The 72,089-nt window shown below is 41.7% G+C and overlaps 2 protein-coding genes across 3 annotated transcripts; both read left to right on the plus strand.

Annotated features, from left to right (window-relative positions):
- Positions 1-3,905: 3,905 nt before the first annotated feature.
- On the plus strand, positions 3,906-12,317 carry LOC138204308 (phospholipid scramblase 1). Of its 2 annotated transcripts, none has more exons than XM_069159454.1 (7): positions 3,906-3,977; positions 4,637-4,726; positions 6,160-6,202; positions 6,298-6,518; positions 6,653-6,814; positions 7,350-7,511; positions 8,492-12,317. In XM_069159454.1, exons 2-7 carry the CDS (start codon positions 4,658-4,660, stop codon positions 8,519-8,521), a joined length of 687 nt encoding a protein of 228 aa, XP_069015555.1. In that variant the 5' UTR covers positions 3,906-3,977; positions 4,637-4,657; the 3' UTR covers positions 8,522-12,317. The 2 variants fall into 2 exon arrangements, with proteins under 2 accessions (XP_069015555.1, XP_069015556.1); XM_069159455.1 differs by lacking the exon at positions 3,906-3,977 and adding an exon at positions 5,560-5,642 and having other exon boundaries at positions 4,660-4,726.
- A 6,332-nt stretch (positions 12,318-18,649) lies between these two features.
- plod2 (procollagen-lysine, 2-oxoglutarate 5-dioxygenase 2) lies at positions 18,650-50,540 on the plus strand. The gene is made up of 20 exons (XM_069159456.1): positions 18,650-19,119; positions 29,926-30,017; positions 30,951-31,087; positions 33,863-34,026; positions 36,892-37,004; positions 37,092-37,155; positions 37,402-37,499; positions 38,526-38,627; positions 40,734-40,859; positions 40,943-41,064; positions 42,284-42,388; positions 43,263-43,388; positions 43,959-44,100; positions 44,943-45,005; positions 46,318-46,431; positions 46,755-46,820; positions 47,021-47,125; positions 48,797-48,943; positions 49,135-49,260; positions 49,449-50,540. The coding sequence occupies exons 1-20, from the start codon at positions 19,017-19,019 to the stop codon at positions 49,602-49,604; spliced, it is 2,271 nt and encodes a 756-aa protein (XP_069015557.1). The 5' UTR covers positions 18,650-19,016; the 3' UTR covers positions 49,605-50,540.
- Positions 50,541-72,089: the final 21,549 nt, after the last annotated feature.

Raw genomic sequence — 72,089 nt, forward strand, 5'->3', positions numbered from 1 at the left:
CATTTGGCGTATTTTGGTAACGTAACTATTCTTCTTTTAAACTTTAAATTCGCCTCGGGGAAAGGTTTCCAACCACAAATCCAACGTGATGATTGTGTTACAGTATTCATATAACAACTGAGCTTACACAGTCAGCGTGAGTGCCAGTCTGGGAGCTCAGCGCAGAAGACAGTGCCTGGTGAAGGCTTGTGTTGCCTCCAAACAGCTGTGGTGCCTCTTTTGTGTTATTTGAGGGCCTGTTGCCCCTGTTCTATTCAGGGCTTTCACACCAGTCTCACTCACTTCTCACTCCCTGGGTTCCTCCTCACAGGTCATAAATTAAGCAGAGGGAGGGGAGGCTTGAGATCAGAGAAAAAAGATCAGTCAGGGCCTTATTTCGGTTCGGCTTTTTTTTTTTTTTTTTTTTTTACCACATATTCTGTGATACTACGGCGAGGAAAGAGTCAACTGCAAAAAAAAAATATATAAAAGCCTGCTGCTTGGAGGGGAACTCTCCGATGTACAGACAAGTCTGTGGAGTTGCGAGTTAAGACGGAGCGTTTTGGGTTCATCCACTTGGGGCCACACTGCTGTTGACACTATATGTTATTTTAATGAGTGTTGCGGCGCAGTGGTTAATGTGGCCACAGCTCGTGGTGGAGAGGTGCTGCGAAGCTCTGCACGTGTGTGTGTGTGTGTGTGTGTGTGTGTGTGTGTGTGTGTGTGTGTGTGTGTGTGTGTGTGCATGAGAGAGACAAGAGAGATGGTGGGGGGTTGAGGGGGGTGGGTGGGAGGGGGGCTGGGGCTGGGGGTCACAATATGGTTATGGTGACAAGCGCTGGGATAACTCATACCGCCTCTCCTGTCAAAACAAAGACTACTTGAAGTGAATGAGGCCAGCAGCGACATACTTTATGGTAACTGGAGAAGCTTTTGCTGCCACAGACTTTTATGTTTTCCGTCATGTGTTCAGATGGAGTTAATTCTCATTTTACTATTCAAATTTACTGACAAAAACAAAAAAAAGACAAAAGCGCCATGATGGACATATTGTATTCAGTAAGGTCGCCATACTCAACCCAGCAGTGCATACTGTGACAATGACTTAATGACATGAATAGTGGAAATATTACACAGTTCAGTGGCTTGTATTGCACGCCATTATCTCTTTGTGATACAGAGAGATCAAAATTATGAAATATCATGCGACACGTGGGATCTATTCAGCGGTATCACAAAACTCCCATTGAAAAACGGTTAAATGGCTTTGCATGAGGCTGTGTACGGAACCATATGGACGCCTCCACATCTCCTCATTTCATACATGTTTCTTTTTACATCAATAATGCCTCGGTATCCAGTGGCGTTTGGAACACATCCAAAACAATTATAAAGTTGCCGTGGAAACTGAGGTCCTGTGCCAGGGTGAGGCATACTGTCTCCGCTCAGATAACCACATGGAAAGTCACAGCAAACAAAGCACTTGACAGGGGTGCAGAAATGGGGAGAAATAAAGGGAGGGAGGGAGGTGAGGGATGGGCAGAGGTGAAGAGACAGAGACGGAATAACAAAAGCGGTGTTCTTGGACATGAAAATGCAGACAATAAATCCGCGTTATTCTTTGTGAGGGCGTGAATTACACACATATTGTACTATAGAAAAAAAAAAAAAAAACGCGAGGTGAAACATTAATAAGACCAATTCTCCAAACATCACAAGGAAAAGTCAGACTTAGTTAAGGGTTTGGTTTAGGCAGGTAACAATACATGTGTGCGTCTCAATGAGCATCGCCACGGCGGACTAAAACACAGCCTCTTCGGTGACACATGCAATTTTGTGTGCGGAACACTGGGACCGGAGTAATGTATTGTAACCTTATGCTAACCTAATGAACAAGAGGATGAAAGCGGTGTAATGGAGGCATTTTTACATTTATCTTTAGGCTCCTCATTATGCGGCCGATCTGACAACCTCGTTAGGAGTGCACGAAAGATTACCCATGCGGATAAAGAGCACCACCTTCACGGGGAGAAAAAAAAACAAAAAAAAAACACTAACATAAGAATTGTAGAACAGGTAGGAATGTCAAGAGCAGAGACTGTACAACTGGTGTACACACACACACACACACACACACACACACACACACACACACACACACACACACACACACAAGCATACCTTCCCCTGGTGGGAGTAACCGGGCTATGGGAGTCAGAAAGACAATCTGACTGTCCGGTCTGTTTATTCAGATTAGAGCGACCACCATTGCAACGTCATTGCATTACTTTGTTTTTAATCCCACTGATGGAGAACATCAGCTCCGTTTGGGCCGTTGGGATGATAACACAGACTCTATAGTGCTGTTTTATTACACCACGTGACAAAGTGTTAAAATCCTAATTAAATACACCTAAAAAAATTTAAAAAAATAATAATCTTCAAACTGTGTTGCTGTTGTAAAAGAATTGACTAATATTTACACTCCATTCAAAGCACATTTGTATTTGTACAGCAGGAAACACTCCAGACAGCGTTTTCTTGGCTACGTCAGGTCACAAGAAGCAATAGCTGTAACATGAATCAATTAAAACGTGTTTTTAGGTGTTTGTGCCTGAAGTGTCAGCAGATCTGCCTGATAGTCATCGTTTGTTCTCATTAGCGTTTCTTGGAGAAATCAGTAGCGCTTGAGGAAATGAGGTAATTTGTATTCGCAAATAAGGATACTCGACCCAACAACGTCACGTCATTTGTAACAGGAGTAGCAAGTGTAGCTGTGTGTGTATTTTTGTTTTACAATGAAGAGGCAATTTATTGCATTAGTCTTAGTAATGGCAGTGAGGGCGAGCATCATTGGCTCAACACTGCCCTCCGGTGGATGCAGACTGTAATAACACACACACACACAAGCAAAGTTCACGTGCACATTAGTTGAATGTCATTGTGTTATGTGGCTGTTTTAGGATTTTTTTTTTTTTTAAATAACTAATTATGTATGACTGGAAGTGGAAGCCTGCGTTGCACAAACGTTGAGAATAGACTCTCAGTGGTGTGTTAGATGGAGGCGTAGATGTCTATTTCATTTTTTTTTGGCAGAACAACCATATGAGATGCATATTGTGCTTCAGGAGTAAGGGATGGGATTTGTTTTATCTCTCTCGCTGAAAATATTGTTAACATTAGTATTAATGTTAACAATATTTTCAAAAAGAAAAAGAAAATAATTTGGTATAAAACAAGCAACTACATGCCATCCAAGCTTTCGAGCTTTTAATATGGCTGCCGTACTGGTTACACTACCTGGAAGTCCTCTGGACGCTGTATCATTAACTTTATTAACACTAAAACTTTAGGAGGACACAAAAGCAACTTCTTACAGCTTAACCAGCATCAAGCTATGCATCTGTCAGGTAAAAAGATCAACCAAAGTCTTCAATTATCGCTTTACAAAAGATGTGTTTTCTTCACCACTGCTAATTTTATACTTGTGGGTATGTTTTCAACATGGTATGGTGGTAGTATGAAGCAGGTAGAGATAACAGTACATTTATTAGTGAACAATGTAGAATGTATTTGTATCATTTAATGATGGCAAGATCATTCAAAACAACACACCACTGAGCAGAATGACCCTGACTGTCTGTCTTAAACTCCATAATGTAAATAACCAGGTTTAGTAAATGACCCTAAATTAATCTTTACTTTAAATCAATAAAAAAAAAATATATATATATATATATACACATTCTGTATGCTTTCTATACTGCAGACTGTTTAATTCCACAAACTGGAATTTACTGAGCTTGTGATCTGCTCTATTTGACTCTGTTCTAGTCGGTTCTATTTGCTTCTGTTGGGCTCGCTTCTATGATCCCACTCTGCCATTGGCGCATAAGATAGGAAGTGCAATGACGTCGACCAATGGGATTAGAGGTTTATTCCATAGGTTTGGTTCTGGAGTGGCCTGTTTATTATTCGAAGTAGCGGGTTAAATATCGGTGAGTATTTTTTTGATTCTGACGCAACATCGGCCTGTTTATTGGCTCGTGTGAACCGTGTACGATGCGAACGGTGTTGAACTGCGGCGTTGACTGCAGCTCGTCGCTTTGACACGACTCGCTCTCTTTGAATGAGAAAGTGGGCAGATCAGACCTCGGCGTGCGCTCTCTTCACCAGCCGACGGAACATTCACAGGCGGTGAACATCGTTAACGTGGTCGGTCCCAGAGACGCGCACTGATATGACCTACATACTGGAGACGGTCGATGCGGCTTGCGTGGGCTTTTAGGCCTGTTGTTGTTTATGCGTAAACAAACGGAGTAAGAGGATTTATCCTGGTGGTGTGTGGGTGTCCCCCCCCCCCCCCACCGCTGTTAAGAAGCTCGTCACTTCCAGATACAACCAAGAATATCTGTGCCGCCCACCACGCAGGTCCGCAGCTGCTCCGCTCAGGCTGAGGACTACTTCACCGTTTAGTAATAAAAATCGTGCACAGTGCAGCAGAGAAGATGCCCCCAGACTTGTTGCATCTGCCGGACAAAACTACCCATACCCGAAACATAATGTGTTCTCTAATCCACATTTTGTTTATGACTGTGACCCACGTGAACAGAAGGTGGCGCTGTTTCTCAGTTTTAAATATTGCACCCATCAACAGGTCTCCCTCCACTCTGAAAAGATGGATATGTATGTCGTGCCCAACCCGGTAATACCAGGCTGTCCACAGGGACTGGAATACCTCACTCAGGTAAACTCATCACAAATTCCATCATTAATGTTCAATACATGTTGAGACGTGTTCGTGCCGCTTCGTCCGGTGAACTATTACATACACGAATGTTACTGGAAGGCAGAGGAAATGAGCACATCACTGTGTAAGGAAGATATTTGATCTCGTATTTAAATTCAGAGTCACATTTAATCAGACTCGTATAATTCACAACCCCACACGTGACAATGCGCTGGTATTACAGTGCACACGAAAGTAAATTGTTAAACGGGGGAGACGGGAGGAGGAGGATTCTGACATGTCACGGTGGGGAGGTGTGAAAAATTAAATGAAGTGTGCCTGAATCCTATTTGCTTTCAGTTTCATGGTTCTGGTATTGTTCAAGCAGCCTCACCGTCACGCTGACACGGCTCATTGGGGTTGATGTTATTCGTAACACCTGTGTTTCTGCTGCTACGACGAGGCAAAACGTCTCCCGTGAACATGACAAATTGGAAAGGGAGTTGGCTGATGCTGATGCTGCGGTCCTTCACTTCTGCAGATGTGAAACCACAGAAGCTCAGATAGATAGATAGATAGATAGATAGATAGATAGATAGATAGATAGATAGATAGATAGATAGATACTTTATTAATCCCACAAGGGGACATTATTTCGCTACAGCAGCATTATAGGTACGGGTATATAGCTATATGACCAAGGATTCCACGTTAAGTCGCTCGATCAACATCAGTACCTGAGTTACACATATTTTTGAGACCACTGGTACATGCAGATTCGAGATTTCAGCATTGATCTGAAATTTGCTCAGGCAGCGCACGTCAAAAACATTTTTTTTTTAAAAATTCAGGTTTTTGAATAACAAGAACAAAGTTGCTGGGGGCAAAGCGCAGCTGGTGCAGGTGATGGGGAGCGACAATGGTGTTGTCACGGGTAAGAAACTTTGCACGTTTCGAATGCCATCGCACCACAGCGCAGGTCGTTTGCATCGAATCTCAGACATTTTGAGAACATCACGGGAGAAGTCGATGTTGACGGTCTCAACCTGGGGGAGGAATTCACAACCCCGTAAATGTCATAGTAAATCCACCTGGTTGCACTCTCAGACGGTGACATTTTGCACCTCATGCAACGCCAATGTCACTCAAGCGGCTCATTGCTTCAAGGGTCTCTGTTGCTGATTTCCTGAGTTTGACACAAAGTATGCAGTATCTATTAAAGAACAATATACTGGTCCACTTAAAAAGAAGTGACCCCACTGCATGTATTTATGCCCATGTGCTCAACGCTGAACAGCTCAGTGGCCCACACCAGAATGTGGCCTTACTGGTCGGAGATCGAATATGAGCGTGATTATGTCAAAAAATAAAAGTTAACGCTGGCCCTCCAACTACACCTAAACCTCTTGACAAATGCATACATTTAAAATCACGTGCATTTGTTTTTCTAGGTGGATCAGCTACTCATCAAACAGAAAGTCGAGGTGGTGGAAGGTACAGTGCACGCGCTCTACCCCCCCGCGTTCAGTACATGTGTGTTTTAACGGCAGTGATAGCTCATTGTGGAATTTTGTTTTGCCTCCGCGCAGCCCTCATTGGTTTCGAAAGCAACAACAAGTACGAAGTGCGTAACGCCATGGGCCAGAACGTGTTCTACGCCGTCGAGGAGAACGACTGTCTGAGTCGACAGTGTTGCGGTCCCCTGCGCCCCTTCACCATCCACGTCCTCGACAACTTTGGACAGGAGGTCATCACCGTCACCAGACCGCTGAAGTGCATGTCATGCTTCTTCCCCTGTTGTTTACAAGAGGTAAATGAAATGACGGTGTTGGAGGTGACTTTTTAAAGCTCACCAGATTTGTCGCCACCTACCATATCAGCGACGGTTTCTTCAGGAGGTAAGACGATACGTGACACCCTGTCCTTGACTTCTGCTTCACTCAGCTGGAGGTGCAGGCTCCCCCTGGTAACACGGTGGGCTACGTGGTGCAACAGTGGCACCCGTTCTCCCCCAAATTTATTGTCGCGAACGAACACAACGAGCCCGTCCTGAGGATCCACGGGCCCTTCTGCGGATGGAGCTGCCTTCCAGATGTCGACTTTGAGGTGAGTTTATCTAAACACCGAAATCCATTAAATCTGTGAAAACGCAACATGTCACGGTAACATTCTCGCCCTCTGGACATGCTTTTTTTTTTTTGTTTTGTTTGTTTTTTTGTAAAGGGATCCTCCTCATGCTCCGGAGCGAGAAATATGTTTCCAATCAGAGCGGGCTTTAAACTCGGATGAAGCCGTGGCACAGGGCATGGTCTCGTGTGGTACAGTGCGGCCATTGTTCCACGGCTCAAATAGTTTTATTACACCGAGCTGTGAAGGGGATTTGGGTCAGTGATACAGACCTTCTACCCGACCCAGAGGAGGGCTAACTGAAGCATGATATTACCATCTCGGTCTCTCGCTGCTGCTTTGAAGTCATTACGGGGGAGACGTAACTCAAATTACTTTGGCAACGGGCAAAATAGATGGAATTATGGATTGCTCAATGATCTCCCTCCAAGAACACCAAACAAGCTTAGGGACTGATCTTTATCCTAATGCAACACATGTCACCAATTTGTCTTGTGCGAAACTCTTTCCTCAGGTTGTGACCATGGATGAAGTCAATAAGATCGGGAAAATCAGTAAGCAGTGGTCGGGACTTCTTCGGGAAGCCTTCACAGATTCAGACAACTTTGGAATCCAGTTCCCCATGGATCTGGATGTGAAAATGAAGGCTGTAATGATCGGTGCATGTTTTCTTATTGTAAGTTTCAACATTAACACATTTTTTTTTAATATACTTTTAGCTGTTAATGAACATTTTAGAAAATGAATTTGATAACCTGTAATGTAAAGGCACTGCACAGGAAGTAGTTTAACCGCTGGATCCTACTGGAACCGGCTGCGCCGCGGCCATCGGAGCTCTCGACAAAACTTGGGATTCCACCAGACGCGGCGCGCTTCAAGAGCAGCTCTCCGCTGTGCTCCGCTTAAAATACACATGGAGTCTATTTTTAACAAAAAGCTACGTCAAGCTGCGCAGAGCAGAGCAGCCAGACGGGAAGTCAGACACAAGAAGTGCGTCGTACTTTTCAAAATAAAACACCCCGTGCAGACTCTCAATTCAATATCACACGACGACATCAACGCCCGGACATTCAAGTAGGAGAAGAATTGAGTTTTCCTCCTGCTAGCAGGCACTGAATGAGAAAATATAGATACAAAAAATGATGAAGAATGTTTTTTTTTTTTTTTTTTAACAACTAAAACACAGCCAACTGTATTAACTATATCTGCGGGTTAGCACGACAAAGTAGGAAATAACAACAACATGTACAGAATGGACAAAAAAGAAACAACGTAGCCTACTTTGCCACGTTAGAAGCACTGAAATCAAAGAAACGTGACCAAATCAGCAAGTCAACAAAACCTGGCAGACAAAACAGCGTCACAGACTCGCGCGACATCACAGACTCGTTGCCAGGTGGAATCCACAGCTAAGGACTCTCACATTGCAGTTTGGGAATAACTGTTATCAACAACTGGAGCATCAGATGACTCCGTTTTCATTGGGATTAATATGTTTACACAGTTTGGCAAAACCACAGGTGAATAAATTCGACGCTTCAGCTCATACTTTTAATGAACAATTAAGCAATTATATGAAGGGTAATTTAATGTTTTTGCTTTTCTATTGTTTTTCTATTGTTAATAGAAAACTTTTGTTTCTTTTTTTTTATACAGGACTTCATGTTTTTTGAAACTACTAACTAGGAGCCAAACTGGATGAAAAAGTTACATTCCTGGAAGAACAAGGCCATGAAGATCAGTCCCAAATGCCCGAACATAGAACAACCTTCAAACGGATAGTTTGTAGAAAGTATCTACATGTTATAAGTTTGCATGAACAACGAACTAGAAGGTTCGTTTTAGTCATAACTGCTCAGGTCGGTTGTAAAATGATGTTACTGGGCTGGGGGTGCACAATGCAGCGGTTTTAGATTCGTGGAGAAGTTTATTTTGTTTAGTTGGCTTTTTTTTTAGATGTGTGTTTATATTATGGTCACTGATCCCATCTGGGCCAAAACCTTTAGCTACTCCTAAAAAAAACAACTAAAAAAAACCATCCATATCCAAGTAAACAAAAAGGGAACACAGCGAAGAAGTGCTGTTGTGCAGTTTGTTAAAGAAAGAAGTTGATGTCATTGTACTGAGTATGCAAATTGATTTAGCCCTATTTTGTAATTTGGTCATATTATTAGTCAGCTAATTTCCTTTGCTCACAGCTATATTGTGTGAGAACTAAAAGACTCATGTAATGTAGTAGTTTGTAGTTCCGGTATCCAACGCCCTTATTTACTGATTTATATTTTGGTCAGTTTAACACTGTCAGTTGAGAGCAATGTGTGTGTGTGCACTGCTTTGTGTGCGTGCTATGAATGTACTCGTGTGTGTTTTAACTGAAACGTAAATGATCGTATGCTGTAGGATACAAAGTATTTATATATTTTCGATGCCACAATATTTATGCATTGTGAACCGTGTGGAGGTTGTTGTTGTTTTTTTTTTTGGAGTGGGTTACAGCTCGATGTACTGTCCCCGTCTTGTCCTCAAGAGGGCAGTAAATGTTAATTTAAGAGTAACCCACCGCGGTCCAAACAAACAACCTCAACACCTGCTTATGCCAGAGGATTTTATTCAAATAGTAGTGTCTGATGACATTGTATATTTTTGGACAAACTCAGGTTGAAATGCATGCTACTGTATTATAGTGTTGGCTACTGCTGGCTCCGGGAGTTACACACCTGCACCTGATACGATGTGAAGATGGGATTTTCTTTGGACAGTATTTTGTACATTAAACTTAATATCCATATTTTGCATTTTCTGCTATATGAACTTGAATTTTGATCATTTCCACAGTTATATTACGCAACTGATGGTTCAATACGTGTCAAAATACAAATGTTTATTAAAACGATTACAGTTTACAGGATAACAGTTTCCATCCAATGACCACTGCACCGTACTGAAATGTAAAATTTGAATATTTAATGACTATTGCCAATAATCAGATTCGACATTATATACAGTAAAGAACTAGTATTATGCGCGTAATACATTAGCATAAAGACCAGCAAGAGTTCTTGTAGAGTCATTAACCGTGTTAAAATGTCCATCTTAAGCCATTTTTAAAAAAATATATTAAGTCTCAAAAGCTGGAAGGTTTTTTTTTGTGTAAAATGGACGATATACTGCCAGTTGGAGGAGCTAACGTTGCCAGTGTAGATTGAAATGTTCTTGTGTTGTTCAACAGTGTTTTATTCTGCCTCTGCCTTCAGTGTATTGACACTTGTTTGTAGAATTGGATTTTTGGATTGGATTTATCTCACTCTTTACGTGCAGTGTTTTTTAACCGTTGATTTCAAGACTGAAAACATGATTAGGTACTTAAGATGGATTTTTTTTTTAAAGTCCGTTTTGTTTTCACGACGTAACATTTGATGAGAAACGACTCAATTTAAAAGGCAAAGTTGAGTCACGTTCTTGCCGATAGCATGAGCCTGTGTTGTTTCTCAAAAAGCAGTAATAGTATAAGATGCCGGTGCTACGTCCTCTGAAGGCTCTTTGATTGTGTTTCGAAGCCAAAAATTGAAGTAAGAATGTGACACAAAGGGAATTTTGCTATTCTCGGTCAGTTATAGTATATCAAAAAAGTCCTTATTCTTCTACTTTGCACTAATACTGTGAACTAATAGACCGTTTCGTCATGCTATGGAGGAAAATTGAGCTTAGCTTAAATTGTGCAACTAGTCCATGAAACCCTTCAATAAAACAAAAAACTAAATGGTGATGAGTGCAGTTCTTTTGGTTTTTGTTTCTTTATATCCAAAATCCATGAATCAATGATACGAATTACATGAAACAGCAATGTGAAGGGTAACAAAGACGGTAAAGAGAACATTTTCTTTTTTACCTTTTTAATTAAGCCATTTAACTGGAGCTGTTAACCTTGGGGGTAACATAAAGACCTCTTGTTTGAAACAGCCTTTTTAAGCTTTTGTAATCACATCACCGAGAAGAGATGTGCTGGAACTTTGTCAGTAGCTAGGCAAGAATAGAAGGTTTCATAAATCCTTGCAGTTTCTCGTACAGTTTGGAACAGCTCGAACATGTTTTTGCAAAGACTGTTAATGTCAGCACCTTTTCATTATGACATTTAATTGATGCAAAATTCACTGCTTACAGAATGATTCTCTGACAATTCAGTGGGGTCGTGTGTTCACGGACATCATCAGCACATTGTGTGACCATTCCTACAATACAAACATTTGAGGCCACAGGTCTCTTGCGTGTAAAGCAGAAAACAACTGCACCATCTCAGACCGATGAATTTCAGCCGGCCTTAAATTTGATTTAAGGCTGGCTGTTTTTAGTGATAGTGATGGTTTACACTTCACAGGAATATGTGACGCAACTCTTGTCAAGAGTGCTGTGGGTTATTCAGCTGCGGTTGGAAAAAAGTGGGGGAGCACAGGGAGGAGAGACGAGATGGGTATTAGTCATGCTAATGACATGGGTTTAGGAATGGCAGTGCTGATCTTTTCAGTGGAAGGTGAAGTTGAATGTTGGTCAATTTGTCGATCGATCAGTCCACTACTTTTCGCCAATATGAAGCGGCTCAATAACTATTGAACAGAATACATATTGGATCTATTAGATGTACTGTCTTTGGTGCTAATTAGAAGATACTAGATCGCTAAGGCACAAAACGTTGATGAGCATGGTCTACACCCACTAAACATCACAATGTCAGCGTTGTCTTTTACCTATTACAAACCAGTGACAAAGGTTGGACCACGGTTATTTGACGAACATTCAACCATTCTTTGCAAATTCTAACCAAGACAGAAAAATCCCTGGTCGTGACAGTTCAGATAGGACGCGCATCACAACCCCACAGAGAAGCATAACAATTAAATCGCAAGCTGGAAATGGGTGTGGGCAGACAACAGGGCAACTTGTTGAATCCTTGTCCGTCCCGCCTCGAGATGTGGCGAAGCCGAATTGGACAATGAGGGCTGACCCTTTCAAAAATCAAATCAAAGTGGGTGTAAAACCCTGGTTGGCCCCTCTGTGTGAAAGGGGTATTCCTGAGTGTGTTTGCATGCTCACATTATCAGTTAATAATTATAATAATAATTACTTGGGCGTTTTTGTTTAGCCCTTAAGCCAAACTAAAAGTATGCTGTGACTTCTCTTCCAATACTTCATTGGCCTCAACATAGGTATAGTTTTTCTCATATTTGGTAACGATGTTCAGATATTCTTTTTAAACAGAGAGATTACAAGTATGATTTTGGTCTTCTACAGAGAGTGTTACTCTGTGGGTTATTTGTAGCCTTAATTCTGCTACGTCAGTGAGTGTTTCTAGGTCTGTTTTGTCGTGAGACTAAATGGGCCTCAAACTAGTTTGGTTAGCCCAGTTTAATGTGCAGGAGTCTCTCGAAGCTTCTGTGATGTCTTTTGCTGTCACAGAGAAAATAAAATCTATGACAAGTGAAAAGTTCATGGAGTCTCCCGATGCTTTACTGCAGAAAAGTGTGAAAGTGAGAATAAATAAAACCAAACATCCCCGAATTGTGTCTTTCACAGATGATGAACTCCAAAAGTCTGTAAAATGGTGGCGGAGAAAATGATTCAGAGAAAAAAAATGAGAGAGGAATGGACTTTACAACAATTCAGAGAGCTGGCTTCTTCCCCCTTCCCCAAGTTATCGAAGTACATAATACACAGAAAGGGTCCAAAAGGTCATTTGCATCATCGTGGAGCTTCATTACTTCACAATTTGCAAAAAATTTAACATATAAAGCAATGTTTAAGCTACTTTTTGTATCCTCTTCATATTGAACACAATTTCTGGTTTCTGTATTCTGACAATTTACCGTCGCCACTTTGGTCCTTGGTTGCTGACATCACCACCAAAGGGGTTTAACCTCTCACCTTTGAACTCCTAGTGACCACACATTTTAATTAAAGTCACTGGGAACATTCTCCCACTTAAAGTTAGTGAAGAGGCAGCAGCTGTGAGTGTCAAAGCTTTTTCCTCCAAATAAATCTTTTTGAGACCTCCACAGAAATCAACCCATTTACTGGTGTACTGTAAGAGAACAGATGTTTCTAGACTCTCCGGAACCATGATGTAAGACAAACAACTCCACATTTGAAATGAATTAAATACCCAGATCACACAAATGTGATCTCACTTATAATAATGCAGTAATTGTTTGCTGGGTCAGACGTCCCAGAGAGGGAAAAAAAAAACAGATTTCTTCTCCAGCTACAGTATTATGTTTTTTGTAACACTCCATTTCAAACAGTTCCCTCATGATTCAACACATACCAAAGCTTTGCATCTCATAAATTGTGTAGTAATTTTGTAACACGTGCATTTAAACGCGGCACACTTGGTTCCAAAAGTGAATTTGATGTCTGGGACTCAGGAGATTCAAACAACTTTAAAACATTCTGCCCAAGTGAGTGAAGTAGATATATCAGTTGGGGCAACCAGCCAGCCCCATGTTGTAAGTGCTTTACAGTACTGGCAGATTAACGAGCTGTGGCTGATATCCTTTTGTTGTTTAACAGAGCTGCTTGGTTGAATCACTGCACACATTTTGGACCATGTTGAAAGACTTTAAAATGAATTTTAAATGAAACCGAGAATATTAAAAAGGACTATTTTCTGACTGTATCCTGACCAAATCCGCAAAGACCAGGGCCTTCATGGAAACTACATTTAAAGTCTGTTTCGAACCAATATGGAACAGAAAATAAACTTTTCGCATCACTGTTGCTGCTCAACATGTACTGAGAATGAAGTGGAAAGCCGTTTGTTTTGTGTTAGTTTGGCTCCACCGAGCTCCCAAAAGTATACAGTAACTGGAATTCTGGGTATCTGTCTTTTAAACCCACTGTGATAAACAAATGGCTGAAGCAACATCTGTGCAAACGCAGCCTATAAAAACAAGTTGTGCACACAATGGGTGGAAGAGAGCAGATGTTAAATATATAATGGGGGATGGTTGTTTACTTTTACACTGGCATTCCAAAAAAAACAAATCTAGGACTAAAGATAAATTTGCTGCAATTCATGCGCCACACTAATTAAAGACTGAGACTGAGAAGGGTCTAACAGATCTACTTTAAGGACCATTACTTTTTTTTTTTTTCTGTTTTCATTATATTTTGTATTTGGTTATATGCAGATGACACAGTTAATTACACCTCACCCGATATACAGAACCTAAAAATCAAAGCTTCGATATATCGATAAAAGGCCATTACATTCAAGCCCTTGCCAAATGCGATCACACAATGCTGATTGAGCACCACCAGATAGATATTTCTGTATTTCACAGACATTAAATCTGGTGTCCGGTGAAACATTCCTGCCCTGGCCGGGTGAATGCACACCGGGCATGCGCTATGAGCAGGGCAGGGCGCGCGTCCCACAGTCTTCAGCCGGCTGACTTCGGGTTATTTCCATTTTTAGCTCTATGGTAATTTGATCAGGGATAAAATAATTCTATCGTGCGAATGTTCAAGATTTTCAAAATATCACAAGACTGTACGGATCAAATGCTGATTGTGAAACGAGTCGTTTTTCACGGGAGTTGTGACCCTTTAAAACAAGTTAAAACGATATATCCACTGTTTTACAGCCGGAACGAAGTACGAGTCTGGCAGAAGGGGGAAACAAAAGTTCTGCAGTGCGGTGATGAGTAATTTTACTGAGGGTTCTCTTTTCAAAAGAGATGACTTTGAAAGGATTGAATATCTGTAGATGTACCTTGAGGCGTCCTTATCATAAGCATGGTTTTAATGTATGACACACTTAAATGGTTACCACTTAAATCACCCTTTCTCCCTTTTGCTGTTAATTTCTAAAAGAAAATGGAGATGTGTTTTTAAAATAAAAAAAATAAAAAACGCCCCATCAGACTGAAACTTTTTTTCATGTTCTGTTTTAAGTGACTGAGGATGCACCGTCGAAGCGTTTGGTTAAGGTTTTGAGAAGGTCGTACCGTTGGTTGAGTAAGAAAAAGTAGAAAAGGAGTTGAAACAGATTTGTTGACGTTTTACAATATTTCATTGAAATATGACAAACCCAAAGCTTTTCCATGTCTTTAAGGCGGTAGTCAGGACCCAAATCTAGTCTACAGTTGTGACCTCTGCGCATCAAACCACACCCAACCATCTCCCCGTGACCACTGGGATATATAAAGATGTCACATGTCAGATGGATCGGAACAACTGCTGTCAGTGAATTGAAGTCAAGGCAACAATTAAGTGTCCTCTAAACAGTAGTGTATGAACATATTTCTTAAAGTGGTGATGTGGCACTGGAGGCACAGGTTTACTGCAAGGTTGAATCCTCTTCTCCTCAACCTACTTCTGGTACGTGTTTATTTTTTTTTTTAAAGCTTTGTGGTTTTAACATTACCGCCTAATGATGACATTTAAATGAAAGACTGGTGAAAGAGCTCATTATGTATAATTTTCGAGGAACACTGCCTAAAAAAAAAGTAGATCCATCCAGCAGTCAATGCAAATTTAAAGGACTGAAAATCACACGGGTTTAAAAATTACAAACATCTTTAACCGTGTACGCAATATAATTTGCAACTCGTGACTTCACGGTGAGCTCACGGCCTGTTTTTTTGAGAAAAATAGATAAAAGACCGGACCATGATCAAAATGAAGGAATCCATACTCAACCCATTTCCCCTTGTGCAGCCAGCTTCTGTGTTGACATGAAAAATGTATACGCTGTGCTTGATAAGAGTTCTTTGGTCTTTTGATCAAACGTGTTAGCGAACCCCCCTCCACACGCCCCCTCCAGGCAACCCTAGACCACACCCTTGGTCAATGGGCACCCTGGATCCCCATAAATGTGACCACACTAGCCAGAACGAACCAATGAATGACGTAGCGATGAGCTCCCGGGGAAGATGAGAAAATTAATACTCTTTCCATTGATCTGGACTAGTAATTACACTTTGAAGTGATCTAAGCATTTTACGCTAAAAATAAAACCCATTCTTTTACAATCACGGTGCAATTGTGGCTCCTCAGGAAAGGGAACGAGACCAAGCTTCTAGGATATGTGACTCACCAGTACAATTGCAAAACCAGCCACCTCCACCACCAAAAGCAGGTTACATTAAAAATAGAACAGAAAGTGGAACGAAACCCAAGATGTGTCCCAACCACTGACAGATAAGTGATTTTAGATTTGATACAGCCTAAAGTCGTGCACTGACATCAATGAAAGGAACACTAAATAGTGTTTTACATTGTGTGCCCACCATTATTGATGGTAGTCATTACAAAAAGAAGCAGTTTCAAGCATTACTTTTCCATGTGTCCGTTTCTCTTTTACAGTCTGCCCTACTAATGAATCATCCGTTTCTTCTTGCAGCTTAATTAAACTTAAATAGCGCCCATAAACCCACTGTCTCCACAGAAGTACCGAAAATAGAGGACGGTTGGCTGTCGTCAGCTAGCTATAACACCGTTTGGTCTTTTCCCTCATGCAAGGACAGTGGAGGCCTGTGTGTTTTATTTGGCACTAAATAAGCTCAAACTAAAAAGCAGGCTCAAGAACACGCCACCTGGAGGCTTTTTAACAGTCTGTTCTCCATTTTAAGGTCGATAAACAGCTGAGTTTAGCTGTGTCCACGCGTGCTGCCGTTCAAAGTCTGGTAGCGTCCAGAGATACCCAGGCAGATAATGAGTGGGGATAATCATGTGCAGGTGTGCCTTGTTGTAATGATGAGCTCCCGGCTTTCTACTCCGTCCTCACCTCCCCTCACCGCAGCAGTCTCCCAGCTTCTGTATTCTGCATCTGCCAATTTTTGGTGTAATTAAATGTAATTTTCTCACCAACACGTGTATCCCAAACTTAAACTTGTAATCAGTGCCACTGCCACCACCAACGGGCACTTAAGACACGTCATATTTCTGCAAGTGCTGAAATAGAAAGGTAAAAGTCCATAAATGGCCTCATCATCCTTTCAAGCTCACGTCTCCCAGTACAGGGCTCCAATAGGATATTAAAAGACTCACAGGACTTCTGGACATTTTGGTGTAATCAAAGCCAGAGAACATTTCACTGGCTTTTCCAAACATTTGGTGGGTGTTCGGCTTTGAGTTAGAGAGCTGAAGGAGGACCCAGCGTATTCCCTATCCCACAGTGCCAAGATGCAACATTAAGCTCTGCACCACAAACACTTTTATTTTCCTGCTGCAGAGTTCCCTCGCAAAGCCGCAGGGAAAAAAAATCCCTGCTAGATATTTGTCGCTGAACTGTGAAATTACACTTTCTTTCAGGCTTCTTTAGATTGCAAAAAATAGGACTGATACCTTTGGGAAAGTACTGAGATAAGGGTCAATGTGCTGTTTGAACTCAGGTCTGCGTTTGTCTGAGTTTCAGAGGAAGAATTCCCTTTTTCTGGTCGAGACAGACGGCAAGATTTAAGGTGGTAATTTTCTCATGACACACTAATTTCCATAAACGCGCTTTGCCCAGCGCTCACTTTCGTGTCAGTCGCATGCTGAATTACTGTAAAGACTATGGCGGAAGTCCAACTACCCTATACCCGATGTTGAGGTTTCTGGCATGGCTCGACATTCTCGGTTTGTCAGGGCCTCACTGGTGAGACGTAATTTATCTCATAAAAAAAAACTATGCTTTCAAAACAAACCCAGTGATGTCATGAAGGGAAACAATCCGCTGGCAGCCATCACAACTGCAATGCAAAGTCATTGCCAGGAAGGGATGGTTTGAACTGGGGGGGGGGGGGGGGGGTCTGTTGCTCTTTATAAGGAATGAGAGACGTAGATGAGATGAAGCAGTGGTTTCAAGGTCGGCGGAGACACTGGGAGACAGATGTAATGTGACGCCAAGGGGAAGCTGGATTTAATATCTGGTTTCTGTTTTCCTTCATTCTCCCCGCTGTATGTGTAAATGCAGCAACAGCTCGAACATCTGCAGCAGCAGTTGACTGTTTAACTTACCATCATCTGCTAGATGATGGCCAACGTTTATCTACTGTACTGTAGTGATTATTTGAACAGTTAAACATGTATTTCAATAATTGATTAATCATTTAGGTTATTCTTAAAACAAAGCAATTTTCTTAAGTCTTTGTTACAACAAAGTAAATACTTGATCACACAAAGTAATAAGAAGACATCACTTGGGCTCTGAAAACTTTTTTTTTCCCCATTATTTTCTGACTTTTTAAAGCAGCTGGCAGAATAAAAATAAATGTCAGTCACAGCCCTAGTGGACAATCATACTCGTGTACATACGTGTCATTTATCATAGCTTACTGTTACCTTCACTCCACTGCAGGTCACAGGGAAATGGTGTGCAGAAGATATTATGTAGCCTAATGTTATATATTTAAACACAACAGTAAATAAGGTGGCTAGAAATAGGATTTTTACTCAAAATACTTCTTCCACTGCTGGTATGGAAGGATTTTTTTTTATAAAAAAATGTTGTAACCCCATTTGGTGCAATTAAAGTCATGGAAACGCTATGTGCTCTAAAAAAAAAAAAAAAAAGGGGGAAAGATGAAATGTAATGTAAAAAACATGTATTCAATTCTTTGAGAATAAACTTCTTAAAAAGTCTGTTCTGTAGTGTTTTTTCCAGGATGTATACTCATGAGCATATTTAACAGGCTATACTGTAGAAGGAGAGTATTGGCCAGCCAAACGGTGGTCACTCAGTGGGAGGGGACCAGAGGAGGGGTATTTAGCAGCCAGGGGTTGAGGGGGTTTATATACAGCTGTGCCTGGCCACACTTTCGAGCGGGACCTCCCTGAGTCAGGGGTGAATTCCGTTGTCTACCCTCTCCGTCTCTCTCAGCAGGGCTTCACCGGGAACCAGTAGCTGCAGCTGCAATTAAGGAACCACGCCTGTTGCTCTCTAATTTCCCTGACTTGTCGGACTTATAATCCTTCCCTGGAGCTACAAGGGCTGTCTCGAGGGGCCAGGGACCTGTTCGTCCACAACACGCACTATTCCTCTTTATCTTATTTTTTCCACTTAATAACTTCATTATCGCGAGAACCTCCGGTAGGACCCTTCAGGGGCTGATCTCGATCACTGCTGTCGGACTGGGAGTTAATACCCCCCCACCAATCGGTCACCCGGGAGCAGGCTGTCCAGGAAAACGCACCATTACCAGCAATGGAGTACCTCAAGTTTTGTTTAGTGTTTTCATGCTGGATCAAGTTTGCAAATACTGTCTACTCTACTGATGCCCCTCAAGCTCCTGTGCCTATTCCTAAAGGTAAGGAACGAACTTTTTTTTTTTTTTTTTTTTTCCTCCTTTCCCATTCTTGTTCATGGGTCGTCCCAAACTCAAATACAAGCTAATACATACAGTACTTTAACACAGCCTGGAGTTAGACGTTGTTTTATTGCGTTTTCTACGTGTGATCGAAATGTTAAGTCCCACATCTTCGAGCTGCGCTTCAGAGCTGTCAAGCCGTGCGCGCAAAAAAAAAAAAAAAAAAAAAAAAAAAAAAATGACTTATGCAGTGGGGGAGATGTAATTCGCCGGCTACATGATGTTACTGTACATGAGGCGCAGGTTGCGTGCCTGCAGCTCCCTGTGCGGCAACCTGAATATGTTTAGAGCGACATACTGTGTACCGTTGGTGCGTAAATGTTCGTGATGCTTCTTGACGCAAAAGCACCCTCTGTGGTTTCTCACTATCCCGTTTATACTTTTTTTGTTGCTTGGCTGCGCGCAGCTCCGGCTTTTATACACAGATGTCGGGGCTGTAAAGTTCCAGTGCAGAAATAACTAAGCAACTGGGGGCGAGAAGTTAAAGGTTTGAATTATGTTCCTTTTCTTTACGTCAAAAACGTAAAGGAGAAGCCAGAACAATCACAAAGTTATTGGCAATGACGTACCACAGACCGGACTGCGCCAGAAATCCATTATTTGAAGGTAATAGCGAGCAGTTAAGTGACTAGTGACTAGTGACTAGGATACAGAGAAACGCTTGTAAATCTGTTAATTGGGCGGCTGGTGGAGTGGCGCCAGGCTCAACCTGCTCTTTCAGCTGCTGAGACAACCTATATACTTAACATGTATAGCTTTATGCCACCCCCAAATTGTATTGACTTGTATGAAAATCCCTCCCCTGTCAACACGTTGCTGGTTAAATTGCTCTAAATTACCTTCAAATCCCTCTCAGTTAAACACAGCTCCTTCAATAGTCACAGGGCACCTTGTAAAAACCAGCAGACAAGAACGTAAGTGGATAAATGTGGGGTTTTTTAATGCAAATTTGATGTCACAAGTGGCCTACTGTGGGTCTGTGTTTCTGTCTAGAAATCTAATGATGCACTTTGAAACTGTGATAAAACATACCACACCTTAGAAATAAGATATGAAATAGGTTAGAAAGCAAATGAAAGCTTGAATTCTTCATATGACCACTTAACTTGAATCCAATTAAAGTTGTATTTAATTGGATTTAAACGTGTTGATTTTACCCAGCTATTCACCGGAATTTAATCAGGTATTTTATTAAAAGATAAAGTTTATGATGTTCTGTTATAATGTTCAAATGTTGTTGCCTTTTTCAGACTTAGAAGTCATTCAAAAGTAACTAAAAGATGTGATGCAGTAAACAAAGGACGGGTACATGAAAGTTTTACAGTGCGATACAACTTTTTTGAAGCTCAAACCAACAACAGCTCAAAATGAAGCTCCAATTTCATAAGACAATTAAACAAAATAAGTCGAAATATAATATCTCGTGCTGGAGTTCTTGAGTTTTTCTAATCCACAAATGTGTACCTATTGTTTTTGACCGGGACATTGTGAGAAAACACTCGTCCATCAGTTATAAATCATTACCGGGCCTGTGTGCGTGTGTGTGTGTGTGTGTGTGTGTGTGTGTGTGTGTGTGTGTGTCAATAATAGGTCTTGAGAGACACACACACACACGTCACAGATTATATGAGGTGTTAACAGTCTCTTTTCCCCCATAAATTCTGACCAAAGGATTTCATTTCTTTCCCAGAGAGAGTAAGAGGTATACAAAGTATTCTAGAGAAAAATTTGGTAAATCCTGTTTTGTTTTTTTTGCCAGCTGGGCAAAAGCCTATACATGCCTTTTTAAAACAAGGTCGAATAATGTGCCATCCACCAAGTCAGAAAGAACAAGCTGTACTGTTGTTGGGGAGGGGGGGGGGGGGGGAATGCTGGTCGTCATAATGGGCAAGTAAAGCAGAAACAGTGGTTAATGGGGCACCAATAAAAAAAAGAAAAGGTGTTAAGTCAGTGTGTTGGTTCATATTCCAACACCTCTCCTCTAAGTCCTCTCTGTGCGTTTGGTTGGAGCACAGATGCTAGCAGTGTGATTTAGCAGTGAACAGTGAAAAGAGGCAGTGGAAGAAGTAGGAATGCAGGACTCTGCCCATTTCTCACCTGGCCAGTCACCGTGAACAGTGGAGGTGGCTGTTGGTTTTGTCAGTTTTGGAAAGTTACAAAAAAAAAATTGGGCAGCGTAGACCCCCACTGTCCGGCCATCTGAAAGGAGCCTTTCACTTACTTCTGACTGACTGTGTGAACAGCACGTCTGACACGCTGTTGGATTTAACATGTAGGTCTTGTGGTGTGACTCTCAGCCACTGCAGTGAGATACTCGTTTATCCAAGACTGAAGAATTTGCTACAAAATACTGACTGACATTTAAACTGTTTATTGAAATAGCTCAATCAATATTAGTTATAAAAAAAAAAAAAAAAAAATGAAATAAAAATAAAACAAGTTTTTAAAAAAAAGCAGCACTATTAACCTGTGCCAGGCTCTTAAGAATGTTCAGTGAGCTCAAATAGCTTGTAAGCTATTAAGTTTGAAGATGAAAATGCCAGTGATAATAGTAAACATGTCGGTGATCTGAAGGCGGGACGTTGACATTGTTTACTTCTTAAAAAAAAAATGTGTAACTGATGGTTACCAGTGATTAGTGGATGTTAATTTGAGCCCAGGATAAATGCCATTACTCATAATCTGTTGGGACTGTTCCCCTGTCCCACGGACAAGGCTTCTCTAGATTAGACCTTCCCCAGACATCATTGACGTGTCAACAGGCAGCACTTTATAGAGAAGAAAAGGAAACTCCACCTAAAGTTGTCCATGCCCAATATACTGCATAATAGCGCTCTCTATTGCCTGTAATTCCAGTCTAACAAACTAACAAACCGTGTTGGCAGACTCAGGCTGTAATCATGCCTCCGAACATTGTCACTATGTCACCACAAGGTTGGTTCCATGCCTCCTTTTCAGCCAAATATGTGTTGTGTTGTCTGCTTTTCAACTCTTTTTTTTTTTTTTTCTTAGCTGCGTCTCAGGGAATTTTAATCCGACTATCAAATAGATAAGTACAGGTGGATACCAAGCTCCCGTGATGCAAAGGCTTTCCCTGAAGCAGTACTGAAAATAGAAGATATTTTATTTCAGTTGTCAGGATTAGCCTTAAAGTACAAATATTTCATTACGTTATCAAGATAGTCATTTAAAGGAAGACTTGACTGAACATGAGACATGAGCTGATTTTTGCCAAGAGCTCCGTCGGCTGAACAGAATGTCGAGTTGAAAATGTGTTCAAACTCCGAGAACTCGGTTTTAAATTGCAGTCGTTGGTCTTTGTCCATATATGAAAGAGACTTTACTGTAACATACCAAAAAAAGAGAGAAAGGGCTACGGGAAATTCCATCAAAGTAAAAAAAAAAAAAGAAAAAAGAATAGTACACCAAGTGAAATTGGCAGAATTTGGCAGAAACAACTTGCAGCTTTTTCATGCCTTTAGTCGAATACCAACAATTATACAGTCATACTGGAGAGAAGCAACAAAGACTGTATACTTATAGGTCACTGATTAAAGTCATTGTTCGAGTCAGGGTAATTCAATTTCAACATCGAGCTACAAATATCTTGCACAGTATGACGTGCAATCCTGTTGTAGTCCATCATAGCACATGCAGTCACTAGCCCACACAGGGTTTTTCTCTGACCCTCCCCATCCCCACACATTCCTGTCGCCAAGGTTACCCACATGGATTGTCTATCACTCGAGATGCACACTCACTACTTGCTTACATCCTAATATTGTTCAGCCTGACTTGCAGTCAGCTCCTTGTGTACCATAGGACAAATTAAAAGGGGTGTATCCGGCCTGTGGGCGGCTTGTTGAACAGGCCTGGTTTAAGTATTTCATACACTAAGAAAATAGCTATTAAAGTAGCGGAATATGGAATTACAAACTTTAAAAAAAAATTTTTTAATGAGCCTGCTTTTTTCAGTTAATACTCAGTAAACTTTGAAGGTTGTTAAAATAAATCAGCTAGCTGAAATCAACATGTACAAATGACGCTTTGCACTGGGGGAGCAGCTCACTGCTTGTCTTTAAAGAGCATTTTGAATTCCAGGTAGAAAAACTGGAGCCATTTTGAGGAAGCAGCATGTGGTTGTTAATCAAAATGCTGGGCAGCAAACATGATCAAAATGTAATATTTTACATCAAAAAGTTGTATTTGCTTTCTAATTACATTAATTCTGCATGAGATAAATTAGCGTATTGATCATGACACAGTTTACACTTATGTGGTTAATCTCCATGTGCATTAAGTTGATTTAAAGTGAGTATGTTTATTTATGCAATGAAGGTTTTAAAGCTCTGTGGGCAATCGAGGAAATGACTGTCTTAACTGTAACAGCGCTGCAAGACAACAACTGCAGGAGAGCTTAATGATTTTTTTTTCCTGCATTTTAGTTGTTGTTGTTGTGGGGGGGAAGGGAGGATAAATAAACGATTCCTGATTCAAAATGACGTGTGACGAGACTACAAAATTGTTTCCTGGCTCAGTGCTGGTGACATCATGCCACATCCTACGGCTGAAAGTGCCTGTGGTTTGACATGTGTAATTGAAATCACAGCCTTTTTGGGCAGATACCCTACATGGCTCGCGTATTATGGAAATGTGTTTTGTGTTTTATCAATTATGGTGACACTGACATGTCAATAGAAAAGTCTCATTTTAGTTGTGGACAAGAAAACCAAAGTTTAACCATCCAGTTTGTGAGCAATTGGGTTTTCTAGTCCCTCAAATTTGGTTTCTAAGGCTAACTACTAACACATGGGGTACTCACCTAGGTAGCAACAAAGGTATTTGTTACTGTAAAAGAAATGTCTCCATGTCTGGGGCTCCTGGTGTTCAGATATCAAGGGTAAAACTTCTGGGCCAAAGCAACATGTGGTCACATTAAAATTCTAATGCTTTCTAAAGCTGGAAACTGGAGGTTGGGTAGCGTGTTTCTATGTTTAGTGGAAGGCTGGGAAATGAAGTTATAGCAGAGCTACATATATGTGACGCCTTAACAGTTAAAACAGAAGGCGACTTGATTTTTGTGCACATTCATCCTTCTTATACTCCATATATTCAGTCTCACTCATATCTACAGATGTTTTTGAGAAAGTTCTGCGCCATTTTGAATGAAGATTTCTGCCCTTATTTTACCACTGTGTTTATAAGAACTGTTTGTCATTTATAAACCTCTTCTGCCCTGAACCTTTCCAACATCAGAATTGGAGGATGGGATGTTGGGAAGGCTGTCTGACCATTTCTGTAACCTTCTGAAACTAACAATCCCTCATCCATACTCACTTCACGCTGTCATTGGCTGGCTGTCCGGAGGCGAGATAACAAGCAGGGTTTGAACCCTCTCTTTAGCCCTCTCTTTCCATGCCTTATTTTCCTTTTCATGTGTTCAACTGAGGCAGGAAAAACTGCCTGAGGGCGTGTGCCATTACTTTAAAGATGTGGATGGATTAAATGATCACGTTTGACAGTTTACCCAGATGTCAGATTAACACCTTCCCGATTCCATATGTGACTCAACATCCTAACAGCAGCCCTGTTTGAATGTGATTATTATTTTCAAGATAAGGAATTACTACAAGTAATGAAATATTTTTTGATCAATAAATAAGGCACAAGTAGTTCCAGAGATACAGGAGCAACACAGGAACAAGACAATTTCCTTTTTATCTTTTGGAAAATGGATCTGAATGACACAGGAATGTAATGCTAACCTCTCTCCTTCCCTTTGCCCTTTTCTATTCTCTGAGAATTCTCTCTGCTTCAGTATTACCACATACTTGGTCTGATAAGTCTGTCTTCGATAGTGTTGCTACCGTAAGTTCCCAAACTAGTCTTGTTTTCTTCAACTTGTATTGCTAAGACTATGGAAACTAAGCAAAAACATTATTAGGCCAACCCCCGCATTTGTGAATCGACTGAAAAATCCCACTATATATTCTTTTTTTATGCAATCTGGCTCAATATATTTCTACATTACCTACAAAACAAAGTTGTTGTCACAGTGTTTTTTATTTTGAGCAGCGCAGGGAAGAGTTTCAGCTACAAAACCTGGCAATAAATCAGTGATAATGTTTTGGCACAGCTCAGGAGTCAGGGCCCATCCATTAAAAGGAAATGCTTAGGAGTCTATTAAACTCAATTTCTTATACCACGCTCCAAATACCCAGAAATAGTTGTCTTTTTTCATCCTTCCAGCTGCAAGAAGGAACACAAACACTCGGGTCGAAGTTGAATTCAAATTGAATATGATGAGGGCTGGTTTTTCATTCAGGTGCACATCCTCAAGTAAATTAACAGGTTGAGGAATGGAACACTGGGTTGCACTAAAAGAAAAAAGCTTTATTTAGAATCGTGATGTGGAATCCTTGTATGAAAGTTTGAAGGAGGTCTAATGTGGTTATAAGGATGATCTTTCCATCTCCCGCTTCCTTTTAACAGTAAGGGCAGGCCGAGTCAAATCAATGCTGCTTATTAACTGAACTATGTGCTCTTTCTATGGCCTTTTGGTGAAAACTGTGTATTTACTTGGACGACCAGAATAGACCAGGGGTTTGTATTCACTGTGTTTACTGACCAAGACTGTCTCATCAAAGAGGATCCTGTTCTGCGTATGTTGAAGGCCAGGGCACCTTCCCATGATAGCTCTTTCCTTTCTGCAAGAAATGCTTACTAAAGCTTTGTCCCAGCCAGTGAGTCAGAACTTTTGCTCATTGAAGTGTTAAGTTTATCTAGACGGCGGAGCCCCATGTGGTGCAGATACAGAGTGCAAAGGAAAGACCACTTGGTGTCCTTGCCTTTCTTGGAGAGGAGTTTCAGCAGCACAGTATGAGCTGCATTCCTCTCCTCCTGTGGGCTGTTCATACTGTACTGACAAGAGAACATGCAGTGTTTACTCTGACTAGACACTCTTCCTCTAAAGTCATAGTTGTATAAAAGCCTCGCCTCTTGAGTGTTACCGTCTGGCCCTCAGCTATGCTTCATTATTAGTGCGATTATTGTAAAACACATCAAAAGGACTGGAAAGTTGTCCAAAGATTTAATTTGGTTTTAGACAGAAAGAATAGAAAGGTAGATTAGTTGTTTCATTGTCCTCAAAAAAATAGTTTTTTTTCTCCCCTGGCACTCAGTGAAACAATGAAGCATTATGTGTCCTCCATTAACACCCTGGCTCATTCTGGTGAGCTTGGTTTCAGCCAGTAAACTGTGTGACTACAAAGGCAAGCCATTAGTATTAACACAGAATAATATAAAGTGTGAATGCTGCATTTCTACACGGTGAGAAATAAAGTGTGGCATTTTGAGGGGGATCAGATAAGTAGTTTGTTACAAATTCTTACCATGAAAATCTATTTGACAAGAGATCATCTAATATGACGATGTTGTTGCTCCTTCGTATTCCACACTGACAGGTAGGAGCAGGGATAGAGATTTCAAACAAAAATTAAATTCAACATTAACTAGGAACTATTCTACTATTACTCAAAAACGGGAGCCTGGTAATAAAGTATTCTTCTTCCCCTTATTTTGTTGATTGGCAAACAGCTTTAAGGTGCATTACCGCCACCTTTCTGGAAGTAGTGCAATTTACAACATGTTTCTGCTATATTCTATAATATGTTGATAGGTTGAATTTTCATTCAAAAATACTAACAATAGTAACTTGCCCGTTGTTCAGCTGAGACTTAACTTTTAGTAAATATGCAATTAAGTAATAAGTGGGTACAGATTGTTGCTCTATGCTCAAAGAGTGGCCCTTTACCGGCCATACTTTTAATGGTACTATTTAGGTTAACGTAACAGAAGAAAATGGAGAAATAGCTTTGGTTTGGCATTAAATTGACAGATCACCATTCTTCCCGAGGCCATTCGTGTTGTATTTGTATTTTGAGCCGTGGTTCACGAGGCCACTGAGAATCCGACGTGATTTCTTTCACCTTGGAGATTGATGTACGGAAGAGCCACTCGAGAGACCTGCCAAAATGTTTGAATAACACTTGTAATGTAGGAAACAAAAGGGCTAATACGTATCTCGTGGTTAAAGGCTTTCCCCAGGCTGTACTGAAATTGGACGTTTGCTTGTTGGGTGGCACTGATGTGGCATGTATTTTTTTGTAAGACTAAGTGAAACTAACTGAATAGAGCAGAGATCACAATATGCAGCTCACTGCTGTCTTTTCTTGTACAAACAGAAACAAAGCTACTGGTAATAAGCTTAAAATTTATGAGAACAGAAAAATAAATTGAGCACACTGCAGAGAGAAATACTAAACCTGTGTCCTGGCTGTAATGACAGCATTACGTAACGGAGACAATTTTCTTGGAGGTTTTTTACATTTACATCAATCTGCTCGTGTGCTTTCACTTGGCGCACGTTTTCTCTGCAGAGAAGTTGTCTTTTCCTACTACTTGAAAAAACCCACCACTACAATAGCAATTGGCCAAAGTGCAAGCACACTTGACTTTAAAAAGGGAATGGAAGATAACGGTGTGATGGATTTATTTTACGTCACGATCAAAACTCATCTCTGATTAATTAAGAGACCAAGTACAACTCCTTTGAACTATGTAATTTACTTTGTACTCAGATTATCCCCCGTTAAAATAACAGAAGTGGAATTGGACACATCTTAAATGCACTTAAACAATTAGAGGTAAACTGTGCACTAGTATAATTCAAATATATCCCCAAAGTGGGTAGTTTCGTTTGATTTACAACACATGTTTTGCCAAAGGCACTGGTCTTCAAGTATACAAATGTTGCACTCTGCATACCCAGCTGCCTGATCTGGGCTGCATCTTTGCCAATGTGGTTGTCTGGTGTCGGGAACTTGGAAGCATGGAAACACTCTCCCGAAGCCATTAGAATCACCTGTTTAACAGAGATGTATCGGCAATGTGTTTCCCAGATGAGGGAAACATCATCCCCCGGCTCTACTATCCTCCGACGACATCTCCCTTCAAGCCAAGAACAAGAACAGAGAACACCTGGAGCTCACTATAGTTTGTGTTCAATTTGGAACTCACATTCTACCAAATCTGCCTTGTTATTTTTTCCTGTGTGTCATGCGAGGCAGTTCGGACAGAGACAGACGTAGAACTATTTCCAACCTGTAACGCAACCTTTGCGTCGGACGAGCACTGGAATGGCTATTAGAGTGATGACAGGGCCCCAGACTAGACTGAGATGAGAGAATGGCTAAGTCACGTTGACGGGAAAGGATGGAAAAGAGTTGCGGAGGAGGCTGCTTGTAACCGCTGACGAATACTGCTTTGGAGTAAGACCTGGGCTTTTGTCAAACCCGTCGTCTGGTTTATTTTGACGGTGTTGAAATAGGTTTCAAATATATCAAAAGCTGGGCAACGCGATATTTTTAACACCCACAGAAAACGGATTGTCTGGTATGTTGTATGAATGCTTTTTGATTTAATTATATTTTTTGATATTGTTGTTTTCCTCCCATAGCTGCCATATTGGCTTTATTTGACCAATGGGAGTGAGGGAGGTTATACCACATGAAAACGCCACAGTATATCTTCTTCTTCTTTTTTTTTTTTTTTTTTTTTTTTTTTTTTTTTTTTTTTACTGGAATTCTTCATTGTTCTTTATGTGGATGGTGAAAGTTGCCACGCAGTAAACAAGACAAAATAGGTCTAGTTCAGGCTAATCGCAAATCATACCCATCACGTGAACCAAAGGTGTAATGCCAGCTCTTTAACTGTGTTCTGGTCCAGAGTGCACTTATGAATTAGGTCTTCTCAAGGCCTTTATCGGACCCTGATATGTCTTTCAGAGTCCCAATCCGTCTTGCCAATGTTCAATAAATAATTTACGAGGGTTTAGTGGAACGTAGTGCTGCATATTAAACAGAGGGCAGATTGTCTCTCCAAACATGAAAAGCAGGATTAGTGTTTAAGCAGTCCTATAAAACCATATTAAAATTCTTATTACATTTTTTTGTTGGCCTGTCTGACGACCAGCTTGAAACAACATTTTATACATTTTGAAATGGCAGAAAGAAATGAATAGGTGCTCCCCCTTTCATGTAATAATGGCATTTGATGAATGAGATATAGAGTTCCTGATTATTTCCTTCCTTGGCTGACAATTAAAGACAGAACCTTTCTGGTTCAAGCGAACCTCAGTTGGTTGAACAAAATATTGCAGAACAAATGAAAACTAGCATCTCGAGGGTAGTCCAGCTTCACAAGACGAAAGTGCAAATCTGTATTTGGTTAACCCGTCCTAAAACCCTCACATTTCAGCACTTCACGGTCTCTGGATATGTCCTAGAGGTTTGTGGGAGTTCTTTTGCCCCACGAAGGAAGAATTTATTGAGTCTGTCTTCAAAAAATATGGTTCTGTTTTTAAATCGAATTAAAACTACAGTAGTCGTTCCTAATTTAAGACATAAATTAAGGCTAAACCAGCTAGCTACAAGTATGTTGACATAGGTTTGAGGTTTACAAGGAACACGGTTCACAGAAGTGGGAATCTCAATACTTATAATTAAGCTTAGAACAATATACACATTTCTGTGGGTATCCTTTTGTTGAAGCCAAAATTTGTTCAACTTCAAATGTCTCAGGTTTCATCTGCAAGTGTATATTCCCGCATCCCTATAATTTGCTGGTCAAAAAATATCAGTCATAAACTGAAGTTCTGGAACATTTGTCCTTTTCTTTCTTTTTCAGAAAAATTGCTCGTCGTGACTGTTGCAACAGAGGAAACAGACGGCTTCCTCCGCTTCATGGAGTCTGCTAACTATTTCAACTACACTGTGAAGGTAAGACTGGCCTCGCGTATTTTCTATTTAATCATAAAAATTAGGCTGCTAACGACGCACAGCAGTAGAATGTTTTGAACACCTCCCAGGATTGATTAGGTCCCTCAGAGGAAACAACCAAGTGCAGCAACTTGCAAAAACATCCATCTTAAAGGGATCCTCCTCAATGTGGGTCTAGAATTCCCCTCTGTGGTTGAAACAATTAGTAAAAACAATCTTGAGTATTTATTTCCCCCCCCAGCTTGGAGCTCAGTTCATGCCCTGCCCTCGTCTGTGAGCCCTTGCGAGATACTTTGCAGGTCTTTTCGACTCCTTACTTAAAATGATCTGTGCGGCAAAACATTTCTTAATAAGAGTTCATGTCGAGAACTTCCTGCTATAATCAGTTTAATTATATTGTTTCTTCAGGCGAGATGCGCACTCACCTCTAGTCTGCACAAAAAGGCCCCGAACACCATTGGTAAACAAAGAAAAACAGGGACCTGAAAATCGGAGTGAATCTCAGGTGTTACCTCAGCACCGCAGGTTACTCGGCCCACGGGGATTATCAGTTTGACTATATCTTAAACTCCAAGGCTCACACTCTCATTTATAGCTCCCCTGATGACGACTGGCTCTTTGCATTCATAGCTACGTGACAAAATAGTGAGATGGTGTGAAAGTTTGATCTAGCAGCATTTTCATAAAAGGAGTCTATAAAAACACGTCTATTTTCTGCCCGTATTTGCCCATTCTCAAATCAGCTTGTTATCCTGTTTCTTGAAAGAAGTGTTTCTGGCACTGGCACAATTCCTAACAGATAGACTGGAAAATGAACAAAGGACTGGTGAAGATTGGATGCTTTTACTGCGCTGAAAGGCGGCCTTCTGGTCATTGTTGGTGTCGAGCCAGTTAATGGACTCGACAATCTGTCCGTTGTGTGTTGTGTCTCAGGTGCTGGGGATGGGAGAAGCGTGGAAGGGTGGGGACGTCGGCCATTCAATCGGTGGAGGGCAAAAAGTCAAACTACTGAAGGAGGCTATGGAGGCTGTGGCTGACCAGGAGGACCTTGTTATCCTGTTCGTGGACAGGTACGTTGACAACCAAAGCTATTTATTTAAATGACATATTATAGTACTATCATGGTGACTTCAGACCAGCGCAACCTTTCCTTTGCCTGGCTTTTCCTCCTAATTCAGTATTTTGCTGAGTGACAACATTTATTGAGTCGTGAAAAAAAGCATCTCAAAGCCTAAATGAATTTGACTACTATTAGCACATCCACATTCACCGCTTGAATAGATTGGGTCTGGCCACCCATCATTGGGGATTGTTTCAAGTTGCTCCATCCTAAAAGTTGTAGAACTGAACATTTTGAAACTTTTGGTGCAGCCTTTAACCAACCATTTATGTATGTATGTGAACCCCAGAGACTATAATAACAGTAAAAAACTGAGGCTGTGAGCCAGTAGACAAATCCAGACTATAAATTAATTCTGTCCACAGAGAGCCCTGATAGATGGACGATTTGAATATTCACTAGATATTCCCAAGAGCCATATTACTTTAAAATACAATACCGAAGTGAAGTCTCTAACTCTGCTGCAGACAACAGGCGTCATAAAGAAAAAAAAGATCCAATTGTTTTTATTAGATTTTTCTATTTGATTTAATAACTGTATTTCCCCCCCCCCCCCCCCCCCCCCCCCCTCGCTTACTGGATGCATTTTTCTTTTACTACAAATGCCGAGCTTCTAAAACATCAGTTTGAGCGAGCTTTGATGTGACTTAGCTTTAATTTCCATATCAAGAAAGGGACGCAAATTTTTTTAATTGCTGTGTAGAGCTCTGATTTGGAAATGAAAACAAATATTCACAATCACAGACTGTAATAATTGCTTTGAAAGCCATATCTGTGAGCGAGTGCATATTTACGCAGTGCCTAGACATCCCCCACTCATTCATGCAAAGGCATCATTATAGAGCATCGCCAAATATACGAGAAGGGTAATTCTGGCATGCAGGTAGCTGAATTATGAGTTTTCAAAGCCAATGCAAAGTTTCACTGAGGTAATGTGAGTGTTTCAGGATAATAAGAGCTTTGCCAGCCATATTTATTTAAATAGAGCAGAAGATGATGATGCTTACTGTACCACGTGACATGAATAATTTTAGAAATAATTGCTGTGCAAAGTTGTCACACCCTTGAAACAGGTAATTGGAAATGTAATTTTTTTTCTTTAAAAGGAAGTGATTGTAGTATAATAAAACACCTCTGCACTTCAGAAGATTACGAGCCTTTCAAATGCTTTTGAACATCTATAATCCTGCTGGACCACCTCGGGTGCTTTGACAGTGTCGGCTTCTGATCACAGAATTCCATTTTGTCTTGTGATAAATGTCTTCTCTAAGCTGCAAGTGAAACTGAAATACATTCACGGTGTTGTTGAGCTTCTGAGCATGTGCCAAATTCTTAAAATGAAAAGAAAATGATGACATGCCACTCAAAAGCAGCGTAGCTCAAACTGAGACCGCAGCTACTATTCGCAGCCAGGAACGTGTGAGTTATGCATCAGCCTCGATGTAATCCCTTTTGGGCTTCACGATGGAAAATGTAACGAGTTAGACAAGGTTTTCTTTTAATTCCCAAACACCCGACCTTAGTAATGCTGGGAAGAAATTAAGGAGATGGTGGTTTCTACTTCTAAATTCCAGAGGCAGGTGAATGACGCGTTTCTTCTCACCGCTACACAACACTGTTCCATGAGTCTATTCCCGTTCGACGGGTTTGATTTGGGTGAAAACCACTGCATCAATGGTGTCAGTGGAGCTTTAAACACAATTTGATTATTAGCTACTGATTCGATTCACCAGCAACTTGGGTATAGATGAGTCTTATAATGAAATGGGTTCTGAGTGCAGAGTTGAAATCATGCTACGCAGTATTTAGTCACACTTTTTAGTTTTGTTACAGAAGCAAAACCGTTTAGCATCTCATTGCAGCAACACTTAATTCAGCGTCTTAAATAATAATATGGAAAGTACTGACAAAGAGTGTAAAACAGAACAAGATGTTTTTGGTCATAAATATATTTTCACACAATAAACTTTTTAAACCTTGTCATTTCAAGGACTGCAGGTCATTTTATACTGGATAAATAACTATGATTGATGAGTTTATGAGGGATAGAGGCTACTTGTCTGAACATCTGTCTACCAGATGTGGATGGAGCTTCCTCACCTACATTTGACTTTCCTTTGTCTCATTACACACCTTTCCTGCAATCTCATATAAACTACTGTGTAGTGTGCATATATAAATATATAGTGTGAGATTTTTTTTTTTCGTGTCTGCAGTACACAGACACACAAACAGAATTAAAGCCACGTCTAGCGGAGGGTGTTTTATAGTCAATGACTGTGAAACTGGTGCCACCAAAATTAATCGGCTCTTTTACTGTTAAGACTTCACACCTCAAAAGCAATAAAATCAGCAGAAACATTTAGTTGTTTCTACATTTTTAAATATCTGCCTTTTTAACAATAGCGTGCTTTTAAATAAGCCACCTCGAGGCCTTCGTAAGGAAGTCATGATCAGCACTGTTTGCGTGCTTTTGTGTGTCAATGTCTGGCAAAGCAGAACTCCTTTCCACATACCTCACAGTACAATCCCAGAATGCTTTCCGTCACTAATGCTCACTCATGAAGAATGTTCACTGTTTACATTCAGATGTCTATCTATCTCAGGCAAGTAGAAGCCCAGCCAGTGTGTCAGATCTAAGATAAAATATTGCTCAAGAAAAAGACTGTTCCTATAGGTTAAATAAAATGACAGTAATCTGTTTTTCTTCACTCCTCCCTTTTAGCTATGATCTTATCTTTGCTGGGGGACCAGAGGAGATTCTCAGGAAGTTCCAGCAGGCCAATCACAAAGTGCTTTTTGCTGCAGAGGGCCTGATATGGCCAGATAAACGACTCGCTGACAAGTACCCCTCAGTCCGCAGCGGCAAGCGATACCTCAACTCTGGAGGTGGGTTTCACAAATTCAGAATATCAACTGTTTTCTGAACCGATCTCCATCCATACTAACGTGCCTGAAAAACACGTATCACACAGCTTTTCTTGTACACTGGCCATGCAAACCAAAATCACTGACACACTGTATTTAGTCACCCATCAGATTCTGATACCAGCAGTATTGGTTAGGTTTAGATATGAAGAGTGAGAAGGTCGGGTTAGAATATCAGAGCCGAGTTACAAAACGGGGATTGTGACACCATTTTGTGTTACACCAGCCCTGTAGGAATGATAAGACAAAATTACACATATTGACCCAAATAATAGCTTCTCCCCTCCTGCTCATGGGATAGCAATATGAAACGCTGAATGTATCTGCACAACAGCTATTAGCACAGACAACAAGGTCAGCAACAGCTGTAATTTGTTATCCGTGTTGAAATAACCACTGGTAGCATTTGCTGATGTTGTTTTTTTTCTCTTCGGAAAAGGGTTGCGATAAGGGCCTGACGAGTCAGGGCTGGATACGCTGTGACTGCTAAAAAAAAAAAAACAGTAAGGAAGCATACGTGGGTGTACGTGTCTACTTCGTTTTAGTGTAGCGTACACGCTACAAAAAAGGTGTGGCTACACAAAAAAAAACATTTGACACACATCTCGCGCACACCTAACAGAAAAGATACACTCCTATCTGAACCAGTCCAGCTGTCTGCAGGGGCTGCGGAACAGCTCGTGTTTCACCCACACACGTAAACATAAAGTGAAGTCTAGTTACCTGTATTAAGTCCATAACTACAGTGATTGTGTGTACCGAGCTCTGAGCATGTGGGTGACCTACGGCTAAATACTGTCCCTGAACACCTCTGCTGCTGCTGCTGCTTCTCTGCTAAATTACGCCGCCTATGTTCTGTTAACCTGGGGATTAATCCCTAAAGCCCTGCCTCTCTGGAGAATAAACAATCCCAGTTTAGTGTGATAGTTTCCTGAGTGGGACAAAGAAAATCTGAAGACAACATTAACACAAAAGCAATGAGTATCACTAAAATGTGTTTAAATGGCTACCATTGCATTTACGGTAGGTGTCTAGACATTTTATGTGGGGGTAGAGTAGTGTTGGAGTGACCTGGCTGTAAACCCAACTAACCAACTAAGCTGTGTTGACATTCCACCGTCAACTGTCCAAGTTTGAAGATTTGCAGCTCTCGTTGGAATTCAGGGGGGCCGAGCAGCGGCGCGCCTTCAGTGTTATTAGTCTAAAGAGTGGCGCTAGAGTGGCAACAGACCGGTGTTAGTTTTGAAATACAAAACCACAGGATTTTTATCAGTATTATCTCTTGCTGTAAAATAGAACTATATTTTCCTTGTAAACTCCGTGAGGTATTTATTGTCCACGGTGCGCAGGAGGTGGGAGAAGCCCATTAATCTGGAGATTACCGGCAATACTTACGATTTTCTTTTGCTTTAGCGGTTGCTCTTACAGATATTTGTTAGATGCGATACATTTCCAGACATGATGTTAATGTGACTTCATGCTCGCATACATTAAAGACGCTGAACTAGAGAGAAAAATATTCTGAATACGTGCAGACATTTTTAAAGAAAGAAACAATAACGGTAAATCCTCATGTACAATCCAAATGGCATGTCCAGCTGCATCCTGCTGGTTCTTCAGGACATTAAATTACTGCTTTCCTTGTGGTCATCAGCCTGGTCTGACCTCCCATATTGGAGCCTAGCTGTCTCAGACTGATCAGAGACTGTTTTTAGCATTCATTGTCATTGACATGACATGTGGATTTGTCTTGGGCCCCTGAGTGTGCCGCAGTTTGTATAAAATTGTAGGCTTTGTTTGTGTTCTTACGGTTACCGCCCAAGTGACCAGTGGGGAGTGTTTTATAGCATCTGGACACTGCCGTGTCGCAGAAAGTACAGTGTCTCGGCGATCGAAAGAAGATATAGTCGGGTTGTGCTTGTGCCAGGCTGCAAGTGTTTATTTGAGCAGGGAAACAGAAAGGTCACTCACCACCTAAAACTAGTAATGGTCGAAACTAATTACCTGTAATTACTGAAAGCTGCAAATTAAACTGTTCTCATAAATTTTGTCCAAGCATACATATTTAAAAACTAGTTCTGTTGTTTTATGTTATGCTGTCGTTCTTGCTAAAAAAGAGAGTATTTTATACCGTTTTATCCAGGATAGGCAGCACAAAATGTTTCCTAAAAGATGGAGTCAAAAAGGCTTCCCCGCTTTTTCCCCAGAATCCGCCGATCAACTACCAACAATATGACCGACATAAAATCTCACAATTTTCTTTTAACTTTTTCTCATTCCTGCCCTTTAGATTATGTCATGTCTATCCATTGAGACTTGTTTACAGTGTCTGAGGTTTTTTTCAAATGATGGGATACAAAACCAGCGACACAGCCAAACCCTGCAATCTGTGATTGTGGTCAGTGTCCTTGAGCAACAGCAGGATAAAGAGGAGAAACGGGGGGGGGGGGGGGGGGGGGGGGGGGTTTAGAGGTTGCCGTGATAATGTACATTTAGAGTGTGTGAAATACTAGTATACATAAATCCAGAAGCTCCTCGAGCAGTCAGTTGCGTGACAGTCATAACATAGAGATTATAGCGTTCTGACTATCTATTATTGCACTCCTCTCTATCTACAGACTGTGGGAAGAGAAAGTCCCGGCTCATATCTTGGGTGCCAAAAATCACGCTTTGTTTAAGGCAGTCAGGTTTCCTAGGTTGAAGTCTTCAGACCGTGAAGCCGGCAGATAGAGTACAATTGTCTGCCAGTTGTGTACGACATTATAAACGTCTTTCAATCTATACTCTAGAGCTGGATATGTGTTTAACACTGTTTACTACTTGCAGGTATAATTGGCTACGCCCCGTACATGAACCGAGTGGTTTCCCAGTGGAACCTCCACGACAACGATGACGACCAGCTCTTCTACACCAAAATGTACCTGGATCCATTACAACGAGTGAGTATCCAGAGTCATCGCCAGCATTTAATCTGAAAACATACCTCAAATGTCCTAAACCAACTTCTCTGTGCTCATGTCTGGCAGGAAATTCTCAACATGAGTTTGGACCACAAGTGCCAGATTTTCCAGAACCTGAATGGGGCTGTTGGTGAGAAATCGAAGAAACTGAAATAATTTAATTTCCTGCTCATCTGTATATTTTAAACTCAAGTAACAAAAATCAACACTTTGCTTGAAATAGCTTAAGCCGACATTGCATGCTTTTTTTCTGCTGCCGCGCTCTGTGAATTATGGTATTTCATAAGTTATACGGCCTCGCAGCTCTCGCCCGTGGCGGGATATTCAGTTTTCCGAACCTGGCCTGAAATATGTGGTGTTCCCCCTCCTTTGGCAGATGAAGTGCTTCTCAAGTTTGGAACAGAACGAGTGAGAGTTAGAAACACGGCGTACGACTCGCTGCCAGTGGTTGTCCATGGCAACGGAAACACCAAAGTGAGTATGAAATCATGGGTTGGCCTAATGTCGTCTACGTATGGTACAGCAAAGATACTTTGAAGTTAATTATCCCCACCTATGACACCCGCTTTGGCTTGAATTATTGAACACTGCTCTTTCATTTGCAGATTACTTTTTTGGCCCCTGCCTTTCATTTTTTTTTTTTATCCAACTAACATTAATCACAACGATTACATTCCAGCGTGTATATTACACAAAACTGTTAATGTGGTATTTCCTATAACCTGCCCGTAAAAGCCAGCTAATTATTTAGTAGAGGAGAGCGAAGTCTGGCTAAAAGAAGGCTATAATGCTTCTGTCCATTTGTTCCCCCCAGTTGCTCTTTGCCATCACTAAAAAGCAGGATGTCCATATGATACTGCTCTCCTTCTGCTCTTTTCCTTCCCCTAACTCTCCACGAGTCCTGTTTAAACCACTAGCCGCCTTGTCTGGTCGTCCTTGGTAATGAACCAAACCCACCAAACTGTTGAGTCATTCTTCCCACAGGCCTAAACAGCTGGGGTAGAGGCTCCAAATGGGAGATCACAGAATCCATGTCCTAACAGTGGTTTCTACCGCTGGAGCTGCTGAGCCGGACGTCTGACCATTCGTTTATTATTATTATTTTCCAGCACTCGTGCCAAGTTCAGCCTGGTGACAAGGACATGATCACAGTGTTAATGTCTGCAATAACAGATTGGTAAACGGTAGCACCCAGGAAATTATGTGTTCCCACAAAATGTGTAATATTAAATTCAGAGCAGCAATTGTTGTTTTATGAGTAACGCTGAGAAGAGAAAAAAAAAATGATTACACTAGGATTGTCAAATTTGAGTATCAGTAGAGGAGTCTTTAGTCTGAACTGCAAATTATTCTGTCCAGTGTTCCCCTGTTCCTAAAGTAAATTGGAATATCCACAGTTGTATTCCAGGGTAATATATTCTAAAGACATAATGACATTTTTTTAAATGCCCTTTGCTGAGACATAAAAAGAGTCATTCATCTGCTTTAATTTCCTTACAGATGTACTTGAACCACTTGGCCAACTACGTTCCCAACACATGGAACTATGAACATGGCTGCAGCCATTGTGACGACGATGTTGTGGACTTGTCCCAGTTAAAAGTAAGTGATTCGAATTAAGTCATTTTCCCTCTATTTGCCCGCCTTTTTAGTCCGTTTTTAGACTGCTGCTGTGGAAAGTTTGTCTTTCGTCTCCATTCCTGTGGACATTGGAAAGGATGAAACACAGCCCGGTCTTGCCATGCAGAAATGAATCATCCATCTATCAGCGACTGTCTAAACAGAAGGACTGGAGCCCCTGCTTGTCCTATTTCAAAAGATAAGCAAGACTGTGTGTGCCTCACACTCGCATGCCAACAATAACAGGTCATGTGCCCGTTCAGCCTTTTGGACCCTTTTAAAAGAGCATAAGTGCGACGGGAGCTACTTGGCGTTAAAGGAAGCACTGCACTGCTGTGGTGCAGGATATGGCTTCTGAGGTTTTCTGAAGGGCTCATTTAAAGGGGTGTCACTGTCGACCAGGCTGCCTTTTAGTGGGCTCCTCAGTATGGGTTCTATCCACAAGAGTAAGTTATAGCGGTTATGCTGAAAATTTGTCACCGAGTTCAGCAAAAGCTGGCAATGTACAGACAGCGAGAAATGGCAGGCACTAGGAAACGTCTCCGGCTGTGTGGTTGCGTCTGTCAAACATGCGACCAAACGTACTTTTTTCTTTGTGGGAAAAGCAGTAAAGAAACACTTGATCTCGGGTCATCTTTGTTTTTATCTGCAGTGTTTTCTGGGAAATGGTTAAAGTGTCCTTACTGTCCAATGACATCTAGGTTTTCACATGACACAAGCACACAATGTCAGTCACAAAATAATATTGTACAATATGAACACAACACATCCTTTAAGATTTTCTGTAATGCCCCAGGCTCCACAAATAAATGTGCTGCAATAGTTGAACTGGAGCTGATTCAGTACAAACGCAGCTACGTGAAAGGCGTCTCTGTGAAAGCTGCTCTCAGTGACCTTTCATAATGAATGCAGAATGCGCTGCTTCTCAATAATGTGAAGGCATTTCATTCCTCTGTGCCACTCTTGTGTGTTTGAGACAGAGACTGGTGTAAGACCAGGTCATGTGGAAACCCTGGTCAGACTGTCCAGGCCTTTCTTGTGGGGTAAAACCCAGTTCCCAGGCAGTCCTGCTTGGTTCTTTATATACTTTGGTGCTTGAAATTGAGTGTTACAGTCCCAAATACACAAAACTGTGCCAGCCAGACTACTTCACTGTGTACTGTAGTTTTGTCTTATGTGTTTAAAGAAAGTCTAGGTAGGTGTTGCTTCTGTCTTGCATAATAAATGCTTTCGTTTCAGCCCTTTTTTTCACCACTCCTCTCACTTTTCTGCCGGTCCACTGTCTGGCTCGCACTGACTTTAATGGATGAGTTCCCCTTCATGTGCCTCAAACACAGTCATTGCGGAACTCGCAAATTAGATGGTTCTGCTCGGATCCCTTTTCATCCCTGGCCCAGACCTTTGCTGTGAACTGGTCAAGACGATCAGGAGTCCAGACTGAGCTGTGTGGGCTGGAACTGACGGTCATGGGAAAGTCGTTCCTCCTCTCTTCTCTCTGTCTCTTGCTTTGTTTTGTCTCGCTATATGTTCTTTAGCCCCAATTGTCTTTGCGTGGTTAATAATAAGCAATGTGCTTACCTATGGGGATCTTATCCGCTCACCAACATCTCTTGGCCTGATCTGTAGAAGCAAGAGATGTACAACGAATATGCGCACCTAATGAAAATGATAAATGTGAGGCGTTGAAATCCTTTTTAAACATTTAGAACAGAAAACTGCAAATTATAATAACCAGGATTGCATCTGTTAGTCAAGTGGCGCACTTGTAGCAACTTCACTCTTTGTTTGTGAGACAAGAAATGTCAAAATCATCCCTGATCTATGTCAAACAGTGCTGCATTACGAAAACCAGTTGTTTAAAATAGTACTTATTTCTCTGTCCTCTAATCTAAACAGGAATATCCAAATGTGCAAGTATAATAACCAGGATTGCATCTGTTAGTCAAGTGGCACACTTGTAGCAACTTCACTCTTTGTTTGTGAGACAAGAAATGTCAAAATCATCCCTGATCGATGTCAAACAGTGCTGCATTACGAAAACCAGTTGTTTAAAATAGTCCTTATTTCTCTGTCCTCTAATCTAAACAGGAATATCCAAATGTGCTGGTCGGAGTATTCATTGAGCAGCCGTCTGCATTTCTTCCCGAATTCTTCCACCGGCTGCTGACTCTGGATTATCCCAAGGATAGAGTCCGACTTTTTGTCCACAACAATGTGAGCTTTTCTCCTAGATCTCTACAACAAGCATGGCTCCTCATATGTGACTTCTAATCTATTAATATTGGCTCCCTGCTCAGGAGGTTTACCACGAGAAGCACATCCAGAGCTTCTGGGAAGAGAACAGGAATGTGTTCAACAGCTTCAAAGTTGTGGGACCAGAAGAAAATTTGAGCCAAGGAGAGGCCAGGAACATGGGAATGTATGTGTGCCTCTTCTAAATCTATCGTCTCTCGGAATCTGTGGCTTGAAAATCCAAACAGATGAAACCCGATTGTGATTACGTTGGCCCTGATTAACCGTGAATTGCTTTTAAACATAAAAATGGTGCTCGCATCATTTCTATTTAAGAAAACAGTCATCTTTGTTGCTGAACGAAGTATAATACGCTAGTGTTTGGTTTCCTAGGTCATTTATTGTTCCCGGTTACATCATATATACAGTGCGGTTGGAACACGCTCGCCTCAACATTTTGCTCTTGTGGGTTTTGATCATGTGCTGTCCATTACATGGACCGTAGGGAAGTGTTGATGTGATATACTAGACAGCAGTCCCACAGCTGTAATCGCCCTCACCATTTAAGAGTTGCAATTGAAAAGTTCTGAGACTGTTCTTGTCAAATTCAAACGGAGCGCAGCACTTTGACACAATCTGAGCAAGGGGAAGTAATAAAATTAAGTGGTTTGATCAACACCTGTATTTTTGCATGTTTTTGTGACTACTGGTACACCTGATTTCGCCACGGACCTAAAACTGGAGCAGAAAGTGAACATCGAATTTTGTGGTAAACTTGGGAAGGAAATCGGCAGCACCCCCTCTACCAATGTAATTGGTACTGTAAATCACAGATTTTAGGTGCTATTGATACCGACTACTAAAATGCTGGTATCGTGACAAATCCTACAAGGCGGGAGCTCTGGGAGAAGTGTATCGCTGCGCAGGGGGACAAACTTTGAAGGCGAAAGCAGCCGGTTTGAAATCAGCTGTGGTTTTATGTGGTCGTAGGCACAGTCTCTAAACCTTTTGATTGCATCTCGTGCTATTATGCGCACCTTCCTCTCATCGCTCAGTGTTGAGTAACAGTCGGTTGTCAATCGGATAATTCAGTCTGTGAGGCCTCATCACCGAGATCCCATTAAAAGCACAGCATCCCTAAAGCATCGGTCAGGACGGCCCTATAATGAAGACGTCTAAGGTTTAATAGCAGTCTCTAATCTTCCTAAAATCTCATCATCCGCTGCAGCTTTAAAGATACTCACTGAGAGTCGGACTCTGCAATTGAAAATTGCATCTTATATTTAGAAGCTGATAAATTTGAACTTGTGACAGTGATTACTTCCAAGTATTTCATTGACTGTAATCAGCCCTGGATTGACAAATAACTACTTTCTCTGCCACGTCTGTGTTTTTCATTTCATTAGGGATCTTTGCCGCAAGGACGCGACATGCGACCACTACTTCAGCATAGATTCAGACGTCATGCTCACCAACAGACAGACGGTGAAGCTCCTCATTGAGCAAAACAGGTAATGACACAGTAACTACGGTGGCAGCCACGTTGGAACCTGTTCCAACAAACCTCCTTTGGAGTTGTTGGGATCATTGAGCCATTGAATTTATCCCTCAAGTAGCAAAACCACAGGAACATTACAGCTGGGTGAATGAAAGTCAAAAATAAGTTGCCCTGGCTTCCTGTTTTTGCCCGGCCACATGGAAACAGGGAACGAGTCTGCTGCACTAACCCCGAAATGCCACTTTGCATTATACAAAAAACAAACATGCAAAGCCTTTTTTCTCTTCTGCAGCTTATGATTGTGAAGAAAGCTTCCCGTAAACGAGATGTCATTGCGGCTGTGGCATGGCATTGTGACCTAGTGGATGCATGCAAGCCCAAAAAGCCTTTGTAGGATATTTTAAGGCAGTGTGAGAATCCTCTGCTGGCACAAGTGTTCTGGAAGGAACACTTTAATCTATGTTCACCAAGATAATTTACCGTCGGTAGTACTGTAGTGCATCCATGCCAACCAACACTGTGATTTATGGTTCGATTATTTCAAGTCTGCCATGTTTATTTAAAAGGAAAAAAAAAAACAGTTTCATTGTGGTTTGGGTGGAAAGATCCTGTGTTACTGTATTTCACGCAAATTCAAGACCATATTTCTGGGCTTAAATATGAGAAAAGAAAAAGAAAGAAAAGCCTGCAGCAGCAGGACGTTACTCTCATTTGATTCCAGTCCAGCGTGATGTGCAGGTCTGGTTTGCATCATGCATTTCTATGTGTTACTGACTTGGCAGTGATCATATCTTTCCAGCTAAAGGCTTCACCACTATGAGACCCGGGACTTTTATCTGCTCTGACAGAATTACCATCTCTCTACTCTGTCTCCCGCTTCCCGACAGAAAAATAATTGGTCCCCTTGTCACTCGTCACGGCAAGCTGTGGTCCAACTTCTGGGGAGCCTTGAGTCTGGATGGCTATTACGCTCGCTCGGAAGATTATGTCGACATCGTGCAGAGAAAACGTGTGTAAGTCACAAGAGCAGCAAGGTTACGCAAAGCTTTGCACCGTTCACGCACCTGCACGCACGTCCACGTTTGTCAATAAATCTCGTCGCGTTGCACTGAAACACCGGACCCATGTCTAGCCGTAAACGACAAGACAGATCAGTTGTTCGTTTTACGAGCTACATCCCAGACAACACATTTCAAGAGGCACGGAAGCTACATCCTACCCGAGCAGTGATTTAGTACCGAGCGTCAAAGCCTGTGGCGTCAAAAGTGTTGTTGTCAAGTTCGCGCCCTCTCTCTGAACTGACTGTATTTAAAAAGAAGTTAAAAGGGCATCCAGATGGCGCAGAAGAACAAACTCACCCACCACAGAAACCCTGATTTAAAACTGCCAAATGACCACCGCATTTCGCTTGGTGCCTCATTTCACCACACGGTTCTCCAGCATGCTCGCCAGTCCCTCCTACACCTGTATATCAACACTTGGTACGAACAATGAAAACGTAAATAGAAACCTCCTCCGGCATTCCACGAATGCAGATTTTCATGGTTTCTTACTCCCCATTTTCTGTGCCTTGTTGTTTCTAGGGGTCTGTGGAACATTCCTTACATGGCCCATGTATACCTCGTCAAGGGAAGTGTCTTAAGGAATGAGCTGAAAGAAAGGAACTACTTTGTTCTGGAGAAACTGGACCCAGATATGTCTCTGTGTAGGAATGCCAGAGAAATGGTAAGAAGGGCAAAGCCTCCATCTTTAGGGATTCATGTGTCAGGGTTGTGAACGTATTTCAGTATTAGTGTATTTAAAACACAAATGCTACCTGTTCTTTAAAAAAAATATGCCAGCATAAGGACGTAGATATTGAAAGGGATGTTTATAGCAGGAAATTCAATTCAGTATTGACGTAGTGAAAGGAAAAGGGCTAGTTTAGAAATGCAACGAACGTTACTGCTGACGAGAACCGACAGCCGAACGGAAACCAAAGACGGGCAAGTATGAGTGTTTTAAAACGTCTTTGTCTGTCACCAAGGCATGACGCCTCTCCTCTGTTTGTAGTTGCTCTACGGTGCAGTAAGGTTTTCTGCTCCATTTCTATCCCATCATCCTTCACTTTCTTTTGCCCACACTGTCATGGCCACGGTCAGCGCAAGCGGTTGCGATGCCTGGCGGGCCGGAAGATGAAAACCTGTCTCGTCTGTCGTGCGTTTTCTTTTTTTTTCCCTTTTCCTTCTCGCTCACAAACTGTTCACTCAGGCTGCGCTCTTGTGTCACCGACATGCCACCTGTGCTCGGCACTAAACAACTACCACGCTCGATCCAAACTCGGCGCACATTTGGATCGCTTGGCCTTTCCGCCCCCACCCCCCAGCATGCGTTCCTCCCACGCTAACCCACAAAAACATCAGCTTCAGAGGGAGTTTTGCTCCTTTCTCATGCAGCCGTATTTCCTCTCCTACTGAGTTCCTGTGTTTGTGACATATATATATTTCAGCTGTCACCCTGTTTCTTATTCTGAAGTCATAATTTATGTTATCCTTTTTTTTTTACATGATGCTTCTCCTTTATTTTAGACCAGTCACAGAGAAAAAGACTCCCCTTCTCCGGAATCATTCCATATGCTCAGGCCCCCAAAGGTTTCCATTTGTTTTGATTATTCTGCTTTCTGAAACATGCTTTTCCAATGGGTTAGCACTCCGAGGCTGATCTGAGCTTTGGCTCATTTCATAGGCAGACTCTACCTCACATGCAAAAGACTTGTACCTGATGTGACTGAAGATTTCTTGGCACTTCCGTGTTAAGTTAGTTCTGTATGTTCCTAGTTTTTCTTGTTCAAAGAATCACAGAATTTTGGTGTTTTCTACACTAGATTCTCCATTGGAAATTATATTATTTATTATTTCAGATTGGGGTCACATATTAATTATATACATTTAATAACTGAGTTGCTGTCCATATCGATGCCTCTGTCCTAGCAGACGAAATTATGATGACTGGCAGCTCTTTGGAAATTGATGTTGACTTCTTGCCCGTGATGAGTTTCGATCTAAAAGCAGATTTTGTCTCAGCTAGAAAAAAAGAGAAAGATCCGTTTTCTGTCCTGTTTGTATAATCGCTTCAAAGAGGAGATCACGGAGGAGAAAGAAGGTTGGAGAGAGTCAGTCCACATGCAAGTCCCCTGTCCTGATGCTTTACCCCGAACAGCCAAACCTCACAGCAAACACATGTAACCAGCTGCTCCCTCTACACACACCCAGACTGTTCTCAGACTAGGCTCTGACTCTTTTCTTTTCACTCATCGACCGGCATCTGGTCTAAATTACAACTTTCACAAAATGAAGTTGCACGTTAGTAATTCGGAAACTGACACCCTGAGATTGCAAAACCACCCCTAATTTATCTTTTTTTTTTGTCATACACAAAGCCTAGTCTGATAGTGAGTCCAATTCCACTCCCACTCAGCGCCTCCGTATGCTTCACAGTTAAGGGAATATCATTCCCAGATTTGCTTTGTCCCAAGCTACCCAGCACCCTCTCTGTTCCTGTTTTCCCTCTCCTCTACCCTCCCTGCCCCCCCCCCCCCAACCTTGTCCTGTTCCCAACCCACCAACAACCCCCCCTGCAGCCCACCACCCATAAATAATCACGGATTATTTATACAGCATCTGTGTCTGCGTTGGTTCTGTCCCGAGTTCAAAACAATCGATTTCAGTGTGTTCAGACACACTGAAATCAGACTTCTCATTTTTCTAAATGTAGCTCTTCTATAACAGTTTGTCAGTATTTGCGCAAGAGTTAAACACCGATGGGGTGTCCATGTGCCATAGATCTGCATGTGTTATGGTTATGTAGATATATTTCTGTCATGAAATCCTGCCTGTGAGACTTTAGAGGTTTTATGGTCTCTAACTTTTATGAAACTGACTAACTTTTTCCTGTTTGCTGCAGGGAGTCTTCATGTACATAACAAACCGTCACGACTTCGGGAGGCTCATTTCCACAGCCAATTATAACATTTCTCATTACAACAACGACTTGTGGCAGATATTTGAAAACCCAGTGGTAAGTCATTATTATCTCCCATTATTCTTCCACTACAAAAAAAAAAGAAAAAGAAAAAGAAAAAAAAGAGTCATTTATCAGGAATAGCCGAGATAAACAACAGCCACCTGTACCATAATGGAAGGATTACAGATGTGAGGCGTTTCTGAAATAATAAGGCTCCGGACTGATAAGGTCTTATGATTCAGGCTTCCACTTTATTTGGTGAGATCTGCCCTGTGGGAGAGGGGGGGGATTAGCTCTGTGAGGTATGCAGGTCAGCAAGCAGTGCAAAAAAAAAGAAAAAGAGTTGGCCTCTAATCTGAAATTCTTTGTAATTGCAGGACTGGAGGGAGAAGTACATCCACCCAAACTACACCCGAATTTTCACGGAAAACTACATGGAAGAGGTTTGTATTTACAGTTGCCGTGTGTATGCGCATGTCTTCAAGATCCAGATGTCGACGGAGATACGGCGAGAGAGAGAGAATGACATAATGTCGCAGAGAAATCCCAACATCTGGTTTTTACCATAAATGGGTATTACATTATACACTACAGCTCCAGGTGTGCGAGTCGATTGTCAGTAATCTTTCTGTGCGTATTGCAGCCTTGTCCAGACGTGTTCTGGTTCCCCGTCTTCTCACAGAAGGCTTGTGATGAACTAGTGGAGGAGATGGAGCACTACGGTTCGTGGTCCGGAGGAAGACACGAGGTCAGTACTGTTTCGCTCAGGTTCCCTGAACACAGACCTGCGGTCATAAACACTGCAGGCACAGTGCCGCACTGTGGTCGCGCGTTCAACACATCTTTGTAAGGGGGGCAGGAATCTGCGAAGAAAAATATGATGGCTGCAAATCATTATTTCCATTCTCCTTTAAAAAGTTATATTGCGAGACTTTTACATCCGCGAGAGCGTCCGGTACGTCCAGGCGCTCGGCGAACGAGTTCACACACTGCTGATTTAAACCTTTCGGAACAATCGCTCTGTATCTCACTGAGTTTTCACATCTGGTGTCTGGTGGAGCGGGTCCCCGTGCCGGCCCCCGGTAGTCCTCTGCAGTCGTCTACAGAGGACCAACAGCGGTTTTATGATTCCGCTCGCTGGCGGACGGACGGGGACAAAAGTCCTGCACTGCAGGTTTAGCTATCGCCGATTCACCAATTAATCCTTTCAGCCATAAAATGTCAAACACCAAGGACAAATGCCCACCACACGGAGCCAGAACTAAATGTGCCATCTTCTATTCACTAATACCGGGTTAATACAAATGCTGCCGTGTCCGTGAGGCTATGAAAAGATTTGAACATCAGTAATGTTCACGTTTTCACAGTGACGACGCTGACAAAATTTTAGCACGTCTCCCGCGGTAGTCTAGTGTGTGAGCATGCCATTTGCTAGCACCACTAGCCTAGCATGGCAACAAAAAATCTAAAGGGATTCTTCTAATAATGATGAGAGGGAAAAAAATATACAAAATAATTTCTAGAATTTTCATTAGATACATACTTTTTTTTAATTTTTTTTTTTTAATTGTTCTGTCAAATTGGCCAAATATAAATCAGCTGGTCATTTTAGTGCTAAATAACACCCGTCCGTTTGTGACCATAAGTTACGCATCATCTACAGCCCTGAAAACATTCACAGCTTGCCTGATTTGGGAAATGATCACGGTAAAGACGAAGTCTTCAGTGTCTCCGTGTGGTGTTGCGTTGCATGCGTGTCGTATTTGATCAGACCCAGACACCAACACAAAGAAGTGGAAGTAAAGAAATAATACGTCATGCTGGAGTGTAAACTTTGTACTGGCCGCCATGTCTTTGTTGTCTCAGACGGCTGGATCAGCTGTTCTTGTTACACCCATGCGTGGGGTTAAATGTCGGGACACGTGTAGCGAGCGGTATATTATTCTTTTAAAATCGTCATGCTCCGTGTTACGACCCAAACAGACACCTGACAAGTGTCCAGAGTACATAAATCATTTTACTACCATCATCTCCAGGTCCACCATATAAATACAATAAATTAAAGGGTTATGAGTTGGTGGTTTTTTTCTTTTTTTTTCTTTTTTTATGGTGTCTTAATTTTTGTGGCCAGTTTTATGTAGTTGAAACTGGTCAAGTAATGTATCTCAAAGTTTGCCTGGAAGTCTAAACGTGTACAGATTGATTCTGGGAAAGGACTGAGCTGGATGACTCATTAGGCCTCGTACAGGCAGACAAGCGTACAGCCTGCGGTTTTAAGCGCGCGCGCATGCAGACACGTCATCATCATCACCACCATCATCAATTTGAAAACTGTGGTCACAGACATTGAGGACAGTGGGTCATTTGTTCCATCGTTAATCACACTGCAGCGGGCTTTATTTTCTCTTCCTTTCCTCAGGACAAGAGGATCTCCGGAGGATACGAAACCGTGCCGACGGACGACATTCATATGAAGCAAATTGGATTCGACAAAGAGTGGTTGCACTTCATCCGCGAGTTCATATCCCCCGTCACGTTAAAAGTGTTCTCTGGCTATTACACAAAGGTTAGTGCGACCTCGCGGAGAAATGAAGGGAAAGAAAAAAATAAACAAGAAAAAGAAAAAAAAGTTCATTCTTTACATGTTTTGACTGGTGTGTGACATTCCTTGAAGAAATGCGAGTTTAGACCGTCTCTGACAGATCATTTTGAAAAGACACACTAACCGTCAGCTAACGTGGCGTATTTCTGTGGCAGGGTTACGCCGTAATGAACTTTGTTGTAAAATACACGCCTGGGAGGCAATCGTACTTACGGCCCCACCACGACTCGTCCACCTTCACCATCAACATCGCCCTCAACAACAAAGACACAGACTTTCAGGTGAGGAGGTGCATTATGGGTCGTGCTCATATTGTGCCGAGTGGAATGCCATCTGGATATCATCAAATTCAATCTCACTTACATCATCATCCACCCCCATACTCCTAACCCCATGACTTATTTAACGAGTATTAATCCAATATTAACCCTGCACAACCACTTTCTGTTACTTCCCGTCTTGTTTTTAGGGGGGCGGCTGCCGTTTCCACAGGTATAACTGCTCCATAGAGTCGCCGAGGAAAGGCTGGAGCTTCATGCACCCAGGACGACTGACTCATCTCCACGAAGGCCTACCCACCACCAACGGCACCCGCTACATAGCAGTGTCCTTCATCGATCCTTGAGCGGTCTGATTAGGATGTAGATTAGTTTTCTGACCATGCTTTGCTTCTTTTTTTTTTTTTTTTTCCTCCTCAAAGTGTTTGTTCGGTTTTGTCGTTTGAAGTTCTGCGCCAGATGTGTTGCTGATGCTTTTTTTTTTCTTTCTTTTTTTTTTTAGAGCAATTGCTTTAAAAGAATAAAGGAATAATTTCAAAGAATCTCTGTCAAACAGAGTGTAGAGTGGCAAGGGAAGTGACAAAAGTGATTAATACTTTAGATACACACAATTTTAGAGAGAAAAGTAAATGCTGGGCCACAGTCCCATTAAAACCTTCAAAACCAACATCTTCCCAGGGATTCTCTGTACTGTAGGTTGTCATGATTTTCATCATACTGATTTAACGTTGTCGCGGTAACCGACATTCATACACACTGGTAGCTTTGCTAACAAACGGCTGTATAGAGTGTGCAGATGGCCATCGTGTATCTAATTGTGTTTCAGGTAAAATGTCATTGAACGCATTTATGCAATGCTTAAAAAAAATTACTACTGGTGCTCTTCAACTCTTCCATGTTTCTGCATTCAAGATTGATGTCAGTATTTTTTGCTGGAGTGTAAGTTGGCGCGTTTTTCTACCCTGAAGCAGTTTTCAAGGTTTCATTTGTGATTTTTATTAAATTAAAAGTCGGATTTGTGCCCCGTGAAAAAGAAATCTATTTTTGTAATTTTGCACACCAGAAAACCAAAGCAGCAGAATTCAATATGAATTCTGTTTGAATGAAGTTCAGTATTCTGTTTTACTTGAAAGGTTTTCCTTCTTTCTTGGGACTCTGCAACATTCATTTGCTTTACGGAAACTATTTCTGCAGCATTTTCTTTTCTGACGTGTGTGACTGAATTTTCAAACTCAGCAAATAAAGTTGTTTAACTTATTGTTAAAATTTAATAAAATTCTCTATCAAAAATAAGAGTGTCTGATTTGATTATTCGGATTGTTATCTGCATCGTACAAACAGACGATAAATTGGTGATTTTGCATTTAAAGCACACACTGCAAACAGCACGCAGTAAATTCAGAAACTCAACAATTCAACATCAAGTACTCTGTAGATTCAAAACCATCTCGATGAGATCACCGCTGTACACAGACTTCCATTGTGTCTTCACCCAATCAGTTCATTTTCCAAGTCTGAGCACGTCACCAGTAAAAATCAGTGAGGCCTGACGTGGACTGACGCACTGCTCGGCTGCAGGGAGTAGCACTGGAGCGTTTTGGGGTGTGGTGTGATGATGTACATCAGTGCAAATGTAGTTCAGTTTCCCTCGGGCTGAATGTAAACATGTACATGTAACCTTATGAAAGTTGTTCCTATGCTGGTTGTCAAGGCTGATGACAGAGCAGAGGGGGGGGGGTGGAGTAAGGAGGGGTTCGAGCTTACTGAAAAACTGTCAACCTTTAGAAAGTAAAGCCGGGGCTCATTTATTTATATCCGACTATCATATCAATCGACCATGATGAAAGGGTTTTTTTGGGGGTTTTTTTTGCGTTGAGAAGCCACTAAATGCGTATCATGTAGACACTAAACACAATATCCACCTTAGATTAGTACTTCACTTATGAAGCTTCAGCAAAACTGATCACATTTTTAGCACCCACGGTCTCTGGAGAACTACCTCCCCAGCTGAGGGCCACGTTTTTACCCATGAAGGCTTGACTCCCTCACCGGGCGCACGTTTCTGCTTCCTGTGAAGTTAGGATGAAGGCTGAATGTCTGAGTAGCTGTGCTATGAAGCAGGGAGGACGGGGAGAGAGGAGGAGATGTAGGTCAGACGGGGGTGGGGGGGGTGTGGGGGGGGGGGGGCCTCGCTGCTGCTGAAAGAGGCCTTTGTGGCCATCGTGTCCCCTGAACTGCCCTGCGTCCAGACCCTCTGAAAGGTGACATTGATCCCAACCAGGCGAGCAGGAAAACCTCCATACCTACTAAAGTAGCAGATTCTCACAGGAATGCCTTTATCAAAACATCAAAACGCGGAAATGGAGAAACATGTTTTTTAAGCCCGATTTATTTCTAAAGTCAGAAGGTGGAGAAAGTAGACTAGGTGTTTGAAACACAGGTTGTTTTTAGGTTGTTTCCTCCTTTGGTTCATAAGATTCACCTCTGAAGTGCATGTTTTTAAAAAGCTGTACACACCAGGTTCAACCTAATGGAAACCCATCCTTTGGGTAAATGACTCTGGAAATGAGATATACTAAAGCGAATTCAAGTGCGCCACTGGCCCGGTGGCACGCAGGGAATTAGCTATACCCGCAGCGCGACACTCGAGTCCTGACCAAACACGGGATTTCATATTAAGATGGGGATCTGGTGATCTGGTGTCCATTGGCTTGGAGGCGATCGTTCGATGTCGCATTTAGCAGCAGTTTCCAGCATATTTTTCTCTGCAGCTGAGGCACTACTTATTTACCGAGTCGCTGAGTCACAGTATTAATCCACGTGCGACCTGAATGTTTCGTGGCACGCGAGACATTCGGAAAAAGCTTTCAACTGCCAGCATTACCGGTCCCAAAGCTAAAGCTACTGTCCAGTAGGACCACTTTCCTTTTTTTTCTCCTTGCCTTCACTTCATTCATTGGTGTCAATATTTGTTTCGATGATCATGTTGCTTGCTTTTGTCATGCCTTTTTAGGAACTAGGAAAGGGAAAACTATCAGGTGCTGTCCAAGTTAAACAGTATGTCTCCTTACACAGTGGGTGCCTTTTATTAAGCCACTGAAATTAGCATTTGTTTTGGCACTCAGCCACAAACCCAAATTAACTGAATGAATACACAGGTTGAAAAGGGTCACAAATATATACTGTAGTTTCAACTCATCCTAATTTTCTAACTTCTTAAATTGACTTTTTGGTAATTTCCTCAAACAGTTGGGCACTCACTGTAGTTTTAACCAAAGTCAGAACACTTTTAAGCTGTGGATTAATACACCTTCGGTGCACTACGGTGTATTTTTGACACCAGCACAGTGTATGTGGCGCTAAATTAAAATATGTAACACTGCCCATGTTAGTCGTAATAAAGATGATGTCGTTTATTTGTGGGTTATTAGTCATTTTCGGACAACAACGGTGAAACAAATCAACCTTTTTAGGCTTCAGCTCGTGGAATTTTGCCATTCTTGGTTTAGGTATTTTCATGAGATTTGTTTCCAGTAAAAATGTCAAAGATTATCATCCTCATAATTTTCTGGTTTTCTTACAGGATAGTTTTGAAACGGCCTCGGGTACTGCGTGTTAAATGTCTGATTCTTTTCAAATGTAGTTTAAAATCACCAATTATTATTGACGAATAAACCATCTGTGCAGAACGCAGAGCAAATTGTGAATCCAAAAGGCATCACATGAAGTAGGCCATCTAAGTCTGTGTGTGAGATACATACAATGCACTGGGTGACTAACTCACTGTACATTTCTCAAATTGTGTTTGGAGAAGTGGGCGGAGGGGTGAGGAGTGGGGGTGGAGGGTGGGGTTGGAGGGTCGGGGTGTGGGGGCGTGGGACGGAGGAGGGGGGCATCCGGGTTCAGGCACAGTGCAATTGTGAGTTAGACTTTAGTGGAAAAGTACTGGGACGGAGCAGAGATACAGCGAGGAAACATTCAATACAGCTCTGCACAGATGTGAGTCCATGTGTATTAGTGGCTGGGTGGGGGCAGGGCTGTGTCCATTAGTACTTGAGTACAATTAGTAAACTTTACTTCACACAAATATGAGAATTCTGGGAAATACACGCGCGGGCGAGATACATATTTTAATACGGGAATGTTTGAAAGTTTGAAACCAGACCTCCTCTGTATAATTAGCAAATTTGCATGAGACCTCCGCTACGAAGCCTCATTTTCAACATCGTCTCAGAAATGGAGAAGCTGATGCATGAGGCCTGCTGCTGTTTAGAGACTTGTTCATTAAGGTTGCCTGCACCAAACCAAACCATTACTAAAGAAAAATCCTCATCCTTTGTGAAGAATCCCACTTGCATATCGGGAGCCTTTTTTTTTTTTTTTATAGCTAATTTATCATTTTTACATTTGCAATATTGCAAAACAAACAAAATGAAGACAGGATTTACACAACTTCAATCTTTTTCCATTACAATACTACCAACTGTTTATACTGCAGATCATTTATAAGAATCTAGAATTAGGTGTTTTTTTTCCTTTGGATTAAAATCTACAAATTTCCATCATTATATAGCAAATGTAAGTGCTGTACCAGCTGAAGAGACGAAGTAGTTTATTCTCTAATTTTAACCTCCAAACCGCTGGATCTGGCGCCAGCAGCGGCTCTAACACATTGTAAAAGCTTTATTGGCCTCTTGGAAAAAAAAAAAAAAAAAAAGACCATGAGAATCTACCAAGTCCCTGTTCATTTTTGTGTTTGGCATCTCTCATATCGGGCTAATCTCTATGATTACACGTGACACAAAAATGGACTCTGACATGTCAGGTAAGACGAGATATGGCGAATGTGATCCGTATCGCGCGATTTCACAAAAATAGCACTTATTGTGAGCCTGTCATCAAGCCTATCTCCCAGGTAAGTAATCAAATACATTCAGAGTCCACAATAGCAATTATAGCTGATTGTATGCTTCGAGACTATCAGCACACTCCCTTTTTACCAGCCAGACTGTTTACCATCTCGGGGTAAACTGGGTGCAAGTGCCATTTAGCCAAATTACACAGCAACGCTCTGTAAAAACAATCAGCAGCCCCACACTCCCAGACAGATATTGATTTATGGAAAAGACAAAAGTGAAGTGGAAGACGGGTGGAGGATGGGAAGTTGTCAAAAGCCGCAGAAGCTCCGTTTATACTAGGCAGAGAAACTAAAAAAGTCCACACAATGTGTCTTTTACGAGCTATTTTGAAGTCTTCTGAATGATGTCTCCGTGTGTTTAGTCTGGTTTTGCTCCTTCAATCAGAACGTCGCAGGTTGAACTGCGGATGAAAGAACGGTAGTGGAGGTTATTCTTGTGTCAGGGTGTGTGTGGAGGCTACGTGTCTTAGGTCACTCTGGGTATATATACAACAATTTAAAAAAAATAAAAAGGAGCAACAGGAGCCCCCAGAGCCCCCCTGTGGGTACAGACCGTCTGTGCCATTTCTGAAGTGGACGTTGTGCATTTTGAAACTGTGAAGTGAGGAGGCCGGATATAGAATGACAGACTGGAAGCTCTGCCACGCAAGATAAGAAGTTAAGCCCACAAGTATGACAAGTGTAAACTACGATGTCATGCTTGTAAATACACAAATGCGTGTCCACAGGAATAAAGCACACATTCGTGAAGGAAGCAGAACTTTTTGGATCGGTCGGGGAATAAAATGAAATATATTGTATGTGATGTTTAGGGGGAGGGACTTGAACCAATCAGATTGATTGTTTCGCTTACTTTTTTTTTTTGATGTTCACACACAGTGTGAAATGATCTGTGCATATTCATAATATAATTTGGGTCGGTGTTCACGCTTCAGAAACGGAATACATCTTAAAGTATTTGAAATATCGCGAGCAGGGGAAAGTGAGATAACGTCCTGACGTTTCTTCCAGACGGGCTGTGAAATCGCCCGGATGTCAGATGATGCTACTTACCGCAATGTTTGTTAAATGTGTCAGCAAACTTCATCTTGTGTTATTCCTGCACGATGCAGCCGATTTCCCTGCTACTTTCATCAGAGTTCGCTTGTGATTCTTGGCAGAGTGGTGCAGATGGCCACCCACACTCACACATACCGACAGTGATTCACGAGATTCTGGTGTCTGGGGACAGTGGCTTTAATGAGACTGAGGCCTAAATATATCACTGCTTGATTGTTTTTAATTTAGCCTGCGCGAACGTGGGAGGGATTTGGGGTAGGTTATCTATCATACATGGAAATCTACCAGACGTTTTAGCGTAAAATGAAGCACCGCTAAGGAAAGCACAGCACCAAAATATAATAATACAAGTTTATTTTCATGTGTAAACCTACCAAGATTAAAAGTGTTTTGCCAGCAGGGAATGTTTAGTTCCTTATGTTGGACTCGCAGCATCTCGGACTTCCTGTCTTTTTCCTGAGGCTGTGCGTAATGTTTTTGTTACCCAAGCTTAGCCATCCATAACAAAAAGCTGATAACTGAGGCCGGGTTACAGCCAGACGGAGGAAGACTGTAGCTACAACTTACTGACGGACTCGAAGGGGTCTTCTAAAATGAGACGTCTGAAGACAACAGGAAAGTACGAAATAAACCGCATAATATAATTGCAAAGTGTCAGAAAAAAAAAAAAAAAAAATGGTGGACAACGGTTCTCGAGATGAAAAAAAAGGCTTTGAGGCAACGCTAAGGTGATCTACGGAAGTCAATAAATTCACTTCAGTCCACCGGCTGTCTGTTGTACCGCCGCAGAAAATCAGAGAAAACATCAATGTGCTACCTTAAAAACATCAAAGGCAAACACAGACTAAGTGGGAATTTCAACAACAACACCGACATATCAAGCATCTCTCTGAACCTGTGAATTCTATGATGAAAGACAGTGAAATCTCTGACTCATCTGCCACAAGGTATAAGCCAGGCGGCATCATCCACATCTAGTTCTCAGAATCGATGTCTGTATTTATGCCACCTATGAACTCAATTGTGTGTTAGTGGTCTCCGCGGTACCGGCTGTGCGTTCCTTCAGAAAGAGAGAAGACAGAGTTGCAGCAGCGTTTGTGACACGAGAGCATTCCCAAAGTCGCTCCCGACCTCAATCCGTAGAAAGCTTTCTCCCGGTGCCCCGTCTATCCGTTGGTATGATGTAATTGTATGTTCGCAGTTGTGCGGCTCTTGTTAGATTTGTAGTTAGCGCATCTTCCGAGTCCTGTCAGATACCCAAGACGTAAAATCTCTCGGGACGGGTGTGTTTGTTTTGAGTCATCCGTGTGAACCCATTGCCCTCTGAGCAGCCGGCAGCAATATAGCAGCAGACTGGCAATCTGGTGACCGCAGCACATCAAGACAAAACCAGTGGTGAGCCACCCTAATCCGTCAAATTGGCTCTTTGGCTCCAACTTAAAAGACCGACCACAAACGAGGGATTTTTTTTTTTTTTGTTCTTCCTCCCCTGGATACCTCTGCTGTGTACAAAAGAAATCTTCCACACTGGACGTTGTGGTCGGGAGTTCTTTGCTGTGGCGTTCTGCCTCCGACTGGGCACCCTGGCACAAACCTTTTTTGGTTTTGTTTGTACTTTCACAAGTTTACATAAGAGGGATCATTTATGATCTGGAACAAGTGTAACTGGCCACGCAGTACTTCAATATCAGATTTCAGGCCTTAGAAAGGTACACACTATGCATTCAGTTACCCTGTGTATGAGCGTCTGTACGACAAAATAATGTCTAACATTAATATCTATAAAAAAAGAAAAAAAAAAAAAGATGCATAAAGAGCAGAGCAAAAAAAAAAAGAAAAAAAAAAAGTGAACAGCACCAGAGAGGCCATTTCAGCATTTTCATTCCCAGGGCGTCAAATACTGCAGTTTTGTCAGAGCCGTCGGTGTCACAGAGACACGCACCAAAATGCCCTTTGGCGTCGGCACCGTGACCTCCCGGGTGGAAGAAGGAGGTCATGTGACGCATTAGAGAAAGTGACGAGCTCCACGTACTGAAGAGGTCGGAACAAACACCCGCCTTTCGTCCAGGAGACCCGTGTTCAAGTCCGTAAGAAGGAAAAAAAAAAAAGGCAACACCGATTTCTCTTAAGGGATGCAAAAAAAGTTACTTACAAAACTTTACATATTTACCTTATGTAACGTACGTAAAGTAATCGGCGTGCTGTACGAAAAATGACTTATTTTAACCTAAAGAGGTAAGAGAGAGTGAGACTGACAAGCCGCTCGAAGCTCAGAGGTGGAGCGACTCGTCGCCAAATGACATCGTGGTCTATGTTATTTTATAACGCTTGTGGTGGCAGGAATTAAAGTGCTCTTCTGTATAATATTAGGGTGGGTTTGATACAATTACAGAGCAAACCTGAACTTCGCAGTAGGTCCTCTGTGTAAGGCGGCAGGGTAAATTTAGCGTTTGAAGGTCAGGCTCTGATTGAGAAACAAGCCCAGAGCCCAACGCCAAAGTCAAGTGGTGGTCATTACGGAATACCCATGGCAGCCGCACCCCGCACTCTTACCCCCCCCCCCCCCGCCCCCCCGCCCCGCCCCCCCGGCACACATAAACGCAGAGGTTAGAAACCACAGGGAGTTGAGAAAGCTCGAAATCACACGGCTCTCTCTCGCTCTCTCGTGCAACACAACCTCACAGGAATGCAAAGCTTGAGAGTGTCTCAAGGTCAAAAGTTCTCTCCCTCCCATCTCTTTCTGTATGCCCCCCCCCCCCTCCACCTCCCTCCCCTCTCTCTGCCCCCCCCCCCTCCCCCCTCTGCCCGCGCCCCCTCTCTTCGCTCCCATTTTCTGCTTTTAGTGTAGTAAAAGCAAGTGAGACCACTGATTGCAAATGTTAAAAATAGCCTGGGGTTTGATATATCCTGCTGTGTGGTTTGGGAGTAGCCAGTGAGCTCATTTAGGTGGCAAAATTCCACAATATATAAAATGTTTGTTTTGTTTTTGTTGTTGCAGAAAATATGCACTCTAAAATGTAAAAAAAAAAAAAAAAAAAAAAAAATGTCTCCACTTTTGCGTGCATACAGCTTTGCTCGTACAAAGGGCTTATAACCTCAGCTTATATATTTTGCAGCTCTCAGTAAGCTCCATTACTGAGGCTTTGTGACGATTGCCCGAATGTACCCTGGAACTTGGCAGCGCTCGACTACACCTCCTTGTTCTAAACCTCTTACGGGCCTGCGTACAGGCACAAGGTCTATGAGGCATAACAATTTTTTTTTTTTTTAAATGGAGCCCCTGTAAAGGCTGCAGGTAAAATCATCTTGCGCATGTATAAGCCTGTGACGAGCTTTAAGAAAACACCCTCGCTGCAGTGTCGCGACACTGATGACAGCGACTGTGTCCACAAAGGACGGTAAAACGTCGGAGTCTGTGCAAGCAAGCAAGAGAGGCTTTTCAAACCCGAGGAAACCTTTAAAAGGGAATCCAGTCTTTTCATGTTGTCCTGTCTGCTTTCCGTCTCCACCACTTAAGTATCATGTACAGCATCAAATATTAGAGAGTCTCCAGAGATGGCCTCGTAATTCACTGATGGTCTGTACACTGGCAAGCTTTAATCCCCATAAAGCAGCTGGAGGACGACACGCCGTCAATGGGAAACGCTTCCTCCTTTGGTTACGCCCTTCCCTCTGTCAGGGCTGCAGGTGATCTGGAACATCCATTATCTAAAAACTAATCCCAAAACTCCTCTCACATAAATCTATTCCTGCACTACTATGAGCTCATTCGTATGTCTTGTAGATATTAGAAGGGTTTATGTGCATTTTAAATTATTTGGGACCGTGTACTGTTCCTTTACTTTTGTTGGGAGCTTTAGGATTATTTCAACCGGATAGATGTGACGACTGAAGATGAATTAACGTGTGTAAGGGACAAGAAAGCATTCGTTTTCTTTAGAGGACGCATACGATCTGAAAGTCTCCTGGGTAAAAGATGACCAAGACACTTTGATTATGAAAACGTCATGTCACAAAAGGCAACAGATATGTGTCGTATAACGATGAAGCAGCTAGTTTTAGCTTTGAGAGTGTAACAATTTGGTTAGGTTAGGTCAGGCATGTCCAAAGTCCGGCCAGATTTCATACGGCCGCAGCTTCGGTCTTATAATGTGTTAGTTATGGCTCGCTAGCTCTGTCAGAATAAATAAATCATACAAATGTAAAGATGTAATTCCTCATTTCACCACACGGTGGCAGCACCGTTCTAATGCTATCTGGCTCTGCATCCGTGCGGCGAACCCTTCTCAAATCATTTCTGCCATGGCGACCGCAAAAAAAAAAAAAAGAGAAAAGTTGACAGTGAGGGCCGCCGCTTTCAGGAGCGGTGGAAATTACAATACTTCTTCACTGAAAATCGAGGCAATTGTGTTTGTCTTAATTTGTAAAGAGGCGGTTGCCTTGTTTAAGGATTTCAACGTAAAGAGACACTACGAGACTAAACATGCTACAACGTACGGCAACCTAACGGGGAGTGGCCGCGCTGAAAAAGTGAAGCAACTCCAAGCTGCTCCGGCATCACAACAGAGATTCTTCACGCGGGCCTCTTGAGTCAAAGGAAAACACAACAAAAGCCAGCTACGAAGTGGCCATGTTAATAGCTAAACATGGCAAACCTTTTACTGAAGGTGCGTTCATCAAAGACTGTGTCGTAAAAATGGTGGAGAACATTTGGCCCCGAGAAGAAGCAAGAATTTATGAATGCAACACTGTGGCACGGAGAGTTGAGGACGTATCGTCAGATATTCAGAGACAACTGGGGGACAGGGGAGGGGCTTTTGATTATTTCTCATTAGCCTGCGATGAAAGCACCGATGCATCTGACACTGCACAACTACTTATTTTTTTTAAGAGGAGTTGATGACAACATGAACGTGACAGAGGAGCTGCTTGACCTCAAAAGCCTTCAAGGGCAAACCAGAGGAACAGATTTATTCGTTTCTGTTTGTGAAGCTGTTGACGACATGAAACTACCGTGGAGTAAAGTCTCTGGGATCGTTACCGACGGTGCGCCCGCCACGGCTGGTGAGCGAAGTGGATTGTCCACATTGATCTGCAATAAAATCAGCGAAGAAGCAGGTAACGCTATCAAACTTCACTGTATCATTCACCAGCAGGCTCTCTGCGCCAAACATCTCAAATTTGACGACGTTATGAAACCAGTGGCAAAGGCAATCAATTCTATTCGCTCTAAAGCTCTAACCCACCGACAGTTTCAGCAGTTCTTGCGTGACATCCAGGCTGAATACGGTGACGTAATATATCACAGCGATGTGAGGTGGCTAAGTCGGGGGTCCGCACTGCAGCGATTTTTCTCTCTCAAAGAGGAAATTGGGACATTTTTTTGGGTGAGGAGGGACAACCAATGGAAGAACTGTCCGATCCTGCATGGCTGGCAAATCTGGCTTTTTTTTGGTTGACATAACAAAGCATCTGAATGCGCTGAATGTTAATCTTCAAGGAAAAGATGCAGTGGTGAGCCAGCTGTACGCTCACATCAAGGCTTTTGGAACCAAACTGCAACTTTTCCAAAGACACTTGTCCCAAACCGAGCCCTGCACCGTGCACTTCCCAGCTTTGAAAGAGGTCATTGACAGTTTCCCACAGGACAACATCGGTGCGCAAATGAAGAGTTACGCAACAGCTACCGCATCTCTTTCCGTGGAATTTAACAAACGCTTTCGGGACTATGCAGTTATTGAAAAGGACATGTTGCTGTTCTCTTCTCCCTTCTCCGTGGACCATAATGATGCTCCTCCACAGCTGCAGATGGAGCTCATTGAGCTGCAGTGTGACGATGAGTGCCGCAGAAAACACCAGCAGTGCTCTCTTGTTGACTTTTACCGGCAGCTGGACAAAAGCAGGTTTCCAGAAATGCGGTCATTCGCTAAGAAAATGCTGAGCTTATTCGGCTCCACATATTTGTGTGAGCAAACATTCTCAGTCATGAACTTTAACAAGAACCGATTGAGATCAAGGATGAGTGACTCCCACTTGCGTGACATTTTACGCATCTCAACCACTGCTCTCAAGCCAGACCTGGCCTCTTTACTTAAATCTAGATCTCAGTATCACCCTTCCCATTGGTGTCAGCAAGTTATCTGTTCCTTGATCAATCTGAAATTGAGTGTTTTGAACGGTAACATCTGTCACTATTAACAGTGAAAAGCCTAAAGCACACTAATGCACTTGGACTTATGGCACTTATGTTATTAAACTCTTGAATAAGATATGTGTTATAACTGTTGATGTTATGTACCTGTAGATGTGACACAAACTATTGCTTTCTGAAAGATCTTGTAAAAGACAAAGGCAAAATTCACTTGTTTTAAAGTTTAATGGTAACAGACCACTTTGCATTACTTATAACTCCTGTTTAAAATGTTCATGAGGCAAAGATATTTAACTCATGGAAATTGAAGGTATTATATACAGTTTGTTCAATGTTATCTGACTGAATGAAAGGCAGAATTGTGTTTTTAGAGTTGTTCACGTCTGCCTGAGTGGCTTATATTTGGTTACATTGTCATTTGAAAAATAAAGGTAATTGTGACAATGAAAATTGTTTTATAACAGTGTGTATTTTCATGTAACTTTTGTGGTTAAAAAAAAAAGTCAGAAGGAACTATTGGCCCCCGGGCATCTTCACTTTATCAAATTTGGCCCTCTTTGCAAAAAGTTTGGACACCCCTGGGTTAGGTAGTTACTTTATTAATCCCCAAGGGGACTTTTTTTTTTCGCTACAGCAGCATACAGGAAGCAATAAGATAATAGAATAATAAAAAGCAATAAAATAGCAGTAAAAAAATATTAAATATAAAATGCACAGTATATACAGTACATACAGTACAGTATATATATATATATATATATATATATATATATATATATATACTATATACAAACAACCAAGAACCACAGACAACATTTGGGTTGAACCGACAGGTTTTTTTTTTTCCCCTCAGGCAGAGTAAACAAAAATAAACAACACAATATACATAATGGACTCTCTCTGATCTAATCATTAGCTAACATACGCAAGCAGAAGCACAGAGGCATGACATCCTGCGAGAATATGCTGCACAGAACTAATATCACAGTACGCACACACACACACACACACGGACGCTTTTAACAGGCGCACATTTGATTCAGTCAGCAGGCTGAAGTGACTGGGGTCAATCAGTGGTCGGGGGATGTTTGCCTACGTGCGCATTCACACACAATTTCCTAGAGTTTTCACGTGTACAGGAAGCCACTTAAACGTATACATATGGCCAACCCGACTGTGTATAGCTGCGTACTCGGGGGGGGGGGGGGGGGGAGGGATGAGAGGGGTGTTGTTGACTGCCTTCTGCCCCCGCAAACTGATGATTCTGCTGCTGAAGTTTACCATTCAACCTCCACAACTAAGGGGAATTTCCGCACCGCAGCGTGTACACTGCGCGGTATAGATTTAGCAGTCATTATCCACTTCAGGGAACGAAAATGGAAACAGCCGATAAGGAGTTAAATGTTATTTAAACAGTGACGTTTGTATACCTGGCTATTTACTCCCCCACCCAGGTACGTTATCGTGGGCAGATACTTTAGGTTATCTCCGTAAAAAAAAAAATATATATACTCTTCAACTGTGGAGAGAAATTAAGACTCCAATTTGAATTAAATGATCTGCAAACAAAAAAAGAAGGTTTACAAATGTGCGCAGCCATTTGTGCATAATTTTAGGTACTCGGAACTGCGTGCTCCAATCCATACACAAATACCAGGCAATTTGAATGCACATATTTATGAGTATTTGTGACATTGTTTTGCATTCATTTAGAGGTTGCTAAATGCGTGTGTGTGTGTGCAGATGCATTTACATGAGGATTTTTGAGACTCTGTTCACGTTCTCACACTCCGCACAGTCCTGCATACACATGCTGTAGAATTTCAAAATGGGAAAGACGGAATAGCTCGTTACTCTTTGATTAGAGGAGATGTTTACTTTAGACTCTGGGACTACAAATCAAAACCTTGATTGGCTGTATTTCCAGGTGAAGATCAACGCCGCCATTTGCAGTAGCCCTTTTAATCCATGTATTAACATGCATGGGCTCCTGCAGAGAGTCTACAGAACACAATGCGCACAATATGTACATTAGTAATCATGATCTGATCCAAGAGAGCCCCAAATGAAAACCATTTAGGTGGCAGGACCTCTTCCTGTGTCAAACCGCAAATCACTCCCACGCAGTGTTTTTAAATTTGTGCCACGCTCACGGCTGCCAACGGGGAACGTATCAGTAAAAAAAAACGTAGGGCTTGCTAACAAGAGAGCTGAGAATAATAATTCAGTTGGTACTCTGAACCCTTGACAGGCATCAAAATCTTGGCTCGTTTTTAAATACAGAGAACAAACATGGAAATGTAATGGCCCAGGTGTTCTTTCTCTTTAGAGTCGCGGTGGCACCGCCAAGACGGTCGTAACTGTCAGGGTACCGAATGTAACTGGGGCAACATTAAAAGCTCAAGCCCCAAACTAATGAGTCATGGTAGTCTGAGCAAGGGTGACATCATTTCCTTTTAGCCTGTGGAATGCGATCCCCTCTCCGCCCCCACCCACCCTCAAGCCCCTATAGAACAAAGCTGGGAAATCCATCTACGGCGGACACGGTCGGGGGTTCACCGACCCGAAACCTCTGAATCAAAGTCAACTTCGACACGAGCAGCGACCCTACAGCTCACAGGCATCCACGGATAACTAGGCACCACCGTAGTGTACGTTCTCTTCAGGCAGCTTAAGCAGCATAAAGGAAATAATAAGAGGCCTAAAATGACAGCATGATTTTGGTATTTTCCCCCACTGCTATTTACAGAGATGCACTGCAATCCATCCTTCAAATTGCAGGGTTGCGCCACCAACCCAAAGCATTAAGTGAGGTTTCCTTCTATTATGTCCCCGTCATGGATGGGACATTAAGCTGAACGCCAAATTGAATGATGGTGTTATTGCGATCTGATGAAACGCCGCAGAATTTCAAATGGGGGCCGTGTAGCAGATGCAGAACTAAATATGAAGACAGAGAGTGGAATTTACTCAGAGCATAAGGGGAGATACATAGCATACTCACAGAGAGGCCAAAAACATGCCAGAGAATGACGTCTTTTCCTGAGAGTTACTGTTTGTGACTGATAAAGACGGGTCAGTTCTCTCGTGGTTTGAAAATGATGGTTGAGGCCGGGCTGGGTGAACAATCGTACATTGTGGCTGAAACACTCTACAGGCTCCGTGCTGCGTAGGACAGACATCTGGTCAGTGAAGTATGGGAGTGGAATGCAGCCAATCATGCAACGCTACCTTCCCTCCCGGGAGGTTTTCTGAAACCGAGGGTACAAGCACATAATGACGGTAATTAAAATTTTATTGAAGTTTATGCCTGAAATACATTTTCTTGCAATACCGACCGTCTGAAACCGCCTAAAGGAAGAGCACTGACCTCTTTTTTTTTTTTTTTTGGACACACGTGGTCTTTTTATTATGTATAAAATTAGTGAACAATGCGGATGTTTCATTTGACCTATGGGAGACCCCTACAGACACGGTTCATTTGCACAATACAGAGCAAAGGGACTCATAAAACCCACAAACACTGGTTCAGGTTAGGTTCTTCACCCCTGTTCGAGAGCCATTTGAATTCAGATTAGACCAGATTTTGCAGTTTAAACTGCATTATAAAGTGTCTCAATGCATCCCAAGTGAGCACTTTGATCATATTTGATTTAATATCTATATACGCTTATTATGGTAGCCTTTTAGTGTCTCAGTGTAGACTCTGTGCACATTACAGAGGTTGTAGGGGGTGTATCAACAAAGTCAGAGGGATATTTGCATTCCTTTTCAACTTCGTTTACCTCAATGAATGAAAAGGTGCCAGAATGTCATAAATTTGTTTTAGGTTCCTTTATATCAGATAAACCTCGGACTCATTCTAGTGCCGAGCGTCAACACAGCTGTCCAAGCTAAGGGAGCGGGAGCGTCGAGCCAACCAGCTGCATGCGTCCTTTAAACACTGAAATCGGACAGCTGGAACTGGAACTGTGTTTGTTGATGTAGGAGGTTAGGGTCAATTAAACTCTAAATGTTGGTCTGATTTCATACCAATAAACACATTTTACTGTGTAAAAATATATTTCAATCATAGTTCATATCATTTTAGGTCTGCAAATAAGGATCATTTTCACTATTCAATAATCTGTTGATTCATTTCTTTATCAACTATTTGCTATTTGAGCTTTAAAATGTCACAAGATAGTGAAAAACGTTTCCAAAAGTCAAAGGTGCAGCCTAAAATATCCCAACCAACAGTCCACAACCAAAAGATCTTCAGTTGATCATCATGGAGGACTAAGTGAACCAGTAAATATCCACATTTATGAGCCGGGACTCATGAAAATGTCTCAGAACAATGAACCAATTGTCAAAATAATTTGTGATTTATTCCTGTTAATAAACTAATAATAGATTACTTGACTAATTGCTGAAGCTCTAGAAAATGTATGCAAATGTGATGCAAATAGTCACTAAGACCCGAGATGTAGCGATAATAGGAGGCTTCCCAATTTGCATTTATTTTCCATGTTACTCTACCATCTTATATGAAATGTCTGAAACCAGACTAAACTAGAGATTGCTTGAAATTGCGGTTTAAAACAGTTTGGTTGGGCACGAGTTAGCTATGTTGCTTTTGTCCTCCCCCAGGTGTCGCTGTGAGAATGACCCTGCCCCGAGAATAAAATATCACCATTCCACAGCAACATGATCATCACCACATAGGCAGAGATTTCTTAAAAAATATGCTTCTGAAAACCATTTAGATCAAAAATCTAATTAACATTTGCTCATTTGCATTTGTCAAACACTCACCCATCAGAGTCATCAAAAGCTGACTGAAGTTGTTGTCAACATCATTAACAGCAAAGCAGAATTTCAAATGAAAAAGAAATATTTGATCACTGAGATGAGAAGCTCGGCACTTGCATCTGTTCCACTCGTCTTCCCCCTTGTGGTTAAAGATGGGACCCAAAATCAGTCCACATTAAAGAGTTATGTGAAACTTAATATATTTTAAAAAAAAGTCAGCTCTTGCCTTTAGATACTTTGGCCAACAAAATAGTTGCATGAAATTGGATTTAATTACATATACCTTGTTGTTTTATTGATTATTGAACTGAAATATGAAGCAGCAATTTATAAAAAAAAAAAAAAAAAAAAAAAAAAAAAAAGCACTGATTCTCAGAAATATTTTAAGGTGGAAAAACAAGGATGTTCGTTTTCATACCACCAGGCGGCGCCAGTGAGCTGCAGACAGAATTTTCGGAACCCAAAAAAAAGCTGCATCCAAAACCAGTTCAACTCCACAGCAAACAGTTCTCAGTGGCTGGGAGCTTTCTAATTGACAATGTGGGTTTTGGGTTTCTGCGCCATTCACTGGGAGCAAACTAGGTCATAATTTACAAACATCATTTAATAATAATGCCAATTCATTAGTGCAAGACCCAAGCAATCTCTTTCATCAGTGGAATAAAAGAATGCCACTGGGGCTTGAAAGCGGGTCGGGGTAGGAGGGGTGAGGGGGGGGGGAGGTAAACAGCAGTGCACATTCTCTGGCTTTAATGTGGCTGCCGGGCGGATTTCTTATGTGCCTTCAGTGAATTTGTGATCAGAAATGAGCTTCATCTGCAAAAGCAGGAGTAAAATGTCTTTTTATGAGGCACCAGCAACAAATTGGGAATCACTTTGACAAAACCTTTTTTTCCACAAAGACACCAAATGTCCCGCATCTTTTGTAAGAAATGTGACATCCTTCCCCTTGAAGAGCTAAACACATTGGTGTCAGTATTTTCAGAAGCAGAGGAAGGGAGCAAGTTTGAAAGTGTCGACAACAAGAATTGTTATTCAGCGCGTCCTGCTTCAGACGATCAGAGGAGACTGCACAAGTGGAAGAAGAGATGAATGGTCATGGAGGAAGCTTGGTTTATCTTCTCTGCGTTTGTATCCAGGGAGATATGATGGATGTCTGTAGTAACCGAGACTCTAGGTGTCGTCTGGATGGCGCAGGCAGGATAGAACGTGAGGGTTTTTTCTCATTGCGAGTCCCGTATCACCTGAAGATAAGGACACTTATCTGCCAAAATTGCGGTCTTGAGAGACAACATCAGGTGGCAGAGGAGCGGAATGGGCTCTCGTCCTTCTCTTTGTGTCTGATAAATGACGACACCACAGGCACTTTACTCACTTATTATTGAAACAACTTCCGAACCCCGGGAACTGACTCATACCGTAGACAGAGTGGTAACGGGCAAACATGAGCTGGAGACATGTGCTGGGGCAAGACACATGAATACATTTACAATGGGTTAGAATGAATGGTTGAGTCAGTAGTTGAAAATGTTTTAATCATTTTGAGCATTCAATGGACTTTCAATTATCAAACAAAGCAACAACAACAAAAAAAAGTGTTTTCTATCCACTGAGATGTGAATATTTCCTGCTTTTCTCTGTTTGACATCGTTATTAACGACTCGGTGTGAAATGGGAAACCGCACCACTTGATGCCACTAAATCCTCCACTGCCTCCTTTAATTTCATATCTTTGCGTTTTGGACTGCTGGCTGGGCAAAAGTAGCCAGACTCTAAATCCACGGAGTCAACGCAGGGGCCCGGCTCCGCGTCATAGAGAATCAAGTCGTCGCATCCTGTCGGAGGTGGACCTCGGCTCAATTTTGAAACTATTGGAGCAGCCTTTAACCCATCGGCATGGACCGCCAAACGACGTATGCCGTGCGCCAAAAACTCGCCGAGCTGCAAACAACACGGAGCGCCAATGTGAGTGACTAACTGTTAGTATCGCTTCATCTCTCTACCGCCGCCGCCGCCGCCCTTGGAGCTACATTTCAAAACAAACGTTTGACTTCAACTTCATCACACTCAGCCGCCACCCCCCCCCCCCCCCCCCCCGATCGCTGGCTGGTCCGACATTTAGAGTTCCCGAGCGAACGTTTATGCGAACACGATTTTCCAAACCGTAATCACAGAAAAAAAAATTGAAGCCGTTAGTAACCGGGCTCAGACAAAACAAGACATTTCAACATGTAAGGCTGCAACTAAAGATACATTTGCTCAACTAAAAAGTTGATTCATTACTGGTTGATTTTAGAAAATGTCAGAAAATGAATTAAAATGTCAGATAATTAAGCTTTTTTTTTTTTTTTTAATCAACTGATTAACTGCCAATCATTTTGGTTCTAAATACGTCACTGAGATATGGGAGAACAGGATTGTTTACTAAATTGTTGCATTGCATAGGAAAATTGATCAACCGCTAATTGAAAATAACTATTCTACCCTTAAGGGTTTTGTGAAAAGATTCAAAAAGACAAATTGGTCACAAAATCAAGTAGAAATGAGTTCATTGACAAATCAGTGTATTGGAACGTTTGTCAATGTCTGTCTAGCTGATGGTCACTGAGGGTCAAGTGAGTTCAGGCCTTGTCTATTAAGCTATCTAGTAACATACTATTCAATAGCAAGTGCAGACATTATACCTCAATATTGAAGCCCATTGAATTCTGAAAGCATTTTAGAGTGCTTATCCCCCAAGCTCTTCTCTAGAACCATACAACCTGACAATGCAAAAGGAGATTTAATTCAGCCGAGAGTAAAAATCTATTCATGGCCAAACATACCGTTCAATGTCTCGGATAAAGTCCTACATGAGGGAAAGTTCATTATTAATAGGTGTATCGTGCCAATCTGTTCCTACCGACCCAGCAGGAGACGAGATCAATCTCGCAGACTTAAGAATCCACGGTGTTTTTAAGACCTTTAAGCTCCCATTTAAATATTGCAGTTTGTAGAATGCAAACATTTAGATTGCCAAGACTGCTTTCTAAAACCGTAAGACACTTACAGTAACAGGTGCCTTTCTGTACTCCTTGGTAAAAAAAAAAAAAAAAAAAAAAAAACTCTGCAATTACAGCGTCTCCCTGGTTCTCTAGAGTTTCACAGTCAGTGCTTGCGTGGGTGACAAAGGCATCAGTAGTGGCAGCGGGGCAGCAGGTGGTATCTGGGTGATGAAATTTACGAAAAATGTAGGAGGTGGATCATAAATTGAAACATTACCTTCGCTCTTACTTCTGCAGGCTGACGCCTGTAGCACCACACCATATTCCCATTACATGCTCCCTCTGTGTTTGTCCTCTGGTGAATCACAGAAAAGTGGTAAATAAGAGGGACAGAGGGAGAATTAAAAAAAAAAATAAAGAAATAAAGAAATAAAGCAGGGTGGGGAGAGGACTTGAAATACAGGCAATCCCATATCTGTAGCCCTCCCTCCATAAACGCTGTTGTCAGCGCTGGCTGCAGGAGCAATTAATCTCAACCAGAGGAGGCAAAAAGGAGAGATGCACAAGTACAAAAGCTATCTAGATGACAAGACTTCGTGGTGCAATTTACTTGGTTTCTACTGCTGTCAATGATACAAATAGCATGTCACTGTGTTGTAATTGAGATTTTGTTTTTTAACTAATGGTATGACGTCCGGTCTACGAGTATTAAAACATGATGAGACGTATTAGTAAGATTAATGGATGTTACAAAAAAAAAAAAAAAAAAGAATATATATATATATATATATATACATATATATACAGCAGCTGCCCTTAAGAGTTTTTAATATGAAAATCCACCAGTAAATCATGACTGCTACACTTCTTTGAGTAGTCTTTGGAGCAATAATGAATTACTGAGACATCAATTCTGCCAGCCCAACTTAAGTGACACCACAGAGACAAGTGAAATGAGTCTCCAAGTGGCCAGCCTTCACATAGAGAATACTATAAAAATGACCAGAGTAGAAAAAAAGCTTTGATGTAGAGTCCCGTCTTCACTTTACAACCACAGCGCTTCTCACAATGACATAAACTAAAGGGACTCTAATCATGGACTATGAACACATCCAGAAAGTAAACTGTTTTTGCATGCACCAGTGCTAGCTGTCATTTTTATGATGCAGTTCTAATAGTTTATCACCTTTTATGATGTAATTGTAACCGCACATCATCCTGGTAAACAAGCAGTGTAATATTTCTGAGAACATACCTTTATTGGAACATATCTTGGCCTCTGCTAAAAAAAAAAAAAAAAAAAAAGGAAGTTATGTGTACTTGTATTACTCCCTATCCAGTCTAAAAATATAATTTTAGTTCCCAATTATATTAAGTTATTGATAATAATATTAAAGAATTCAAACATACCACTTCTCTAAACGACCGTTTCCTGTCCTGGCTCCTAAATGGTGGAATGAGTTCCCCACCGACATCAGGACAGCGGAAACTCTGTACATCTTCCGCCGCAAACTAAAAACACACCTCTTCCGACTTTACCTTGAACAGCAGAACTTTAGTAGCGCTTAAAATGGCACTTACTGATAGAACTTTGTAGTTTGGCTTTCTTGAAGAAATTGTATTTTCTTGATTCCTGTTGTCCTGGGTTTTGTACCCTCATGGTTGAAATGCACTTATCGTAAGTCGCTTTGGATAAAAGCGTCAGCTAAATGAAATGTAATGTAATGTCATGTAACCCCAAACTAAATGTACGCTTTTGCGTCATGCTGAACTTCCACACAAGAAAGATAGTTTCAAGGTAACTTGCCGGGCTGATTGTGGTCGCCGTCATATCTTGGAAGAGGAAGCACCGTATTAGAAATCTACAGTAGTCCTGTAACAGATGGGATGAGTCCTGTCACTGATATTTCAAAGAAAATACAACTCATGGACTGAAAATCCTCAGTGCAACGACACTTCCTCCTATCGCTTTGACAGCTGGGTATGTTTTTCTTAAAGCTTTAGGAAGTCACCGATGACTGTGGCATTGACTGACTAATTTCACAGGACATCAAACGGGCCTCGACTCTGCCGAGTGTAAGCAGTAAACACAGACTTGAGAGCAACTGAATGCGAGTGTAGGTGCCGCTCACAGGTAGATAGATGGAACCCATAATCACAACGTAGTCTACATAAAATTCCACTTTGTAAAATGACTTCTGCGTTCTGCAAATACAGTCTGTAAGTGATACAAATGGGAATGGTTCACATTTTATGGTCTTGCAATATTACCTGGAGGCATACAAATGTCATCATTCTAAATACAAAACAGTCCTTTGCATGATGTATAGAAATTTTGCAGAGAAACATTTGGGCTTATGACACCCAGTGAATGATTTTTCTAAGGATTGGAGGGTAGCACAACTATCTCTTTGTAAAAGCAGCAGTCTTATCAAGCATCCTTTCCATGTCAAGCAAGCAAAGTGAGTTCGAGATTTTAATATTCATTCCACCACTATTGTACTTTCCTTTCACCAGACATCATAATCAAACACAAAAATGCAATACTATTTAAAAAAAGAAAAAAGAAAAAGAAAAAAGAGGGAGAATCTTCAGTGCTTTAGGCAAGACCTCTGGCAACAGAGAGCTTTTATGTTGTAAAAATTAAAATTATTACAGCCTACGCTGTAAAATGTAGAGTGGATGTAAGTTTTTAAGAGTTAAATAGATGTAAAGGGCATATACAAGTGGTAAAATAATGCTAACTCAATAAATAAACATTATATCGAAGTGTCTCTGTATCAATCTTGCAAAAAAAGGATGGACACAATTGGGCTAATAAAACTCCAAATCACAAACAACAAAACAAGCATTAGTATAACTAAATATATTACAATGAGTGGATGGCAGCAGCTGAGCATAGCAAGGAGAATAAGATGAGGGTCAG

Source organism: Embiotoca jacksoni, unplaced genomic scaffold, assembly GCF_022577435.1.
Source record: "Embiotoca jacksoni isolate LCO1_2020_lvr unplaced genomic scaffold, fEmbJac1.0.p SCAF_25, whole genome shotgun sequence".
Taxonomy (NCBI): Eukaryota; Metazoa; Chordata; class Actinopteri; family Embiotocidae; genus Embiotoca; species Embiotoca jacksoni.

What these genes read in the sequence shown, in the direction of transcription:
- LOC138204308 (XM_069159454.1), top strand. Translation starts at nt 4,658, where the DNA reads ATGGATATGTATGTCGTGCCCAACCCGGTAATACCAGGCTGTCCACAG. An exon ending in GAAAGTCGAGGTGGTGGAAG is followed by an intron (nt 6,203 to 6,297) that starts GTACAGTGCACG and finishes GCCTCCGCGCAG; the next exon opens with CCCTCATTGGTTTCGAAAGC. An exon ending in TCGGTGCATGTTTTCTTATT is followed by an intron (nt 7,512 to 8,491) that starts GTAAGTTTCAAC and finishes TTTTTTATACAG; the next exon opens with GACTTCATGTTTTTTGAAAC.
- plod2 (XM_069159456.1), top strand. Translation starts at nt 19,017, where the DNA reads ATGGAGTACCTCAAGTTTTGTTTAGTGTTTTCATGCTGGATCAAGTTT. An exon ending in GTAGGAATGCCAGAGAAATG is followed by an intron (nt 44,101 to 44,942) that starts GTAAGAAGGGCA and finishes CCTTTATTTTAG; the next exon opens with ACCAGTCACAGAGAAAAAGA. An exon ending in AGATATTTGAAAACCCAGTG is followed by an intron (nt 46,432 to 46,754) that starts GTAAGTCATTAT and finishes TTGTAATTGCAG; the next exon opens with GACTGGAGGGAGAAGTACAT.